Source organism: Eptesicus fuscus, chromosome 9 (genome assembly GCF_027574615.1).
Source record: "Eptesicus fuscus isolate TK198812 chromosome 9, DD_ASM_mEF_20220401, whole genome shotgun sequence".
NCBI lineage: Eukaryota > Metazoa > Chordata > Mammalia > Chiroptera > Vespertilionidae > Eptesicus > Eptesicus fuscus.
In genome coordinates this window covers 79,822,143-79,894,231 of record NC_072481.1, presented here as the reverse complement: position 1 = coordinate 79,894,231, position 72,089 = coordinate 79,822,143, and the positions used below count along the sequence as shown (strand labels likewise).

The following is a 72,089-nucleotide window of genomic DNA, read 5'->3' as shown; positions in this document are numbered from 1 at the left end:
CAAACTCATTAGTCAACAGACCAAATATCAACAGTACAACAATTGAAATTTCTTTTGAGAGCCAAATTTTTTAAACTTAAACTTCTTCTAACACCACTTCTTCAAAATAGACTCACCCAGGCTGTGGTATTTTGTGGAAGAGCCACACTCAAGGGGCCAAAGAGCCGCATGTGGCTCGCAAGCCGCACTTTGCCAACCACAGCCCTAACCACTCCTCTGTCAGCCTGATTGATGCCTAACTATTCTTCTGCCAGCCTGATTTCCCCTATGCCCTCCCCTGCTGACCTGGTCACCCCTAACTGCCCTCCCCTGCCGGCCTGGTCACCCCTAACTGCCCTCCCCTGTTGGCCTGGTCACCCCCAACTGCCCTCCCCTGCTGACCCAGTCACCCCTAACTGCCTTCTCCTGCCAGCCTCATCACCCCCAACTGTTCTCCCCAGCTGGTCTGGTCCCCCCTCCCAACTGCTCTCCCCTGCAGGCCTGGGTCCCCCCAAACTGCCCTCGCCTGCAGGCCTGGGCCCCCCCCAACTGCCCTTCCCTGCAGGCTTGATCACCCCCAACTGCCCTCCCTTGAAGGCCTGGCCCCTCCCAACTGCCCTCCCCTGCTGGCCTGATCACCCACAACTGCCCTCCCTTGCAGGCCTGATCCCTCCCAACTGCCCTCCCCTGCTGGCCATCTTGTGGCAGCCATCTTGTGTGTTGGAGTGACAGTCAATTTGCGTATTACTCTTTTATTAGATAGGATAGAGGCCTGGGTGCATGGGTGGGGGCTGGCTGGTTTGCTCTGAAGGGTGTCCCCGATCAGGGTGGGTGTTCCCTTGGGGCGTGGGGCAGCCTGGGAAAGGGGCCTGTGGTGGTTTATAGTCCGGCCATGCCCCCCGGTGACCCAAGCACAGGCTGGAAGCAGGTATCTGGGATTTATTTATCTTCTATAATTGAAACTTTGTAGCCTTGAGCGGAGGCCAGGGCAGGCCAGGGCGGAGTGAAGCTTGGCTTCCTCCATCGTCAGGGGCAACCCAAGCCTCCTGCTTGCTCCAGCTCCATGGCCGCTGCCATCTTGGTTGGGTTAATTTGCATACTCGATCCTGATTGGCTTTTGGGCGTGGCTTGTGGGCATATCGGAGGTATGGTCAATTTGCATGTTTCTCTTTTATTAGATAGGAAGACCGAGTGGCTTATAAACAGCAGAAATTTGTTTCTCACAATTCTGGAAGCTAGAAAGCCCAAGGTCAAGGTGCTGGCAGATTCAGTGTCTGGTAAGGAAGGCCCACATCCTGGTTCATGGACATTTTTTCACTGCATCTTCACATGGTGGAAAGGACAAGGGAGCTCTCTGGGGTTCTATAGGGCACTAATCCCACTCAAGGGGGCTTCACCCTCATGAGCTCAATACCTCTCAAAGCCCCATCTTCTAATACCATTATTTTGGGGGTTAAGATTTTAAACATTGAGTCCATAACATGTCCCAAGTGCATTCCAAGTGGTTTTTTGTACTTGATTTCCTCTAACACTCAGAGGTCTTTAAGATAATATCTATTTGGCTGATACATAAAGATATGTACCAATGTAGATTAGATCAAGAAAGGTAACTTTTATATCAATTGAAAACATAACATTTTAGCTTTCCTTAGATCATTAGATACATTGTTTATGACCTGTCAAAAAGAAATGTCCAAAAGAAGACTCTCAGACCCACGTATGAAGCCAGGCTATTGATAAAACTTACCAAAAAAAAAAAAGAAAGAAACCATGACTTTTATAAAAACAAATAATAAAACATCTAAAAGCACAGAATATCTCCCTTTTAAAAAAAATACTGTTCTAAATTAGGAGAATGGAGCTGTTGTCTTTAAAACTGAATTGCTCTTTTAGTTTAACATGTTTCTGAAATTTATGGCTTTATCCTAAGGTAGAATTGACTAAAATTTAGCATGTAGAGAAAGAAGGATTTTTAAAGCCAGGCCGGTGTGGCTCAGTGGTTGAGTGTCGACCCATGAATTAAGAGGTAATGGTTCGATTCCCGGTCAGGGCACATGCCCTGGTTGTGGCTCGATCCCTGGTGGGGGTCATGCAGGAGCCAGCCAATGGATGATTCTCTCTCATCATTGATGTTTCCATCTCTCTCTCCCTTTCTCTCTCTCTGAAGTCAGTAGGAAAAAAACACACCACATATTTAAAATTTGGTAACTGAGAAGTTTCTGAAGCAGATATTTTGTTATAGTTAAGTAGTTAAATGGTAGCTAAGGAGGGAGAAGCATGTAAATATGAGTTTTAGAGAATCCCTTAATTCATCACTTACTTCACACTAGCATGTGACACATGAAGATGATTTTTTTTCCATTAATTTGATTTACCATGAGAATGTTTTTTATTGTAGTGCTGGGAAGGTGGAGAATATCTTTCTTTGGTGGACATAAAATGCCAAATCATATCGTCAGTCAAAACCTGTTGTGCTACAAGTACATAGATCACAGAAACATGGTGTGGTCATTTCTATTTTTATTTTCTGTATTGTAAATGAAAAATAACAGACTAGATAGATGGTCATCTCTCTGACCTCCACCCCCACAGATGCTCTGTCAGACATCTGCGGAACCACATGGCAAATTTATTACTTAGGGGACAGCATTTCTCTGATGTTCAGTGTTTCCCTTTGCTTTTGGCCCTGGGACTCAGGAGCATGGGCCAAAGGTCTGATCACACTGTGGTCCTATTTCAACCAGAGGATGCTGGGAGTGTCCCAGCCAGAGGTTTTGTGAATTGCTGTACCAGATGGTGTGTGAGACAGTCTTCTCCAGCAAGGGCTGAGTTTTATCACAGGCAAATTGAAAACATTGATTGAGCCAAAAAATAAAAAAGGAGCTTTCCTCTTCATTCCAGTCACTATTTCCACTTAATTCCAGCATCTGTAAATGTCCATTTCCTTAATTATATTGGGAATTATTGGTTACAGGTAGAGCAACAATGATAGAAAGAATTTTGTTGAATCCTTTGGGTCCTAGGAAGGAAATCCAGGAAGAGCACATTCTTACTGTGGCCAGAAAGTTGATTCATTTTCACTCTAACCCAAGAAGCAAAACATTTCATACTAATTTCGGTCTTACTGCTGCCCTTCAATGAATAAGTTAATGCAGTATTGAGTTACGATAGTTATTTGTTGGAAGGTGCCGGCCTGGCTTTACAGGGGTATGAGAAGGGGTGGGAGTGACCCCAACATGAAACCAGAGGTTATTTATGAAATAGACTGTGCCTGTGCAATTAAAGACTAAGTTTCTCATTTGGGAGGTAGAGCCGGGACTACATTCACCTGCTGAGATGCTCAAGCTATGCTCAGAGAGTGGGCTTCTCCTCACCAGATACACGTGAAACACAAGCACGCTTGGATGCTACCTCCCATTAGACCTGCCGGCAAGGAACGCAGCAGAGATTGTGTGTCTCACTACTCCCCAGGGGGCTGAGCACAAAGCGGGCAGGGGAGGGAAATCCACTCCCAGGCGGCAGGCACAGCTCAGGGGACAGGCAGCACTCCTCAGGTGGTCTCAACTGGTGCCTCCCAGTGGCTCAGACCGGGTGACCACTCTGTCCCATCAGTCTGCCCCAGAGAGAGAGGGCCACCAGGTTCTATTTAAGGAGTCAACTGTCATTGAAAATCCCAGGCACAAGCAACCCACCAGTGTTTTAAGGATATATTGCTACACACCAAAAACACTCCTCAGGTTTTAATATAGCATTTGCAACTATATTCAAACTGCTGCCCTAAATTCAAGCTGCACGGGCCATCTGTATACGTGAGGCTCACCAGCTCCAGCTAACTCAAGATAGCCTGCCAACCGAAGGAAGGAAGTCTGTTACCAAGTGGTATTTGTTTGAGAAAAATACAAACCTCAAAAGTCCCAGGATTCTTCTGCCAAAACACAGAGTTAACATCAACGTTTTCAGTTTTGATGGACCTGTTTCCATGGCAAGCCCAGCAAGGTGTACCTTCCCTGGGTGTTTACTCTTGAGTATGACTAAAAATAGCATCACAGAGGAAGCCTGACCCACTTCAGTTTAAGAGGTATAAGATCACTTTCTGATTAAAGCTGTTAATTCAGAACCTCCTACACTACACTATTGTATCCGTAGGAGGTAATTAAAGCCTGAATTCCTTCTCGTGGAGACTGAAGGAAGCAGGATATCATGGAGACAATCGTAGGAGTGGGAGCCGTGGGTTCTTCCACTGGTGCAAAATTAGTCTATTTCATACATATCCCTGTAATGCCAGGCGGGCACCTTCCAAAAGTGTGATCTTAGGTGAGTGTTTTTTTTTTTTCTTTTTTTTATAGTATATATATATATATATATATATATATATATATATATATATATTATTGATGTCAGAGAGGAAGGGAGAGGGAGAGAGAGATAGAAATATCAATGATGAGAGAGAATCATTGATTGGCTGCCTCCTGCACACCCCCTACTGGGGATCGTGCCCACAACCCGAGCATGTGCCCTTGACTGGAATCGAACCTGGGACCCTTTAGTCCGCAGGCCGGCGCTCTATCCACTGAGCCAAACCAGCCAGGGCATTAGGTGAGTGTTTTGAATTCTGGGCCTATTTTCCCAGTTTGCACAATGAAAAATTATGCCTAGGTCTCTTGAGATCAGATTCAGTGCTAAAATTCTAGGAATGTCTAATTGTGCTACAGCCTAGAAAAACTGTCCAGCATTCATTTTCAAGACTTGTATCTAGAAGTTTACTTTCCAAGTTGCCTACTTGTTGAATCAGTATTTGCACAGAACTTCTGCAATAATATTTTACAGGAATAGTCACGCTTGCAGAAATACAGAACTCTTGTGTTTCATCACTTTATTTTTGTGTGTTCACATTGTGTTTTTCACAAGACTGTTTTTTTCTTCCTTTTAGTTTTCAACTTTAAAATATTTTTAACCATTGCATCAGCCATGAGAACACAATGTGAGCCAGGGTTGAATTTGCTTATTTGAGAAAGGGTTAATGTTACGTCTCGAGTGTCAATTTGAGATTTTACAGCAAGGTAGCAGTAAGTAAACACTTAACCAGTCATCGGAAGCTAAAATACACACATACACATATGTATGTATGTGCATATACATATATATGTGTGTGTATATATATATATGTATATGCATATATATATACACACACACACCATATTAATTGTCATCAAAAGTTAAAAGCAAATTACCATATTCCACTTAAATAATGTTTTAGAAATATCTATCAGGCATAACATGATATTTGTAATAAAAAAACTTTAGTGGGCAAAGGTTCTAAAACCACAAGATATCATATTCAAATCAAGATGTTAAACACTTTCCTTAAATCTCTACCTGTCTCATTTCAGATCCAGAACCCCAGCTTTACTGTCACTAGTCCTGCTACTTGGAAAATGACTTGGCGTAAATTTCCTGCGAGTCTGTCCTAGAAATCGCCCCACAGTCTCAATAGTATTATAAGAGTCTCCCATTTAAGAAGGCTGCTCTAAGCAAGTCTAGATTCTGAAAACTAGGACCTTTGTTCCTCAACCGTAAACAATTCTAGATGGTTTTTAGGGTGTGTGTGTGTGTGTGCGTGTGTGTGTGTGTGTGCGCGCACGCGTGCACGCGCACATGTTTGTGTGTTTCTCTGTGTGTGCTCACATGTTTCCTCCCCTCTTTTTAGCTTAAGCAAGCAAATGCAGTGCATGCCAACTATTTATTTACAATTCCAAATACCTAAATGAGATTCAATAAACATATTTTAACCTGTTTTAGGACAGTGGCTTTAATAACAGTCTTCAGGTTATAGTCAGCATCTGCTACAAGTCACACTTATTTGTAATATGAGTTGACTTTTATTCACATACCTATAAAAGAGAACCATTTTTCACATTTATAGTGATATTATTTATACACTATACAAAGATATATGCAGCTCTTTGTATATGCCAGGTACTCAACAAGCAAAAGCCAAAAAATAATGATATCATACTAAAGGCAGTTACAATATACCCCCTCATAGACACATTTCATCTAGATTTTGCTTCTTAGCAATACCTTAAGAAACACATTCCAGCCCAACCGCAGTGGCTCAGTGGTTGAGTGTTGACCTATGAACCAGGAGGTCATGGTTCGATTCCCAGTCAGAGCACATGCCCCGGTTGTGGTATGTGCAGGCGGCAGCCAATCAATGATTCTCTTTCATCATTGATGTTTCTATCTCTCTCTCTCCCTCTCCCTTCCCCTCTGAAATCAATAAAAATATATTTTTTTAAAAAAGAAACACATTACAAAAGTATATAGAATCCAAGCAATGTGTGAGTTTATAACCATATTTTCTTTCCATGCCAGGCCACTTTAAAAACATGCAAACTGTGTTGATGTGTGAAAATAAGGTCCAAATTTATGCAGCAGGATTCCAATGTGCAAAAAAACCCCAACTTTATTTTCTTTAATTGATCTTACCTTGCTCTTGAGTTCTAAAGTGATTCATTTTGTAATGAAAAAGTGACAGCTTATTCAGACATACTTTGCAGAAAAGAGTGTGGCAGGCCCAGATTTACTGTTCTTAGGAAGGTGTACTTGTAGCATTGGCCCTTGGCTGGCATCTGGGAATCGGGATTTGGGGAGTGTTCCTACCATCCCCAGACGGATAAGAATGAATCATGTGCCTAAACTGTTTATGCAAATAGTGTGGTTTATACCAAACACCTGCTTTCTGTAGGGAGTCTGAAATTCTGGTACCTGCTGGGAAGAGGTACCTATGTGACCAACTGCAATGAAAACCCTGGGCACTGAGTCTGATGAAGTTTCCTGGCAGACAACACTGCACCTGGATTGTCACACTGCACTGCTGGATGCTTTCATGTGTCCTATGTGACACCCTAGGGCCAGGACCCTGGGAGTATGATGATACGCTGAGTTCTATGAATCCTCCTAGAATCCCCAAACCTGGGAGCAGCACACACACACACACACACACACACACACACACACACACACACACAGGGAAAGCGCTGCTCAGCCAGAAGCCAGGCTCATGGCTGGCAAGTGCAGCGGCAGTGGTGGGAGCCTCTCCCACCTCCGAGGCAGCACTAAGGACCCCTTGGGGTATGTCCGCCTGCCAGCTTAGGCCCATTCCCTGTCGGGACTAAGCCAGCAGGCAAACATCCCCGAGGGGTCCCAGACTGCAAGAAGGTGCAGGCTGGGCTGAGGGACTCCCCCCACCTCCCCCAGTGCATGAATGTTGTGCACCAGGCTTCTAGTGGAGAATAATAAGTAAGGCAGGAAAGGGAGTATGGAATGTTGGATTTAGGGCTTGCATTTTAAACAGGGGGGTCATAGAAAGTTTTAAGTTTGTTACTGAAGGAGGTAAGAAAGTGAGTAATTGCGAATAAGCAGAAGGAATAGTTGGTGCAAAGACCCTGAGGCACAAGAGTGTTCAGTTCAGGAACAGCAAGGGGCCAGTGTGGCTGCAGTATAGTGAGCAACAAGCAAGAGGGATAGGAGATGGGTCAGAGCATGCAGGGGGCAGACCAGGTAGGGTCATTACCCACTTCCTGGCTTTTATTCTGAGTGAGACTGGAAGTCGGTAGACGGTTATTCTCAGCCTCTAGAAAAGTGTTTGCCACATGGGACATAAAACTTCTGTGTGTGCACTGGGGCCCCCAAGGCCTCTACCAGGTTAAAATATTTGTTTTTAAAAGGATGGGTGTGGCCGTTTATGGGAAAGACACTGTGGAGCAGTAAAAACAGAAACAGGAAGGACAATAGAAGGGATTGGGGGATGGATTAGATGTGGGGCCAGGGGGGTGAAAAGGAGAGGAGGCCATGGTGATTCCAGGGCTCTCAGCCTGAGCAGTTGTGACAAAGTTGCCCGTTACTGAGGTGGGGAAACTGAGGAAGGAGCAGTTCAGACAGGGGAGTGGGAGTAAGTGGTATCAGGAATTTTGTGCATGTGTTATGCTTGAGATGCCTAATAGTCTAATAAAGATGTAAAGTTATTGTTTTCACTTTGCAGATGAGGAAACTGAGGAACAAAGAGGTTAAGTGACTTGCTCAAGGTCGCACTTGCAAACATTAAAAATTAAAATGACTGTTCCTTGGTGCAATAATAAACATATTTTAATAATAAATATATAAAATAGTTTAATAATAGTAATGTAATATAATGAAAACAAATATTGTATCCTTAATATGCTACTGTTTATCTGCATATGGTTGATGGCCAAGTATTCCACCAAAGTTCAGTTTTCCCCAGAGAATTGTCTCTTGGAAACAGAAGTTCTAATAAGCATTGCCACTTGAGACTGTCGTCCAGCCTAGGATTAAGGAATGATAGCCTAATCCTATCTAATAAGAGGGAATATGCTAATTGACTGCCACACCCTCAAAGATGGTGGCACCTACAGACAATAAGGAGGGAATATGCTAATTGACTGCCATGCCCTAAAAGATGGTGGTGCCCACAGCCACAAGATGGCAGCGCCCTGTCCTCTCAGCCCCCCAACCACCCAGGGCTGGCCCGAGGTGCAGGCAAGCCTCCGATGGCACTGCCCAGCTGACCAGGGCCACCCAAGGCTCAGGTAACCAGGGCCGGCCAAGGCTTGTGCTGCTGGCAGTGGCAGCAGCAGAGGTGTGATGGGGCGTCGCCTTCCCCTGATCCCCAGGTCGCCTCCCGCCCCTGAGGACTCCCAGACTATGAGAGTGGGCAGGCCGGGCTGAGGGACCCCCCTCCAGTGCATGAATTTTTATACACTGGGCCTCTAGTAGTACCATAAATAGAATAGAGGGGCAAGTAAAGAGAACAAATATTATTTCAATACCTCAGAAGGCTACCACAATATGGGAGTACATATGCACAAGATTATTTATTGCAGCCTTGTTTGTAATTGCAAAATTTGGAGACATCCAAATGTTCAAACAGGGGAGTGATGAAATAAACAATGGTGTATCCACACAACAGAAAACTAGGTAGCTGTAAAAATAAATAAATAAATAAATAATAAATAAATAAATAAACAAACAAACAAATACAGATCTTTAGGAACTGATTAAGAGTGATTTCCAGGATATGTTTTTCAGTGAAAAGAGCAAAGTGTAAAAAAATTATATTCTATAGTATGGTAATTTTTATGTAATAAAGAAAATGTAAATATATCTATGAATCTACTTATTTTTGCAAAAATAAATATAGGAAAGACACATCAGCAATAAATATTATTGGTTACTACTGGAATTGGATGGAAGGGATGAGAGAGCAGTATCACTTTTCTGAGTGTGTCTTTTTATACAGTTTAGGTATTTGAGCCACTAAATGTGTTACATGCCCCTCCCTCCAAAATAATAACAATAAAATCAACCCAAATGGGGGAAATCCCTAATAAGGAAAGCACACAGAAACAAATGAACCTAATTGCATTTGAACTTAATAACAAACCACTCTGGAGGGAAGGGAGAAGGGAGAGCCAACCAAAGTAACTTTTGAACACAGTGTTTCAATTCTATACTCTCAGATCAAAGACCAAAAAAACCTCTAAACACATACTGAATTCTACTTATGTTTGTTTTTGCAATGAAATGGCAGAACAATTCTAAAACTACTTCCAGAGAATTCTAGGATTGAGCCTAGATTGACAGTGGGTGCCAGGATTCTCACTACCAGTAATGGGAGCTACAAATACGGAAAGGAGAAATCAGAGCACGAACTTGTGGTGCTGAATCAGCAGAGGCCTTTGTTAGAGCTCATCTTCTCCCTTTGCCCAATTCTGCTTCCTTTCCTTGCATTCTACAGGAGTTCAACCCTAGATGCTTCCTAATAAACTTTCTGCTCACTAATGTCTGTCTGGGGGATTCTCAGGGAACCCAGCCGTGCACATGTGCGCACACATACACACGCACTCACATCCTAGCTATGTCTGCTAAAAGGGCCTAGAAACAATGTCTTGCCAATAGCAATGAGCACACCTAGTGCCCAAATAATATTCTTCACTAAAAGAAACAAGGGCTCCTTGGAGAAGTGACTGATTCAAGGATTGGAACAAAGAAAATAAAAGATGAACCTGAAACATCTTACATCAAAAATATGTGTTTGTTCAAAGAAGAAATGAGCCATGTCAAAAGGATATGAGAAATAGCTTGAAGGGTTCTCACTGGCCAAACCTGGGACAATTTTAACATAAAAAAAAAAATAATGATAGTAACAAATTATGTACAACTGAATAAAATGAGAGCCCACCAGTCTATATTGTTATAAGTAAATCAATGAAAAAAAATGAATGAATGAATGAGAAGGAAAATCTCTTCCCTATAGTAAGATATCAACAAATAAATGTAGAAAGAATGATAGATGCCCTGGCCAGTTTGGCTCAGTGGATAGAGCGTCGGCCTGCGGACTGAAGGGTCCCAGGTTCGATTCCGGTCAAGGGCATATACCTTGGTTGTGGGCACATCCCCAGTAGGGGGTGTGCAAGAGGCAGCTGATCGATGTTTCTCTCTCATCGATGTTTCTAACTCTCTATCCCTCTCCCTTCCTCTCTGTAAAAAATCAATAAATATATATATATATTTTTTAAAAAAGAATGATAGAATGAGAAAATTGGTTTTGGTAAACATCATAGTAATGATAATTCATGCAAAAATCATGAATGGATGCTAAAAACTATTGGGTGAGAGTTTGGTGAGGAGTAGACTATCTACAGAATCTCCTAACATCTCCCCACAAGGTACTTATTGATCACACAAGGGGCAATAGTAGGTTTATGGAGGGAAGCTGGGGAGACACCATCCTCACCAAGTGACCATCACCCACAATGGCACAAACTGGCATCCTACCTCCAGATAAAATGCTTTGAGGACACAACATCATTTTATGGTATTCCTGCCCAAATGCATAATCTCAATCTAATCTGAGAAAACATCAGACACTCCCAATTGAGACACATTCTACAAAATAACTAGCTTGTATTGTAAAAGTTATCAAGGTTATAAAAGACAAAGACAGACTGAGGAACTATTCCAGATTGAGGGAGACTAAGGAGATCTGGCAATGTGTGATCCCAGAGTGGACCCTGGACCGGATGCTTTTCTTCCTCTATTTTATCTTATTTTTGCTCTAAAGCACATTACTGGGATAATTGGCAAAGTTTGAATATGGTCTGTTGATTAGATAATAGTATTTATCAGTGTTTATTTCCTGATTTTAAAAAAATTATACCATGGTTATTTAAGAGATATGCCCTTGTTCTTAGGAAATACACGCTGAAATGTTTGCAGATGGAGAGAATAATGTCTGCAATTTACTGTCAAATAGTGTAGAAAAATATTACACACAAAGAGAGAGTAATAAAGCAAATATGGTAAAATGTTAACAATTGAGGAATTTGGATGAATGGCATATAGAATAATTCCTTTATGAGGACCTTTTTATACTATTCTTACAACTTTTGGCATTTCTGAAATTATTTCAAAATTTACAGGGGCAACTTTCAAATATTCTACTTGATTGCCTAAAAAATTAAGGATATTGGCTATTGGAGAAAGTAAGTGTTTAAGAAAAAGTGTTTAAAGATTTGAGGTTGTATATTTACAAATTTAAGCAAGTTGAATCAGAAAATAAAATTACCAAGCTGTACTAAATTTTCAGTCTTCTATTGCTATTCATAGTTGCAATTTCAGAATGTATGCCTTATAGGTTATGGTGCAATCTCAAAAATATTTTAGGTACAATAATTAGAAAAGTAGAAGATAATTATATATATATCAAATTATTACAACTAAAGTGACTTGCTCTAGCTTTGGGGTTATTGATATGTTTCTTCAACACTATTGTAAAGATGATGAATATCTCTATTTGTATATAGTTTATGTTTAAAGTTTTTACTTTGATATGACTAAGAAAAGGCAGAGATAATTTAAATGTACATTCCCATGCAGTCACTGCCCAAATATGTTAAGATAAGTAATACATTTAATAATTCATTTAAAGGAGAGAAAGAAATACCACTGAGATAAATATATAGTCATTATTTGAATGTTTTATGCAATGGTAATTAAAATTTCAATACTTTCTATGTATCAGGTTCATGTTTGTAAATATCTAACTTTGCTATATCTTGAGGCTGCATTGATAGTTTTATTTTTTTAATTAAAAATAATTACATTAACCTGGATAATAATTACAAACATTACCTTAACCAAGGGGTCAAGGCTGGCAATAGTCATGTTGCCATTTTGTTTTCCTCATATGAAGCAACGAGAATGATATTCACTTCTGTTCATCAAACAAACTTAAATTGAGGGACGTTCTACAAAATACTCAACCAGCATGCTTCATAATTGTCAAGGTCATGAAAAATGAGGGGAGTCTGAGAAACTGTCACAGATTGGGAGGACTAAGGATTCATGACAATCAAATGTAATGAGCTGTCCTGGAGTTGATCCTGGAAGAGAAAAAAAACACACATTAGTTTTAAAAAAACTGGTAAAATTTTTAAGTGTGTATAGTTTCATTAATAGTAATGCACCAATGCCAGTTTCTTAGTTTTGACAGATGTACCACGGTCATGCAAGATGTTAACGTTAGGAGAAAGTGGATGAAAGGTATATGGAATCTCTCTGTACTCTTTGTATATTATTCTAAAATAAAAGGGTTATTTCTAAAATGATTCCATTAATATAAATCTATTCATAAGGTTGCTTTGAAAGTTGAACATTTATTAACTCAAAAGTATTTAATGTACCACTGCTATTTGTCAGATAGTCCAGAAAGGACTAATTTAACATGCTAAAAATGTTTTTAAAGAAAGGGAACTCAGATTATATCAGCCCAGATGACATCCATTTTCTACTTTCAAGACCAGAGGAGAAAAATTTTTGAAAGCTTTGGTTGAAAGTGGAGGAAACCAAATCATGAAAATAACAATCAGTGATGATTCTATTCAAATGAGGAATTTTGAAGAATATCAACTATTGGATTGATGACCTGGAAAATAAACTCTGATTGAGGAGAAAAGGCCATGCTATTAGATTCTTTTTCATGAAGAAAGGGGAAAGTAATTTTTTAACCACTTATGAAAATCACAAAGATAAAATTCTTTGCTTCCTTGAATCTGTATAACTTTAGATTCTATGTCAGATCATGCTATTTAAGTCACAATCAAGAATGTGAAATCTAAAAGAGGAATGACATTCTTTTACTGAAATAAAAGGATAAAATAGGAGGAGAAAATTTCAGGACCTGCATAATTTTAAAGAATTACATAATTTTAAAATTCTGCATTTATTTTCAAAATCAGTACTGCTAACTCAAAGAAACCATTTGGCATAATCCTGTTTGGCTAATAGGTCTTTTTTGGGACCTAAGTTTGTTCTTAAGTTAAAAGTCTATCAAGTCAAATGATAGTGAAACTGTCAGCATAATAGTTTAGTGATATTTTACTAGTAGTAGTTATACAGCAATACAAAATGGCAGACAGAAATAACCTGATTTAAAACTAGTCCACGCTTGATCATCTACACTTACCTAGACTGAGTCATAGCATCTATTCGTGATCGAGGAATGCTTTTCTGCTGTTCAGCTAACACCACCTCCTTGGATTATATTGGTAGCCATGACTGTGCTGAATAAATTGTGGTCACCATGGAGGATAGTGTTGAGAGACCTACTTTCCAAGAGCCCAAGGCAGAGGTTATCTAGGACAATGCACCCAGTTCAATAAAATGATAAATTGAGTTCAACAAAAATAACAAAATGTAGCCCAGGTTAAATATTTTGTCACATCCTACCTAATAAAATAGTAATATGCAAATTGACCGCACCTTCGCTACGCCCAAGCCATGCCCACCCGCCAAAGCCACACCCACCAGCCAATCAGGGTGAGTATGCAAATTACTCAACAAAGATGGCGGTTAATTTGCATATGCTGAGAGAGGGAGGAGTGAAGACTGAAGACAACTTAGAAGGAAGAGGGAGGAAAAGCGGAAAGCAAGGTGGCTGCCAGAGGGAAAGCCCGGGCAGGGCGGAGCGGGGTGGAACAGGGCTGAGCGGGGCGGGCGGCAGTGGCAAGTGGGTGCAGGCGCGGTGGCTGTAAAGGCGGCGGCAGCGGCAGCGCACGCGGCCGCAACAGCTGCTTGCAGGATTTTCCTGCAAATGGGCTACTAGTAGTCAATAAAAAATAAAAGAAAAAATATAAATTTGAAACCAGTAGAATTAAACTCAAAATGAAATATAATTGGAATTTTTATAATGAAATTACAGAATATATACACTTGACAAAAATGATTTTAATCATTTACCAAGTAAGTTTCACTAGATATGAACATATTAGAGGCAAATTCTTTCATAGGTAGAATAGAAAATTTTTTAAATGAGTTTGCACATAATCTAATCTAATTGCCTCCTTTGGCAATCTGAAGAAACTGAGGCCAAAGGATTTATAATAATAGCCAATAATTATTGTAGGCTTGTTGGGCCCCAAGAACCTTACATAATCTCACTTATTTCTCACCAAAATCAGACAAGCAAGCACAGATTAGGAATCTTAGGCTAAGGAAGGCAAGTAATCTATATATATAAAAAGCCAGCAACCAGAACATTTTAACGACCGGAATGACCGATTGCTATGATGCCCACTGTGGCCAGCGAACCAGCCGGATTGGGGCGGAGGGCTAGCCGGCCAACCCCTGCAGCCCCTCCCCCCAGCCAAACTTGACCCTGATCGGTGCCCCCACTCTGATCAGGGGCAGGGCTGGCCAACCCACCACCCACAGCCCCTCCCCATGGCCTGCCCCACCCCTGATCAGCCCCTACCACCCTGATCAGCCTGTGGCCCCTCATTCCAGCCAGCTCCATCCCCAATCAGCCCCCCCATACACCAATAGGGGGTGGGGCTGGCTGGCCAACCTCCCACAACCCCTCCCCCAGTCGCTGACCCCCGATCAGTCCACCCCACCCCATCCAGGGGCGGGGCTGACTGGCCCACCGCTCATAGCACCACCCCATGGCTGGCCCTGCCCACAATCGGTCCCCCACCCCAATGGGGCGGGGCCTACCAGCCAATCACCTTCAACCCTCCCCCCAGCCGGGCCAGCCCAGATTGTGCCCTAATCAGGGCAGGCCATCCAGCCAACCTTCCGCCATCTCCTCCTCCCGACAAGCCCAGCCCAGATCCACCCCGATTGGGGCTGGGCCAGCCGGAACCCCACCCATGCACGAATTCATGCACTGGGCCTCAATAATAATAACTGGGCCTTAATAATAATAGTGCAATATGCTAATTAGACCAGATGTCCTTCCAGATGAAGCCAAGGCTACGAGGGAAGCCTGGGTCCTGGGTGCCTACTGGCGGCCGGAGGGAAGCACGGTCCCAGGTGCCAGTGGGAAGCTGGTGCCAACAGCAGGGGGAAGGAAGGCCTACTCTTGCACAAATTTCATGCATTGGGCCTCTAGTTTCCACATAATCACCAAGTAGATAGTAGCAGAGTAGGGGGAACTCACCCTTAACTACAGGAAAACTGTATATCAGGCATGATTTTATTAAAAGGTTGTACATTTTCAGTTTAACTGGAATCATTTTAATAATCTAAAATTCTATTTATTAAAAATTCAATTTTTTTCTAAACTCCAATTTAGAGTTAAAGGGAAGAGAACAGAGAGTGAGATTAAAGATTGTGGCCTAACTGCTCACTGTTAGGAAAAGTAGCACAAGATCCCTGATGTTTAGAGAGACTTGCTCTGCCCTGGAGTAGCCCCGTTCTGGAAAAGAAGTAGGTGCTGTGTGCTCAGCCCTGTCTGGAGGAAGCTTGGCTGCCATGACACAGTGGGAAGACTTTGAATTTTGCCTTCGTTAGGAAAGAAACTCAAGTTTCACTGGTAAATTCTCCCAAACATTTAGGGAAGAATTAACACCCATTCTGCAGAAACTCTTCCAGAACACACAGGGGAAGGGGACACTTCCCAGCTCACCTTTGAGTCCAGCATTACTCTGATACTATGACCAACAAAGATGTTACAAAAGAACTATAGTCAATGTCCTCATGAGCATAGATGCAAAGATCTTTTACATAATATATTAAAATGAAACCTAGCAATATCAAAAAGGAAATTAGGTCTGTTTGTATTTGCTTTAAAATTGAAAAAAAAATTGTTTTTGGTCATTTCCTTCAAACATCAAAACAAGTCTTATTCATATCTTGTATAGTGTTATGTACTTTTTTCCTTTGCTGGCCAGCGAGGGAGACAGTAGAGCTTCCTTTGAAGATCATTGATACTTTTATGGTAGCCACATGGAGAGTGGGCAGAAAGGATCCCATCCTCTATATGACTCTTGAAAGGAAACACACATGGATTCTATCATTGCATAGCACATTATTTTTATAATTTCATATTATTTTATTTTATTATGTTATATAATTTAATAATCCTCTGAACTTTAAGAAACAGAAAAAGAAGTATATCCCTCATTGTACATTAGGAAAACATATCTGCTTTATATTTTGACAGTGCTTTCGTTTATTTCATTTAAATCTTATAGCAACTCAGTGCGTACAGAGGACAGGTATTATTCCATTTTACAGCTCTGAAAATTGAGCCTCAGTTGTAACTCTTATATGACTTGCAAGGTCAGCATTAAAATCCACATGAGAGCACTTTTCTAGCCTATCAAGCTGAAGGTTGGTAACTTCACCGACCACATTTCCATTCTGCCTGGGTGGATGTTGAATGAGAACTTATAGCAGAATAATCTTATAAGGGAGGAATGGGAAATATTGGAGGCTGGTAACAAATGTTAAACTAAGAAAGCAACATTTTATTTTTCTCTGAAAAGATCTCAGACATTGTCATATTAAAATATATACTTGGTATGTGTATACATAAAGACACATCTTTCTATAAGAACATCTCTTTGGCACGATATAGCTTGTTCCTCAAGTTAAATTTGTTTCTTTCTTTGTACCTGAAACTACATGTTGGTGTTCCTTTCAAGGAAGAACCTTGAAAAGATTCTGCCTTAATGTTTCCTTGGTTATATTAACAAGGTTCAAAGGATTTGCAAGTAATTAGATTTTATAGTATTTTGAAAAATAAGAAATGTGGGTTTAGTAAAATTTAAAGACTACCAGAACTCCCTACTATTTTTCCAGTAACCTACTAGTCTTAAGTATAAATACCTGCTAAATATTATTTTGGGAAATAACCTGAATAGTTAATTAGTAATTTGAATTGACAGAGTGAGTAGAATAATATTAACATTTATCCTTTGAAGTTTCAGTCTATTCATAGTGGAGGTTCATAGCAAACTCTTATTTCTTTGGTTAGTTTAAAATTCCTCATTAATGTTTTAAGGAACCAAAACACTTAATTATTTTGAGGCATTAGTTTTAGATAATAAAAGCAATGGTTACCCCTTAAAATAAAGCTCTGAAATAAAGAAAATTAAGTGTCTCTTATAATATTTCTTTTTATAAATTCCTGCCAACCCAAACAATCACAGGCAATGTTTAGGTGTATTTCTTTCCAGGTATGTTTATGCATAGATTTGGTGTCTACTTTACATTCTAGTAGTATTACTCCCCTGATTCTTGAACTTTAATTGGCAGTGAAGTAGGAAGAAGAGGAGGAGCCATGGTGTGATCCTAAAGGCTTCTGTCTGCTCTCTGTTCTCTTATATTGTTTTTGCTGACTATGGAGGATGCTGAGCCCTAGGGTGCTGCTCATTCTCAGAGGCCTACAGGAGAATCTTTCTTGCCTATTTGATGGCATACGGAGATAACGGCTGGAAGTACCTTGAAGGTAAGCACTTAAGGGTCAGTGTGGGCTCAGGTATTAAAACCATATACGCAGGACTTGCCTGCTATGTACCACTTGATGCTGACATACTTTTGCTACTTAGGTCAATGTGACACACATCTTCCATCAGCACAATGAGGTGGAGGAGAGCTGAAAGCAGGGGCACAAGCAGGAGAGCTGAGAGGCAGCAAAGCGAAATCATCAACTGACCAGAGTCTCATTGTTAGGGAAGGTAGAAAGGCTTTGCAAACCAGTAAGCAGGCCAGAGGAACTAATAGTCCCAGTGGATGAGGGAAGGAATGTTGAGCAGTGAACTCTTCATAGTTTAGTTTCGCTTGATGACACCATCCAGCGAGGGCTTGCATAGCTTTGAAAAGCCTGCAACATGAAGTCTAGGCCAGTGAGGAATGGCCAACCCCTAACAAAGTTGACTTTCAAACTATCTAATTGGAATTTGATGGGGTTGGGGGGGAGGGGGAGAAGAATGTCATAGCAACTAAAGGCACGTGCCTTAGCCTTTTCTCTTTATGACCTCCACATAAGATTCCAGGTGTGAAAGTCTCTTATATGACAATTGAATTAGAAACCAGCAAGAGTATGTGGGGGATGTCATGGTGAAGGTCTGGCTTTTAATAAAACTTTTGCACTTCTTTGGAATGTGTGTGTTACTTGGTGTTCTACTTGCTTTTACCTTAAAATGATTATTCTCAAATTGAGGGATAGTCTACAAGACCTGTACTCTTCAAAATATCAATGTCATAAAAAAAAAAACAAAGAAAGACGAGGAACCATTCCAGATCAAAGGAGGGTAAAGAGTGACAACTGAATGCAATACATAATCCAGAGGCAGAGGCTTTCTTTTGCTATAAAAGACATTAATGGAACAATTGGTGAAATACAAATAAGGTCTGGATATTAGGTAATTGTATTGCATCAATGCTAATTTCCTGATTATGATAATTGTATATGTAAGGCAATGTTACAGAAGAGAAAGAGTTCGTCCACCTGGCGCTAGCAGAACCAAACACCAGATACCGAGAATTGTAGTGGGAAAGTATTGGCTATTTTATTATGAATGGTGCCATCAAGGAGAATGGGGAGCTCATGCTCAAAAGCCTGAATTCCCCAATGCTGTGTAGGTTATAGATTACATAAGACAAAATCACAAGACACCATGGGTTAGGAGTTTGGGGTCATGCGAGGACTTGATTGGTTGGAGGTGAGATAATAAACCATTTATTCAGGTCTTGAGGACAGCTCTGAGGTCTGTTCTGGTGTCCCCCTGTCTAGTTTTATGAGAAAATAGCCAAGGGGTCGTTCTACCTTAGGGCTCAAGAAACATAGCTTAGGTCACGATGTTATTTTTAGCCTGCCAGAGGTCTGAAGCTTATGATCGTTAGTCAGAACCAGGCTCCTGTCTCCTGCTGCCTCGGGGTTGCTTCTTATCCAGGGGAAAGGCTAGGCCTCTGAGGGGTATATATAGAGAGAGATTATTTCTAGAGCTAGGATTTAAAGCCAAATTTATTCAGAGTCTACTAAGGACCTTTTGTTTCGGAAATATCCTTATTTTTGGACTAGTGGCCTGGTACACAGATTCATACACATTGAAAGGAAATTAATTAGAAGAAAGGTTCCTGCAGTAATTATGTTACTGCAAAAAATTACATGTCAAAATAGTATATATAATATAGTATTATAAAATTGAAACATGTGAGCGATTGGTGCCAGCGAGAGCTTTAATGTATTGTGCATGTGGGAGTCAACATTTATTTTTAAATTGCCAGTGCGTGTCATGTGTACCTGCTGGTCAGTTGGTAGGACGGTCGGATGGACAGATGGTTGGTCACTTAGCCTTTTATATAGAGAGATATTTGGATATTTACTTGGAATAATACTTATCTGAAAGTATTTGGGGTTAAAGGTAGCATCATTTTTGCAATTTATTCTCAAACAGTTCAGGAAAAGATTATATACATAAAGAGTGAGATCAAGTGTGATCAAATGTCAATATTTGAGGATCTTGGTGTGGAACTGTATGGAAATTCTTTGCACTATTCTTCCCTGTAAGTCTAAAATTATGTTAAGTAAAATTTAAATAATAAAAGATAGCTTTTAAATCTTAAAAAATGTTTGACCTGGTCTTACCAACATTATGCAAATATTTCGAGGCACCACCATAAATACTTAGAATAGTTCAATTACTGATCATATGCATTTTTTTTTCATGGCATACACTAAAATTGTAATGGCAAAACACAATTTTACATTCATAATAAGGAATGATCTAACTGATCTTACTATATGAATATCCCAGGAGCAGCAAATCCCATCCTCATCCACCAAAAGAATTGTCCTCACAGAGGACTGAGTCACACAGCAGGGCCCCAAATGGGGGACAAAGCCACAGAACACAGGTGTGAGTGATCTAAAGGAATAGCATGCCTTTACCACTGTATATTTGAATACCACTTTTTCTTTCCTAAGTATTTTTGCCTGTTATCTCATTTTATACCTTGCATTCAAGTACTACATTGAACTTGCTTTATTTTCGAGCAAACATTTTCACAGCTAGATGGGATTGTTTAAAAATATATATTTGAAGCTGATTAAAAACAACTACAGTCTGAGAAGGATTCATTGACTGAATCAGAGCTAGAAAGGGGAGAGGAAGGAGGATTGTGTGGTTCCCAAAGCACCTTTCACAATCCTGAAACCTAACCCCGTCTTGGGCAATCTGTCTATAATAAACGAAACTATTCTTTAGTCATGACAAGAACAATGATATTAACCCAAATGTAATCTTATTTTCATGAGTATAAATTTGCCCTAATCTATTACAGTAAAGCTAACTAGAACTTTGTATTATCAGCTTGATGGGGTGGAAGGAGGGAAGGCGGGGGGAGGGGGGATAATGATTTTTAACTTCTAGCGTTTTGAAGGGGAGGTAGGTTCAATTGTAAGGATTTCTAAGAGACAGTTTGTCAATTATTCACATGTTTAATTATCTAACTGGACTTCATCTACAAAAACATGTGGAAAGTAAACACAGTAATTTTTAACAATGGATACAATCCAGGCTCCTATGTCAGTCCTCTGCCTAACTCTCCCCTTACTTGAAGCTCATTTCCTCCACCCCCTGCAACAGCCAAAAAGCACCTTCAGAGGCTTTTGTGTTGGCAATTTCCTTTTCCGCACAGATATTCACTCACAGCTTGCCATCTGTCTGTCCCTTGTATCTTGCTTCTCTAACTTTTGCCTTGAGCCTTCCATGGTCAATTATCCAAAACTGCAAATTATACCCACCCCTAATTCCTGTACTTCCTATCTATACCCCGTCGCTGTTTTATTTTTATTACTATTTTGCTTAGCATTTACAGTTTACTTGTTGATCTTGTATATGGTCAGTTTTCTTTCCTGGAATGTAAGTTTCATGAGGCAGTTGTGTTCTGTGCTCTATCACCAGTTCCTAATACTTGCCTGGCATGTCACTTATTTTTTGAGTAAATGAATGAGTAAACACTAAAGACCTAATAAAGTCTCATAGCAATTGAAAGATGAGACAGAGGGCCGGAAACCAGGCCTACAGGCTTTATTAGAGGAGAAGGACCCTGCCTGGCTGCCTTGCAAAAGAAGAGAGCACACGTGCAGGAGTGAAGACGCCTTTTGAGGAGAGGAATGGGAAGGGATGGGGCTTAGGGTACTCAGCATGTGCTGATTGGTGGTTTCATAGAAGGCACATGATTAGGCACTTAGGTACTTAGGAATCAAGGGCTTAGGGTATTAGGCAGGTACTGATTGGTGGTTCAATGTATAGTCCATATAAGGTGCCTGGTTAGGTGCTCAGGAATGTCCAGGCCACAGGTGCAGTTTACGTCATACTCTGTCCATCAGTTGGGGGAAGGGAGGATCTATCAGCAATGAGAAATAATATTAATAGTAATGGCAACTTTATGAACTGTGCACTGCCAAAGCAATTACTTGTATTTTGTTTTCTGGTTTGTTTATCTTTATTTTTTTACTTCTTTCCGTATGGACAAATAAAAGATTTTACTTTTTTACTTCTTTCAGTATGTTCAAATTTCACAATAGTGAATGCCACTATGGAAAACAGTATGGAAATTTCTCAAAAAATTAAAAATAGAACTACCTTATGATCCAGCTATTCCACTTTTGGGTATTTATCTTTCAAGACTATCAAAATACTAATTTAAAAAGATATTGCACCCTATGTTTATTGATGAATTAATTACAATAGCCAAGATATGGAAACAATCTAGGTGTCCATTGATGGATGAATGGATATAGAAGACATGGTGTGTGTGTGTGTGTGTGTGTGTGTGTGTGTGTGTGTGTGTATAATGAAATATTACTCAGCCATATAAAAGAATAAAAACCTGCCATTTGTGATAATATGGATGGATCTTGAGGATATAATGCTAAGTGAAATAAGTCTGAAGGATAAAGACAATACTATCTGGTTTTGCTTATATGTGAAATCTAAACAAAAAGAAAGAGAAAAAAATTCACAATACTAATGAATCCCAAAGCAGACCTTCACCTGAGTCAACACTTGCATATCCAGTAAGTGTATGTCAGAGGAGTAGCATGTGCTGCAAAGAGTTTGATTTGGGCTAATAAATTACTATGGTGCTCAGGGAAAATATGAACTGAGCTTCATTTAATGAGTTATTAATAGTTCCTTCCCCAGGTCAACAATAATAAATACATATTTGAACTTATCCATTATATAGAAAATATATTAAATGTGAAATGTAAGTTAGAGTATACGAAACTGCTGCCTTCCAGAATACTGTGGACTGAATTGTGTCCCCCCAAATTCATATGTGATGGTATTTGGAGGTGGGACCTTTGGAGGTAATTAGGTTTAGATGAGGTCATGAGGGTAGGGCCCTCATGATGGAATGAGTATCCTTGTAGAAGAGATACCAGAGAGCTTGCTTCTTCTCTCTCTCTCTTACCATGTGAGGACACAGGGAGAAGGTGGCCATCTGCAAGCCAGGAAGAGAGACCTCATCAGAAACTGACCATACTGACACCTTGCTCTTGGGCTTGCTGGCCGCCAGAGCTGTGAGAGAACGAATTTCTGTCATTTAAACCCAGTCTATGGTTATTTTGTTAGCTTGAGCAGGCTAAGACATAGAGTAAAATTAAAAGCCAGATATTCCAAAATGAGAAATAAGTAAATATTCCTTGTAGGGTAGACAGATGAACTTCTCACCTTTCTCCAGAATTACTTCTTGTAATTATTATTGTCCCCATACTGGCCTGGGGTTTGGGGTGGGGTAGGGCTATTTACTTTATTATTATTATTTTTTAATCTTTATTGTTCAGATTATTGCAGTTGTTCCTCTTCTTTTCCCCCCATAGCTCCCCTCCACCTGGTTCCCACCCCACCCATGCCTTTATCTCCCCCAATGTCCTCATCCATAGGTGTATGAATTTTGTCCAGTCTCTTCCCGCACCCCCCACACCCCTTTCCCCCGAGGATTGTCAGTCCACTCCCTTTCTATGCCCCGATTCTATTATATCCACCAGATTATTCTGTTCATCAGATTTTTTATTCACTTGATTTTTAGATTCACTTGTTGATAGATATGTATTTGTTGTTCATAATTTTTATCTTTACCTTTTTTTCTTCTTCCTCTTCTTAAAGGAAACCTTTCAGCATTTCATATAATATTGGTTTGGTGGTGATGAGCTCCTTTAGCTTTCTCTTATCTGTGAAGCTCTTTATCTGACCTTCAATTCTGAATGATAGCTTTGCTGGGTAGAGTAATCTTGGTTGTAGGTACTTGCTATTCATCAATTTGAATATTTCTTGCCACTCCCATCTGGCCTGCATAGTTTCTGTTGAGAAATCAGCTGACAGTCGTATGGGTACTCCCTTGTAGGTAACTAACTGTTTTTCTCTTGCTGCTTTTAATATTCTCTCTTTGTCTTTTGCCCTTGGCATTTTAATTATGATGTGTCTTGGTGTGGTCCTCTTTGGATTCCTTTTGTTTGAGGTTCTCTGTGCTTCCTGGACTTGTAAGTCTATTTCTTTCACCAGGTGGGGGAATTTTTCTGTCATTATTTCTTCAAATAGGTTTTCAGTATCTTGCTCTCTCTCTTCTTCTGGCACCCCCATAATTCTGATGTTGGTACACTTGAAGTTGTCCCAGAGGCTCCTTACACTATCTTCATATTTTTGGATTCTTTTTTCTTTTTGCTTTTCTGGTTGGGTGTTTTTTGCTTCTTTGTATTTCAAATCTTTGACTTGATTCTTGCGATCCTCTAGTCTGCTGTTGGATCTCTGTATATTATTTCTTATTTCAGTCAGTGTATGCTTAATTTTTAGTTGGTCCTTTTTCATATCCTTGAGGGTCTCACTAAATTTATCGGCCTTTTCTAGAAAATTCTTGAAAATCCTTATAATCATAGTTTTGAACGCTATATCCAGTCATTTGCTTTCTTCCATTTCTTTCATTTGTGACCTGTTTCTTTGTCTCCACATTTTGGCTGCTTCCCTGTGTTGATAGAGTGGCTTTGTGTACTAGGTGTCCTATAGGACCCAGTGGCTCAGCCTCCCCAATTACCTGAGGTGGACACTCTTGGTGCACCCCTTTGTGGGCTGTGTGCACAGTCTTGTTGTAGTTAAGCCTTGATGGTTGTTGCTATCACTGGGCGGAATTGACCTCCAGGCCAATTGGCTGTGAGGATCAGCTGTGTCTACGATGGGAGAACTTCTGTGCTGGAGACACCCTTATGAGGCAAGACTTGCTTCAGTGGGGCTTTGGTGATCACTCAGTCTGCCCCCTGAGTGTGTCCCTTATGGATCTGAAGAGTTGTAATGTGGATGGTCCTACTCTGACCTCTGGGTACACTGGCTCTTGGATCTTCAAGGAGGTGCTAATTTAGCCTCTGCCTGAGGCCACCCAGCAGGAGCTACAGAGAGATCTGCAGATTCCTCTTCTTTGTTTGGGTTTTGGAGGTGCACAGATGAGGCCCAGCTGTGAAGCAATGCAAGCTACTGTGGGGCCTTGGGCCTTCTTTTGGATGTTCTAGGTCTCTCTGACTCAGCTGCAGTTTGATAGGTAAGTTTAGATTTCAAAGGACCAGGCCATTCATATGCAAAAGCTTCTGCAAACATCTTGGATGGGGCAGAGTCTCAGGGTGGAACAAACAGCAATGGCTTCCCATTAGCCCTGCCCTAAGAGGCCCCTGGGTCTCAGTGTCCCTTGATAATCGCTGCAAGCACCTCTGAGAGAAAGCCGCCCTCGAGTTCTGCCCACTGCCAGGCAGTCCAGTTTCTCCCTGTATGAGTCTGGGTCCCCAGAGTCTCACCCGGAGCTGGAGTTCAGAGCAGTCGGGAGCTTGTGTCTCCCTCCCGCTTGAAAAAGCCAGCAGCATACTCAGTTGCCAGCCCTCTTCGCGTGTGCGCACCTCCGTACCTCTGCACTTTGCTTCCGCACATCCTCTGTGTCTCAATGTGCTTTTCTCTTCCCTCCTAGTTGTAGGATTTCCACTTAGCCAGCCTTCCTGTGGTTCTGGATGATGTCCGTTTTGTCTTTTAGTTGTAGTTTTGAAGTTGTTGTGTGAGGCGGCAAGTTCAGGTGTTTACCTATGCTGCCATCTTGGTTTCTCCCCGAGCTATTTACTTTAAAACTCAGACCCAAGTGAGGTCCTGAGGCCATTCCCACCAAACTCTGTAGGAAGCTAAGACAGGCCTGGGTAGTTTGGGCAAGTGTTTGCAAGTGATTAAGGAGTAACCCTGGGCAACTACACAAACACTAAGTATGTCAGTGTAAGACCTGATTTGCTCCCTGGCTTTCCAGTGCCCATGCGGGCCTAACTCTTGGCGGACACCAGATTCATACCAACTACTGAGGACCACATGCTCAGACTTCTTTTCTCCTAGAAGTCTGGGCCCAAAGAAGAGCAGGATCTCCTGCTTGTGTCCATCTGGGAAATGCCCACAACCCCCACTTAATCACTGCTGTCTTCCTGGACTCTGGGAGCTGAAATGTCTGGACATTTTGGACATGGACAGAAACATAGGGCGAGGGTCTCAGTCTAGACCCGTCAGGGCAAGTAGGGAGAGACAAGGCTGCCTCTCTCACACTGGGTGCAGATGGCTCCCTGATGAACCTTTTCCAGGAATTCTGAGCCAGGTGAGAGAAGAAGGAGGAGAGAGCAATTGACAGAGCACAGGGTACTTAGAGCCAGAGAGGTTGCCAGGAAGAAAGTCGACTTTCTGTCAAGTCATTTTCACAGAATCATAATCTCGGAGCACACAGCAAGGACAAAATATGGAATAACTGTAGGAGGAGTAAGATTTTCACATCAAGTGATACAAACGCTACAAATGTCAGCAACAATAAATGAGCCAGGCAGAAATTATGTAAGTCAAGTCTAGTGAGAAGTTACCTCGTTCCAAAACACTCATGGTTTTATCTTGTTCTATCTTGTTTATTTAAAGCTTGTGGTTTTCCCTACTTATGTAGCTGATTTCATGTCCTTTTGGTATTGCTACAGCCTTTCTAACAGTTGTTCAATTTCTCCCTGAAAAGTTGGTACTCCACTGATTTGAAAAATGTTCAAATCCCCCTCCATCACCAAGTTCTGTGTCACACACCCATCCTCACAATGTATCATGTTGGCCCCACCTTTCCTTACAGAAGGCATGCTCTGACACGGTGTGAGGGGCAGGGAGAGGTGTCACACAGATCAGCGGGTTAGGACACCTACCAGTTAGGACAGGTTTGTGAGTTTGAGCTTGGCAGATTGAGTCTATCTTCTATGCCATGGCTCCCGATTGCATCCCCAGCATCCACCCAACCTCATTCAAGATGAGAATGATAGCAAACCCTATTGTGGGTGGATCAGCACCTGCATATCACCAGACTTGAGAAGCAACTATAGCAACACAGGCCTAATTATTGATCATCTCTATAAGCAAAAGACAGGTATCAAAATGTTAAACAAAATTGTTTTGTTGTTAAACAAAATGTGCCAAGTTGGAAATGATTTCCCAGCTCTGAGCATCTCTCAACTAAGTAACATGTGCCAAAGAAGTAAGCATATCGCAAAATCTGACATTTCAAGGCATACAGGTAGTGAGAAGAAAAACAGAGGGAAGTGGTATTTCAGAATTAAAAAAAAAAAGACAGCTGAGAAACAGTACTAGTTGGATTTTTTTTTTGTGGTGATCATTCTTTCTGTTTATAATTTTCCTAGTATTCATAACACTTTTTCCTAGTATTCATAATACTCTTGCTGTCTTGATATGTCTCCAGAAGTTCATGTGCTGTATTTGTTTATATCACAATCAAAACTTAGAGCACTGCATGCAAAGTAAAAAAGTAAAATATCAATATGAACTAGAAATACCTGATGAAATTACAGGTACATTTTTCCCTTGTATTTTTCAGTCTTTTCCAAGTAGTCTGACATGAACTGTTCTCACAGATAGAAGAAAATCATTTAAACTGTCTGCTAATGAAGACAATGCTGTTTTGAATGTTCTGAAGTTTGCCTATTCTTTCTCCATCCCTTCTTTCACTCTTTTTCACTCTTCAAACAGCCAGTTTTGAAAATGAGACACTCTACTTTGATGGTAGGCCAGGGTCAAATGAAATTACTTCTGAATTTCACAAGTCCAGTATTAAAAATGAGAGATTTCAGCTCACTGGACGCATTCTAACACATTTGTGCAAAATGAAACATTGCTTATGCGAATAATTAGCTTGCATAGCGTGTGAAAGCAGACAGAGAGTTGTTCAGACAGTCATTAAGTGTTCTTCCCTCCATGCTCTTATAAATGAACACTGAGGGAAAGAGAAGGCCTTTCCTTGGACCCAGCACAGGGTTTCTGCAGTAGTGTGTGCCGTGTTGAGAGAGGAATGAGCAAGGGTAGGTATCCAGCCGGCCAGATCAGACCTAGGGCTCAAGCAGGAGAAAAAATTCTAAGCCAGACAATCATCGAATCACATTCTACAAATATCATCTAGTGCTCAGTCTTTAGCCCTAGCATTCGAGACGTAGAGAACAACTGTGGTGCTTGGGGGTGTTTGATCAGCCAGCACTGAACTGGCTCAGCCGACTCCACCACTTAGTTATGATTTCTGTTTTTAAAAATTTACCTTCATGAGCTGACCTTTGTACTTTGTTGGTTAATTGTAAAAATTCATCTTTATTGCTGAAAGTAATACAGAGGTACCCATTTTTTCCCATAGACCCCTTCTAGCCGGCTCCCTCCCCATGCCCCAGGCCTTCACCACACTGTTGTCTGTGTCCATGGGTTTTGTATACTAGTATATGCATACAAGTTCTCTGGTTAATCTCTTCCCACCTACCACCCACCCCCACCTTCCCTCTGAGATTCATCAGTCTGTTCCATGTTTCTGTCTCTGGATCTATTTTGCTCACCAGTTTATTTTGTTCTTTAGACCCCACATATGAGTGAGATCATGTGATACTTGTCTTTCTCTGACTGCTTTATTTCACTTAGCATAATGCCCTCCAGTTCTGGCTAATTCAGAACTGCCTCAGTCACTCTGGATGCAAAGCAGTTACCACCCCCCAGGCTGAGTTCAGAGTCTCTTATTTTGGAAGTTGGCCCAGCTGGGGCTTGAAACTGGCTCCAGACGTCTAGCAGCATTACCAGATGGTGGGATCCTCTAGGAAGTAATTCTACTGTGGCCTTTCTAGTTCCCAATCAAGTCTTGGAGCAGCACTCTGCTTTCCCACCCAGTCAGCAGCGAACTTAGCTTTTTCATTCCTTAACTAAGTAGGGCCCCTATTTCCCATATATGCTGGTAGAAGGAGTATTCTTTCCCCCTCTGTTATCAGGATTCCTCTCCCCTCCAAAAAGCCATTTTCCTTTTTCTTTTTTTAGTTTTGCTTTCTTTTGTTTTAAGAAATCCTTCTCCTCAGTCTTATCTGATAGTTCTTAATTTCAAAAAAACAACTAAAATCTGGACCAGCCATCCTATACCAGGAGCATAATCTGGGCTTGGATTTAAGACATGCCTGCCAAAACAAAAAATATAATTTATTTTTAAAGTAGTTTCTTCACAGAACAAGTGTTTGGCTTTGGTTTTTGATTGTTTTATTTTTATTTGTTTTTGTTCTTGGACGACCAATAAGTCTTCCTTCCTATTCATTTTCCTGTCTAATCCCCACTGATTCTGTGACCTCCCCAAATTTGTGCCCTAAATTCCTTTTTGCTTAAGTTAGCCAGCTTTTAATTAGCTGGCTTTGGTTTAGCCAGCTTAGTCTCTCAATAAACAAAAATATTAACCATTGCACCTTGCCTTACCTCTTCTCCCTGTTCTAAATTTTCTAGTGATTAAGCATACATTAGATAACAGTCATCCAAATATTATCTCCCAGATAAATTTCCCAGGTCAGTAAGCTGAAATTGAAGAAATGGGGAACAGCAGTTGATACAGAAGGGGCCACTCAGCAGCACAATATTGTGAGGTGTATCTATCAGACATAGAAAGGTGAGAGGGCACATGTCCATCTCCAGGACAGGATCCTCCCTACTTCAGAAATAAACGCAATGCTGGGGGCTGGGGGGGAAAGCAGAGCAGACATCATGGTCTCTATTTTACTGTTAAAGACACTGAGCTTCAGAGAGATGAATTAAGTTTTCAAAGGGTCCATCCACATCTGCTCTCCTTTCCTTTAAAGAAACCAACGAGCCAGGCTAAGCATTGTGTTGGCAGAGAAGAACAAACAGTAACTGAGTGAAGAGTTGTAATAGCTACTACTGAGGTTATACCACCTGCTAGGTGCTGAGTTGAGTCCCTTGTCTTTAAGAAGAGGATAACATTTGGGTGCAGGAGAGAAGGGTCAGGCAGCACAGCTGGTGCTTAATGAATGTTTAATGAATGGAGATAAGACGTGAGCTAGAATGGGCAACCTGAGAGAGGGCCTTAGTGCCCTACAAGGTGTTCTGATTCAGCACAACAGGTAAAGAGAAGACGCTGGCGAGAATCCATGCGGAAGCCCTGGATCAAGCTCCGTGGCTCATTGGTCAGTTGCAAAAACTTTTATACTCAGATTGCTTTTTCAATGACGAAGTCTGAAATGAGGAACATGCCGCCTTCAACCACACACTGTGGCAAATCCCAGGGGAAAATAGTTTTCCTTAGGCCTTGGGGTTGCTCCTTTTCACCTCTCGAAATGCGTTTTTGGGGAGAGACCCAAGGTTTCTGAAGAACCGCGGCAGCTCGGAGGCGTGCAATCACTGTAAATTCAAGCCCAACAGAAAGGCGTCCTCCGCCTCGGAGCCCGGGGCGGCCGCTGGCTCGGTGCAGCGTCGCCCAGCGGGCAGAGGCGGCGGGTGTGCTCGGGAGCCTCCCTCCTCCCGCAGCACTCGGCGCCCGCAAGCTGCCAGCTCCCCGGGCGGCCCGGGAACTCAGCCGGCGCTGGGAGGTGAAGCCGCGGCTGAGCGGGCGCCGCTATTGGCTGGAGGGGCGGCGGAGGCGGGGCGGAGCCGTCGTGATTGGCGGGGCCCCCAGCCGGAGGGGGCGGGGCCGCTATATCAGAGGAGTCCCTGTCGCGGCGCAGGCAGTCGGGCTGCTGGAGTGCGGCGCCGCCGCGGAGACCCGGACGGCCAGCTGGCGGGAGGGCGCGGCGGCCGCAGGGCGCAGGCGGCGGTCTGCAGGGCGGCAGCCTCCCGAGGGCCAGCCTCGCCGAGCCCGGAACTGGGTCCGATTGGTGGCGGGCGAGGCGGCAGCCCGGCGCACACCAAAGAGGAGGCGGCTGTGGAGGCAGCGGCGGCCCCAGCCATGCTGTGCTATGTGACGAGGCCGGACGCGGTGCTGATGGAGGTGGAGGTGGAAGCGAAAGCCAACGGCGAGGACTGCCTCAACCAGGTGAGGATGAAGGGCCAAGAGGGGACCTGACTGGTCCTCCCAGGTGGAGGGGCCTCGTGGCGGCGCCAGGAGCTGGGGCGCACCGCTTGTCAGGGGCCGGGCGGAGCTGCGGAGGCGGCGGCGGGGGGGTGGGGGGAGCGCGGCGCGGGTCCGAGTACCCCAGGCACCCGGCTCCTGCCCCCTCCACCCCGCGGGCGTGGGGCGTACGGCCTCGATCCCGGCGCGCCGGGAGCGCATGGTGGGGGGCACCGAGGACGCATGCGGTGGCGGGCCATCCAGCCCCCCCAGTCCTCCAGCTCGGCACTTTCCCAGAAGAAGGCGGGCCAGCACACCTGCCGCAGGTGTGTGCGTGATGCCGCTTGTCTGGTCCCCCGCGGGGGCCTGGCAATGACACCTGCGTCTCAAGATGAGGTCTCAGGTCCCGGATTGCCTGGCAGACAAGCCAGGCGCTTGTGTCCTGCTGCTTCTCACATGGACCATTCACCTGCATCTCGGGATTTGCTGGGGATTCGAGGACCTTAGCTTAGGCTTTGGTCATCTACTCCGCAGTTGTCTTTAAGCACGCGGCGCCTCCTTAAGAGTGAGGAAGGGTTCCAAACAGTGGATACTGGCATGGCAGAAAGCAGATTCGATCTCAAGTGAAACGCTGTACCCTGAAACCTGCTAGACCTGAGATGTTTGGGGAACCTCTTGTAAAGCTTAGTGACACTTGTGGCGTGTTTCCTCATTTTTTTTTTTTTTCTCTTTTGAGTCCAGATGGTTAAAATTGCCCAGATACTAAGCTGCCAAATCAGCCGTGTCAATTGTGCTGGTGAAGGGAATTCTGATGATTGGAATAAGAAGGAAAATGGTAATCCTCAGCTTTTCTGAAAGACTACTTTTGAGGACTCATTTTTCTTCACTGCCATTGGCCATCATAGCTATTAATTAAAGGAAGGGCAGGCCTGTCTACTTCACCTAGTGGTTAGGCCTAACTGGAGCCGAAGAACTTGGTTCTTCCAGTTTGCCACAGAAATTGTAACACTGTTGAACTCTGTAAAAAGTAGGCAGGAATCTTAGACTCACATGGAGTCCTTAGGTTTGCTTTGACTTACCTGGACCATGTGCTCATCCATGCTGCATTCATTTTTGTTTTAGGTGTGCAGGCGGTTGGGAATTATAGAAGTGGATTATTTTGGACTGCAGTTTACGGGTAGCAAAGGTGAAAGTTTATGGCTAAATCTGAGAAACCGGATCTCCCAGCAGATGGATGGGCTAGCCCCTTACCGGCTTAAACTGAGAGTCAAGTTCTTCGTGGAGCCTCATCTCATCTTACAGGAGCAGACTCGGTAAAGTGATGCTAAAATAAACCAACGTCAAATAAACCTTTGGTTCTCTTAGAAAAGGTCATTGTGCCTTCCCAGAGATGGTCATTCACAGGCACATTTGTTTGATAGAGGGTGAATTGGGTGATAACTTAGAAGTTTTCTGTGGCACAGCCCTTTTATTGAGGTGAAGAGGGAGCTATATAGTTGGCCTGAGGTACATTTTCCAACTCTGCTTGTGGTTTCTCTTGCCTTTATACACAATGCAAGAACAGGGATAATTGCTTACAAATACTTGAGGTTAGTGCTGAGAGAGAGAGAACCCAATTGACTTCCAGACAGTAGCATCTAATACCCCCAGGTAACCTCTGCCTCAGAGGTTACTATAGGTCATTGTGGACATTCTAACTGAAAGCAGGAAACAGTTCCTCTTGGATTACTTCAATTTAGTCAACTTCTTCAACCTAGTGTCAGATTACAATGTATAGTAAAGAGCTCTGTCCCACTTCATGCAGAATTTTTAAAGTTTTGAAGTTTCTTGAAAACTTAGTAAGGAAACTCTTTTAAGGCCAGTGTAACCCAACTTTGACCCACAGATATGTTACACGTGATTGTTGAGTTTAGATTGTTTACTTCTAGAAAACCACCAGTAGTGGTAGACAACTGGAGCATGTGGCTTCCTCTCAGTCTGAAAATGTTTTCTCCTCTGGGCTGACTGGAATGCTTTTCTGAAGGATGAGCCAAACTGGGGACCAGTGTTTCATGTTTATTGCTGATATGCAAGAGACCTAAATCTTATAGTGGCATGTCAAAAAAAAAAAAGAAAAAGGAAAAAGAAAAACAACTAATTCTAAATATGGCAAACTTTGGTCTAAGTTCTAATGTTTTTTCATTACCCTTTGGCTTGGAAATTTGCCGTGCACGTGAAAAATGTGAGTGAGAAAACTTTGAGTAATGATGAGCAATTTACCTTAAGAGTTTTTAACATGTCATATTTTTGTTTGTTTACCCAAGGACTGATAGAAACATATTTTGAAATACTATTCATTTGCATTTGAAATCTCTGTTTTGCCTTGTTGTGGAGCTTTAAAGAGTAAGATAAATGTTTAATTTTGTTTCTGAAGTAACTGGTATATTGGAATTCTTAGTGCTCCTAAAAATGTCTTACAAAATATTCAAGTGATTGCATGTTTAAGGATGTTTTAGCTGGCTATGTGAATCAGAATGGTTTTTTTTTGTGTGCTTACTTAAAAGCTGGGTTGTGAAAACTTCGGCGTTTCACTTCAATGTGCTAACTATCAAGTAAAAAAATATATATATAAAGCACAATATTTTGCTATTTTCATTGTGTACTTTTATCATGATTTTGTAATCATTTCAGGGCCTCCAAATACAAATCTATTTTGATGACACAGATTTATTTTTTAAATCTGCAGGAGCTTGGAGGAACAAATACATCATTTAAACAATGACTGTAGTTGTAGTACATTATACATTTGTATAATGAATGCTTACAGACTTTAAATTTTACTATAAAATGGCCTTTAACTGTGCTTTCTAATATTTGAATTAATAGCTACTATCAAATTATTTTATTCATGCAAGAAATAGAGACAGTTTGTGAATTAGACTTGGAATCAAATTTCCTACTTTATTGACTCAATTGACTTTGATTCTTGAGATTCATGCCTAATATCTAAAGTTAGACTATGTCATTTTAATTGATTTTAGATCCCTTTGGAATCTTACTGAAAAACTAGAGGCCTGGTGCACAAAATTTGTGCACGGGTAGGGTCCCTAGGCCTGGCTGGCAATCAGGGCCGATCGGGGCCTTCTGGCTGCTGGCTGGGGCCTTCCTTCCCCAGCTGCTGGCTGCCAGCTGGGGCCTTCCTTCTTTCCACGCCTCCCCCTGGAAGTCAGCATAGGTCATAGCAAGTGATTGAACTCCCGGTCTCCCGGTCAAACTCCTGAGGGGACAATTTGCATATTAGACTTTTATATACATAGACTAGAGGCCCAGTGCACAGGGGGTGGGGGGTTCCTCAGCCAGGCCTGCACCCTCTCCACCTCGGGGGATGTCTGACTGCCTCTCGCAATCTGGGACCTCTGGCTCCTAACTGCTCTCCTGCCTGCCTGCCTGCCTGATTGCCCCTAACCACCTCTGTCTGCCTGCCTGATCGCCCGTAACTGCTCCCCTACCAGCCTGATCGTCTCTAACTGCTCCCCTACTGGCCTGATCGCCCCTAAACGCCTCTGCCTCACCCTGCACCTGGGACCCAGGATTCCCTCCTCCAGCCAGTCTCAGGCACCCAGGACCTGGACTTCCCTCCCTCTGGCTGGCCACAGGCACCCAGGACCCAGGCCGGCTTTGCCCGGGCCAGCTGCAGCCACAGGGGAACTTGGGCGGGCGGCTTCACCCAGGCCACAGGTGCTGGCGCCAGGACTGCGGGACATGCAGCTTGTCCCTCTCCTGGGCCACAGGTGCAGCCACTGGTGCCCGGGACCGCGGGGCGGGCGGCTTGTCCCTCTCCCGGGCCAGGCCGCAGGTGCAGGTGCAGGCGCAGGCACAGCTGCTGGTACCCGGGGACCTCAGGGCAGGTGGCTTGTCCCTCTCCCGGGCCGCAGGCGCAGCCACTGGTGCTGGGAACTGAGGGGCAGGCGGCTTGTCCCTCTCACGGGCTGGGCCACAGGCACAGCCGCTGGCACCCAGGACTGCGGGCAGGACAGCAGGGCAGGTGGCTTGTCCCTCTCCCGGGCCGCAGGTACAGCCACTGGTGCTGGGAACTGAGGGGCAGGCGGCTTGTCCCTCTCACAGGCTGGGCCACAGTCACAGCCGCTGGCACCCGGGACTGTGGGCAGGACAGCAGGGCAGGTGGCTTGTCCCTCTCCCGGGCCGCAGCCTTGCTGGTCCCCATTCCTCTTTTGCGAGCTCATTTGTGCCTGGCTGGTCCCCATTCCTCTCTCCCTAGTGTTGAGTGTCTGAGCGGTTATGGCGTGACAGCGTGAGGGCGTGATGACCATTTGCATATTAGCTCTTTATTATATGGGATTAGTGTGATCTAGGCTTTTGACTTACTTTTAAACTGTTGGTGGCTCTGACTCAGTTGGTTGGGCATCGTCCTGTACACTGAAGGGTTGCCAGTTCAATTCTAGGTTGAGATACGTACCCAGCTTGAGGGCTCAATGCCTGATCGACGTTTCATTCTTACATCGATGTTTCCCTCTTTCTCTCTCCCTTCCTCTCTCTCTAAAGGTCAATTTTAAAAAATCTTTAGTCAGCCTAGTGTGGTTGACCCTCCACCTATGAACCAGAAGGTTATGGTTGGATTCCCAGACAGGGCACATGCCCAGGTTTCAGGCTCCTTTTTAAATCTTTAAAAAGAACGTTGGTGCATTTTAGTTGTTTTTGTGGGGTTGTCTGAAACACAGAATATTAAGAAAATGCCACCTATAGTTTATATACCATTCTGCCTTAATAACAAAAGTGATTTGTAATTAGCATTTGTACCTCTTAATTAGGACCAGAAGTTGTACTGGGTCCAGTTTAGTTACAGTTAGCATTGTTTTTATGTGCATGATACTAGAGAACAAAAATACTTATTTCTCCTAATGTTATGTTAGCAAGATAAAGCTGGTTGATAAACTTTTCATTGTTTAATTATTCATTATAAAATATTCATGTAAAATGACACAAAAAATGAAATAGATGTGTTTATGTAGTGAGTAAACTCAGTTTAAATATTCATATAAAATGACACAAAAAATGAAATAGATGTGTTTATGTAGTGAGTAAACTCAGTTTTACCAGTCCAGTTATGAGAGGTGATTGTTTACTGTCTCCAAGTCAAGTCATCAGGGTACACTTAGTGTACTGAAAGTGGCTGGCCTGTTTATTAAGTGGTACTGAAATATCCTGGCTGAGTTGTCCTCAGTGGACAATTAAAGTAGTCTGCTCATAATAGAGCTGGCCTGACTGGGGCCAGTTAATATATTTGCATTGGATTAGGGAGGCTGCTGTGAGCCGGACAGCCAGGAAAGCCTGTTTGTAATAGGAGGGTACTGGGGTCCAGGCAGAAGCCCTGCATTCTAGGCCCAGCTCTGCCACCAACTACCAGTGTGTGCAGACTTCTAAGACTGAGACAGCTCTTTATCTCAGTTGAAAGCCTGGGACTAGATTGTCTCTAAAGCCTCTTCTAGCAATGGATCTGTTGGTTTGTGTGTTTTTATTTTGTTTTGTTTTTGCTTCTGCTTCCTCTCTATATAATTTCCCCCAATGCATCTCTCTCAAAACAGAAAAAAAAACTCTATGCGGTTGATACATAGAGTTCATTGGTCTCTGATTTGGCCTAATTTTAGATTTGGTTCTTTACACAGATTATTATGTTTGCTCTTGAATCTGGAAAGTAACCAGAGAGTCTTGTTTAGACTCAGCTGGCACATTCTAGAGATGGAGACAGCAGGTATTTTCAGCAGATGTTTGCCATGATATGGATTCAAACTAAAAGTGAAACTAATGTATTCTGGAAGTAGGTCTGAAATAATAACCTTTGAAATTCTTGCCTTTCAGAGGCCCTAGAGTATTCATAGCAATTCAGACCAGATTTTGTCAACATTTTCAAAACCAGAGATTAGGGCAAGTGATGAGTGACTTGTCCCTGGTTAAATCCACCTGCCTCCAGACCTCAGCTCGTCACCACTCCTCGGGAAAACCACCTCCAGGCCCGTTCAGGAGGCTAAACTCTCCCAAGACGTTGTGTAACTTTCCTTTATAGCATTTAATGAGCGTATAATGCTGCACTTAGTGATGTGACAATTTGTTTATTGTCAGCCACTCTAATAACCTAAATTCCATGAAAGCTGATCCTCGTTGTATCCCCAGAGTCTAGCAGGTGCCTAAATATTTGTTGAGTCGGTGAATTCAGAACTTGGAAATAAATAAAAATCAGGTTAGCTTATACTGCTGATACACATTTTCTTATAGAAATTAAAATGTTTTGCCAGTTTGCTTCTGTAAACTGAGGAGTTTGAGACTAAAAGAAATCTCCCCATTAAAATATGTTTGTAGTGATTATTCTCTGTTAAGAATTTGCTGTGTTTAGCATTCTTTTGCTTCCTTCACCCCCTTCACCTCACCCTAGAGGCCATTTGTTTATTGTGGGGGTTTTTTTGGGTGGTATTTTTTTTTTTTATGCCCAAACATAAAAAGGCTCCAGGAAAGTACAAATAGTAAAAACAGACATGTGTGGTATTGCCAAAGAAAGTATTAATTTGGATTCTAACTTCTCTGTTTTTCTTCTTGCTCAGAATACAGGATGTTTGTGTTACTATATGTTTATTTTAGCCACAGATCTCCCATCTGGGCACCTTCAGTCAGTCTCTGTATGGATTTCTGATACTTATACTAGTATATGTACATGAAATCTCCAGAAAACATTGAGGAATCAGTGTTTATGTAATCAAACTGAACTTTCAATCTTGACCATATAATTTGTAAATCAAGTTGGAAGGTTTAGATGGCACTTAGCGTCAGACTCAGGGTGCCCAGAGGTGCCTAGCTCCAGGGGCACGGGTGTCTTTATCTCTAGTTGTACCCTACTGCAGCCTGATGCCAGGCTTCTCCTGGACCTGCCAGCACTCCCCACTAATCCAGAGGGTGACAGAGATTGTAGGGGGGCCTGGGTTGTTGTTTGTCAAGGACAGGTATCTATGGTGAGTAATCATACTCTTTAGAAATGCAGATTTTAGGCTTCCAAGTAATAGTATTCTTCTGGTGTGGGTTGTAATCACTTTTGAAGTTGGGAATGTCTTCCTCCACCACCTCCGTATCTTTTAACTTCTTGCATCTCAAGGAGGAGCACATTTATTAGTGATTCCCATTTTGCATTTTGGGTTTTGAGAAGGATTTCCTGAAGCCTGAATGGAGACCTGACCTCATAATTATTTGGCTGTGACAGGTTTCTCAATTGCAAGCCTTCCATGAAGTGTAGGTTGGATGGTTCATTTTAGGTATAGCTAGCTATTCATTTGAATTCTGAACCTAGACCCTAAGGGATTTTCGCTAGTATTTTTTTCGCTCAGTCTTTTATTATGAAAAATTTCAAGCATACAGATACGTTGAAGATTTTTACAGTGAACACCCAATACTCTAAATTTTACTATCAACAGTTTACTCTACTTGCCTTACCGCATTTTTATCCATTTATTGACCCCTCTACCTTCTATCACTCTTTCTGGTGCTTTTCAAAATAAATTGGGTGTAAGTATGCCTCCCCCTAAATATTTCAGTATGCATACCATTAACTAGACCTCAATATTTTCCTACAATTCTTTTTTTTTCCTTTTGATATAAAATTTACTTATGATGAAATGTATCAATTCTAATTACACTATTTAATGGGTTTTTGACAAATGGATGTGCCTGTTTAGTCCAAACCCTTATCAAGATTTAGAATATTACCATCACTCCAGAAAGTGTCCTCATGCCCTTCTGCAGTCAGTCCCCACCCTTCTTACCCTCCCCCACCCACCCGGCTGCACAACCAAGGTGGTATGGTTTTCTAGCATAGATTAATTATGCCTGTTCTGCTTCATGTGTGGAATCATGCAGTGTGCACACTTTTGTGTCTGCCTTTTTGTTCATCATAAATTTGTGCGATCTATCACATTGCATATACAACTCCCGACTGGTCTGCAGAAAGTTCTACTTTGATTTTTAGGTGATTTCTTTATGAGTCAAGCCACTGTATATATCAGTGGTTTGTTCCTGTTTATTTCTGGATAGTATTCCATGGTATGAATGTACTATTGTTTGTTTATGCTCCTCTTGATGAAGACTTGTTTTCTAGCTCTTATGAATAAAGCTGCTACAAACATTCAAGTACAAGTCTTTGGGGTAGACATGTGTTTTCATTGGAGTAAATACCTAAGACTGAAATAACTGATCATACAGGAGGCAGATGCTTAGTTGTATAACTGACTGCCAGACCTCTTCCCAAAACCCTGTATGTACCATTCTGCACTTCCATTGAGAATGTATGAGAGTCCAGTGCCTCCACATCCCTCCCAGCCTTCAGTGTTAATTTGTATGTTTCTCTTGGTAGTAAACACCTTTTCGTGTGCTTTTTGGCCTTTTGTACATCTTCTTTTGTGAATTATCTGTTGAAGTCATTTACCCATTTTTGAGTTGTTGCCTTATTTATTATTTTTGTAAATATATTTTTATGGATTTCAGAGAGGAAGGAAGAGATAGAAACATCAGTGATGAGACAGAATAATTGATTGGCTGCCTCCTGCATGCCCAGACTGGGGATCCAGCCCACAACCCAGGGCATGTGCCCTGACCAGGAATCTAACTTTGACCTCCTGGTTCATAGGTCGACGCTCAACTACTGAGCCATGCTGGCTGGGTGCCTTTATTTTTGAGCTTTGCAAATTCTTTACATGTACCAGATGCTTGTCAGATAAGTGTTTTGTAAATACTATATTTTCTTTTATTGATGCCTTTTGATGAGTAGAGGTTTTCATTTTGGTAAAGTCTAATTTATCCATTTTTTTCTTTTGTAATTTTTGCTGATTGTCATGAGAAACCTTTGCCTACCCCATGTCGTGAAGATACTCTCCTCTGTTTCATTTTTAAAGCATTATGGTTATCGCTTTTATGTTTAGGCCTATGGTCCTTCTTGAAATGATTTTTGTTTCCCTGGAATTTAAGATACAAAACAAAAACTCTTACAGCAATTCTGTTTTGATTTGATGGTTTTAAAGTATAACTTGGCAGTCTTTGGTTTAAAATAAGCTGATGGTGGTTAAGCGACTCATTGGACTGAGGCAGGCATACTGGTGATCTCAGTGGGGGTCTAACTAGGTGAGGGACAAACCAACCATTAATAACAGATGGCCAGGGTCAGTCAGGTCTTTGGAGGTAAAAATACAGTTCAATTATTGGCACTAGCGAGTTTTTAAAAATAGCTAGTTAGCCATTTGAAAGATGTTTTAGGTTAGTTACTTAAATTTTGAGTTTAATAGTGCAGAGATATAGTTATCTTATATTTGTGTGACAAAAAGCTCTTTAAAATGATGTAACTGGAAAGATGCCTGGAGGGCAGTAATTGAGAGTAACCATCCGTGATGAGCAGATAGACGACTCCCGACTGGTCTGCAGAAAGTTCTACTTTGATTTTTAGGTGATTTCTTTATCAGTCAAGCCAGTGTTTAGAGGAAGATTCTCTGGTTACAATTCGTAAAAGATAAATGCCTTAATTCCTTAAAGCTACGGAAATAAATTAATTTTTAGAACAGAGGAAATTTGAAGTACTTTGAAACAAAAATGTATCAAGAATATGTGATTCTTTTATTTAATTAAAATTTGGTATATCCTTATATTCACTTCACTTCTTAATCTTCCATAATGCTACAGTAAGTAGGAATTCATATGTGCCCATGATGCAGAGATATGAGTTATCCAGGATGTTTCACTTTGGCCCCCAAAATGTGATCCATATATTGGACATATCCATTTTCTTAGTAACTGGGTAAAACTTGAAGAATCATGAATTTTAAGATGTAACCAGGGAATGTTTAGAAAATATACTTTGAGTTTATGTCTATGGGACATATTTATAGACCTTTGCTAAGACAAAGAAAAGAGTTTTTTCCAAAAGCTTTCATTCTGTTTGTGATTCTAGAATGTAGCCTAAATTAAATTAGATATGTTAACCACTTTCGACCTTTAGGTAAAAATAATTCACTGCAGGCATGGCTTCTTTGACCACATCTGCTTGTTATTGTTATTATTGGTAACTTTTCACACAATACAGAAAAACGGAGGGGGGAAATCCCTGAGCCAGACAGTTACAGGCCCGATGGTTCGAGATAAAGTAATAGAACTGTCCCTAACTATTGAGCCATCACTGGGTTCCTTATTGGAAACATGTCTCCGTGCTCTGCCATCCTCCCCCTGGGAAAGAGCACATTAAACAGTCTGCTGATGGCTCCTCACAGCTGGTGACCTTTGCTGTCACTGCTCCGTTGTGCGCTTCTCCTGGACAGCATAGCGTGGCCACCAAAGGCCAGAATGTGTTCCTTCACACTAAAAGGCTGCAAGTTTCATCTGAAGAGGAACAGTCAGACTTGTTCACCCTGTAACCCCAGCGTAGGGCTTGGCACAGAGGGAATGCACAGCAAATATTTGTTGACTTGAAATGAAAGGTTGCTTTGTAGCCATGAAACTGAAAAATGCAGGCAGGGCCCTGTCAGAAAGTTATGTCAACAGCAAGGAGAGTTCTGCCTACAGGGTAATGACTGCCGTCCAGCCTGGAATGTGGAGTGTGTAGAAAAGGCCACTTGTCCTGCCCCCTTTTTTAATTCCGACCCACACGCCGGGAGAGGACCAGCATGACTCTCGGGCTGCCGACCACCTGTTACTATTTTGTGCCTGCTGCTTCGCCTCTGGTCTTGGCAGCGGTCTCTTCAGAAGTAGGCATGCATAGTTTGGAAAAAGAAATTGGACTGATTTTGAAACTCTTTCAAGCTATACTTGCTCTTTAATAAAGCAGAAATGAGTCTCTAACTTGATACTGGGTAAACACCTTAAAAGACGCTTTCATGTAAGAGGTAATTAAGTTGAAAGAGTTAGCTTGTGGTGATACCCTTACAACCTTCCAGCACGTCTTTCCTTCTTTAATATAAGCATATATTCAGATCTCATTTCTACTAACGTGCCCCCATGAGTACAGAGACAGAGGCGCATGAGCCAAGGTGAAGCTGACTGAACGTCATCTGAAAGCCTTCAGAGGGCTGACATTGTGTTGTGACACTGACGTTTATGGGGCTGCTAGGCCTCAGTCCTCAGAGAGCTGTTTTAAAGCAAGTTATTTCTGTGGTTATTTCCTTGCCCCAGTAGGGAACCCCCTCTCAGTTTAGCAGTATGTCAGAAATACTCTAAAGACTAGCAGATGTTTGGGTTAATAAAAACCATGCTTATCTTCTTTCATTGCTATTACGCATTCTTACTGTGACTTCTTCATAGGGACTTTGAATAAAGGGAAAAAACTGTAGTATTTGGCAGAATCTGATCATTTTAAACATTTCTCTGTCATTATAGAAGGCATGGAACATTAAACTTAAACAGTTCTTAACGGGAGATTAATGGCTCTTGTCAACCTGACAAGACTCTCAGAAGAGCTCCTCCTTATATTTCTAGTCGCACCTTCTTGCATAGCTCATGTTGCCCCCTCTTCCTGGAACATCAAACGCAGGCTAGTATATGAACAAAAGCCGTGTTGAGGGCAGGAATGGGGTATCCAGCTGAGGTGGGAGCTGATCTGAGCTCTGTTCTGAACAGTATTCAGAGCTTTGCCAGTGGTCACAACTCCTTAGTTTGAGAGGCTAAAACAAGTCATCAAAGGGAGGTTATACCTACACATTTGCCAGAGACCAATTTTATAACCTAGGCCCGTGGTCAGCAAACTACGGCTCTGTTGACTAATGAGTTTGCCGACCACTGACCTAGACTCTCGATTCCAATAATTACAGGCTGTTGTTGTTCCTTGTGATTAAGCCCCTATCCCAGTGGTCAGCAAAGTCATTAGTCAACTGAGCGGCAAACCGCGGCTCACGAGCCACAGTTTGCCGACCACTAACCTAGGCCAATCTGTCTGTGGACATTCGTATACTCTCTTGAGAATCTTTGGCAGTGTGGATTAGCAGACAATACCTGAAGTTTCACACGAGTTTCTGAGTATGGCAGACCTTTTAGTAAATGGAGAAGGTACTATTGTATAGAATTAGGGCGGGTCAAATGGGATGAAACTTAGGTGGGAATGAGTGTAAACTAATTACAGACTATATGCAGTTTTACTTGCACTTATGGAGCTCTCTGATATTAGAGGCACTTAAGAAGTTAGAATATGTCAAATGCTGTAATAGAGGAATAAATAGTTTGCGAGTGATATAGACGAAAGGGTAGCTAAATGAGGGGAAAGAAAGAATGGCCTTCAAGACAGAGGGAGCAGCAAGTCCTGCCATAGGGGCATGAACATGTTGGGTTTTCCAGGGAGAGGAAGTATCTCTTTCCCCGGGCAGAGTGGCTGGAGGGAATGACAGGAGATATGGGTAGGAAGGTGGGGCAGGAGGGTGGAGAAGCCTCAGTCCAGGCTGACAGCGTGCTTTTTCGGAAACCGTGGGACCCCTGGAAGAATTCTGAGCAGAGAAATGACAAGTACATGCCAGAGCAAGCAGCTTGGAAAGTGGATCAGCTCAGAGTATAGAAGCGAGATCTGGATTTGTAAAGTCTCTGAAGGTGTAAAGGTGCAAGTAGGGCAGGGGAGGTCAAAGTGGGAAGAATAGAGCTGGATTTAAAGAGTTTTCAGAAATAGCAAGTAGGTGGAAATAAGATTAATAGTCAAAAGTGAGTTTATTGGGAAAAAATAGTAAATCAGACTGTGGCTTCCACTGGGAGAAAAAGCAGACTTGGGAAAGGAGACGGTGAGTTTGGTTTGAATGAGCTAAAATTGGGAGACTGGGGAGCATCCCAGTGGAGAAATCTACGGCACCTGGACATTTTAATCCGATTCCTAGGAGAGAAGTTTGGGCTAAAAGTAGAGATGTGGGGGTCATTTCAATCAAGGTGAGGATCTTAAGATACCGATTCCATATCAAGATAAAGTTTTTTCTTATTACAGTAATTTCTTTTTAAAAACTATAATGCAGAAACTTGGGTGTAATTATTTCACATTTCGTAACTTGAATATTACCTAACTGTCTCAGATTTGTCTTTGTTTGGGTTATACTTTTCCTTCCAGAGAACTTAGTCTTTAGACTTATTGTACCTGGATACTCGTGATTTAAAAAGTTTTTCAATGTAAGCATTTTAAGGGTGGCTTTTTAAATTTCTGTTTTCCATACTTAAAAGGGGTTGTGAAAATGCTAAGCAGGTTGAGTTTGATATAAAGTTCCCAGCATAACCTCCTTCTTGCATGGCTTCGTAGGCATATCTTTTTCTTACACATCAAGGAGGCCCTCCTGGCCGGCCATCTCCAGTGCTCCCCCGAGCAGGCAGTGGAGCTCAGCGCCCTCCTGGCCCAGACCAAGTTTGGAGACTACAACCAGAACACCGCCAAGTACAGCTACGAGGAGCTGTGTGCCAAGGAGCTCTCCAGTGCAGCCTTGAACAGGTGAGCCTGCAGTTAAGGCTGGTGTTTGTGCCCGTAGACCTAGCAACTGTATATGCATTTCCAGGAGAAAATGAATCTATGGTATGTATAGATAATTTGTGAGGTTAAGACTAGACAGTTGTCCAATTTAACCAGTTATTTTCAAAAGATTCTTAGCCTTTTGTTTGAGAAACCTATAAACACAGCACATAATTCACACAAATAAATGCCCTTATATAAAATGCTATATCACAGGAGTTTTAAAAAAAAAATCTCTGACCTTTTAAGATTGCAAATTTCCTAAAATCAAAAGCCTGTCCTATATGCTGGAATCCTCTTCATCCCAGCGAGGATTAAACCAGGAGACCTAACACAGGTGTCTTAGTTATTCCTCAGTAACAAGTTACCCCAAAACTTAGTGGCTTAAAACAACAAACATCCCCCAGTTCTGTGGGTCAGGAATCTGGTCCTGGATGGCTGGGTTCTCAGGCTCAGGATCCCTCATGAGGCTGCGGCTACGCTGTTGGTGGAGGAGGGAGGGATCCGCTCCCAGGCTGACTCAGGTGGCTTGTCAGCAGGCCTTGTTCCTTGCCACATGGGCCTCTTCACGGGGCCTCTTCATTACGTGGTAGCTGGCTTCACGCAGGACAAGCAACCTGAGCTAGAGCAAGAGAGAACACCAAGATGGAAGTCACAGTCTTCTTATGACTTAATTTCAGAAGTGAGTGGCATCCCATCACTGCCATATTCTGTTCATTAGAGGCAAGTCATCGACTTAGCCCCCACTCAGGGGAAGGACATTTCCAAGGGGGAGAGCACCCATAGGTGGGGATCTAGATTAGAGGGGGTCCGCCACAGTAGATCAAATAAATCCTGTCTTTTTTCAGTCGCAAACGATCTAATCAATCCCTTACAATGCTATGTTTTAGTGAAATTTACAAAGTAAATGTAGACCAGTGATGGGCAACCTTTTGAGCTTGGTGTGTCAAACTTCGCCAAAAAACTGAGCATAACTCGGGTAGTGTGTCACCTTGAGGAAAAAACATTATTTCGCAAATGTTTCATCCTCAGGAGCAGCAAATGTTTCATCCTCGGCATGCAGCCGCCTCAGCGGCCGCGTGTCATCAGAAATGGCTACGTGTCAGTGCTGACACGCGTGTCATAGGTTCGCCATCACTGATGTAGACAAATGCATAAGAAGTTCTTACATAGACATTTCTTACATGTATTTTTAGAGATTTTCATAATTCTTCCAATTCGCCCTCATCCAACATCCCCAATAGTCTTTCTACTGAATATTTAATAGCCAAGATCTTGACTAGTGTCTTGGAGGTATTTTACAGTAAATTTGCTAAATAAAAGAAACAGCAGTAACATACAGCTTTAAGTTATTGCGATTCACGAATGACAGTGTCAGTAGAATTCACTAATGAAAATGATAGACTTTTCCCGAAAGGCTGCGTAAGTTAATCTCTCTGTGTACCTCTCTGCCTTTTGGGGGGCCTGCAGCATTGTTGCAAAGCATAAGGAGCTGGAGGGGACCAGCCAGGCCTCGGCGGAATACCAGGTCTTGCAGATCGTGTCGGCGATGGAAAACTACGGCATCGAATGGCACTCTGTGAGGGACAGCGAAGGGCAGAAGCTCCTCATTGGGGTTGGACCTGAAGGAATCTCAATTTGTAAAGATGACTTTACCCCAATTAATAGGTAATCCAAGTCTTGACTTCTTTAGACCTACATATATGTTATACAGTCATAGCTCTAACCATGAAAATAGAAAATGGACTGGGATTTACTGAACCATCATCCTTTAGGAACGGAAGTGTTTCATTGTGGTATAAGCATTCATTTTATTCAGGCTTTGATAACTAATTATTTCTTAAAATACTAACTCAAGTGTATTGATGTGACAGGCTGAATGTTTTTTTCAAATAAGTTGCTCACTGCTATAAAAATCTCACTTTCATCTATACACACACACACACACACACACACCACCCCCCCCCCCCCAAAAAAAAAAATTGCTCCACCACTTCTCTCCACTGACCCACAGTTGCCTTCCTAACTGGGAATCGAGTACTTGAATGAGCACCTGATTTTGTTACTGGGGCAGGAGCACAGAGAGAGAATCCTATGAAGGTGCACGCGATGACATCTCTCTCCTCTGGGCTTGCTCACTTTTCTCTTCCTGTCGCCCAGGATAGCGTACCCCGTGGTGCAGATGGCCACCCAGTCGGGAAAGAACGTGTACTTGACGGTCACCAAGGAGTCCGGGAACAGCATCGTGCTCTTGTTTAAGATGATCAGCACCAGGGCTGCCAGCGGGCTCTACCGAGCAATCACGGAGACGCATGCTTTCTACAGGCACGTACCGCAGTTAACCTTAGCGTCCATCCTCAGCGCTAAGGCTGGCAGGTGGCAGTGAGGCTCCTCAGTTTCTGGTGTTGTTGTGTCAGTAAACCGCGCACCGGATTTAAGAAATCAGCTGCTGTGGAACACTTCACTTCTCCTGTAGCAGAGGAGTCCTTAGCAACCTCGTCCCGCTTTTCCCACAGAACGTGCATGTGTATCACTACAGACTCCCTTCCCCAGCTCACCTCTTCCTGCCTCCTCCCAGTACCTCCTCACAGCACTCCCCCCTCCCCACACCCTCCCCAACCCCTCACCCCCACCCCACCGCCCTGGTGCTGCCTTTTGCCCTTTCCCAGCAGGATGACCTAAGTCAGTGATGGGCAACCTTTTGAGCTTGGTGTGTCAAACTTCGCCAAAAAACTGAGCATAACTCGGGTAGTGTGTCACTTTGAGGAAAAAAACTAACTCCAAGACTCTAGTCACAAATGTTTCATCCTCAGGAGCAGCAACTGTTTAATCCTCGGCATGCGGCCACATGTCATCAGAAATGGCTACGCGTGTCAGTGCTGACAGGCGTGTCATAGGTTCGCCATCACTGACCTAAGTCCTCTCCTTTCTGGCAGAGCTGTGATCCTAAAGGGTTTTTAATAACAATTTTGATACCTTCATTACAGAGGGTGATTTAAAGTAGAGTTTCACACAAATATTTGGAAAATTAGAGCTAAGAAATTTAATTGGCAGGCACCCTGAACTTTTTTTTTTATGCTAAAATAGACATGCAAATTGTGGAACAGGATGGAAAATTTGTAGGAATTTTTAACATAAAACCAACACTTCAAAGAAAAATGTCCTTTTTCTTGCCACAAGCTGCTTTGTCCATCGCTCATGTCCTTGCAGGTGGAGGGGACATTTGCTGTCCCCGACGTTTATGGCTGCTTTATCCTTAGCACTCATGAACCTGGAAGTATATACTTTCAAGCATGCAAGTAGGCATATTGAATGTCTGCTGACACGAAAATTCTGCGTCCCAGCAATGTCTGACTGTCTGAATCTCAGGAATGGCGGGCTTGTCTGTGCTAAAGTGGCTGTTCAATCTCCGCAGGTGTGACACAGTGACCAGTGCCGTCATGATGCAGTATAGTCGAGACTTGAAGGGCCACCTGGCATCTCTGTTTCTGAATGAGAACATTAATCTCGGCAAGAAGTATGTCTTCGACATTAAAAGAACATCGAAGGAGGTGTATGACCACGCCAGGAGGGCTCTGTACAATGCCGGCGTGGTGGACCTGGTCTCCAGAAGCGAGCACAGCCCTCCCAGCTCGCCCCTGAAGGCCTCGGAGAGCAGCCTGAACTGCAGCAGCTGCGAGGGCCTCAGCTGCCAGCAGACCCGGGTGCTGCAGGAGAAGCTGCGCAAGCTGAAGGAGGCCATGCTGTGCATGCTGTGCTGTGAGGAGGAGATCAACTCCGCCTTCTGCCCCTGCGGCCACACTGTGTGCTGTGAGAGCTGCGCAGCCCAGCTCCAGGTGAGGGGTCCGTCGGCCTGCTCTCCCCACAGCCTCACTTATCCCTCTGGTTCATAGTGAGCCCCTGCTACCTGCCAGGTGCTGGCTGGGTAACATACAAACCGGGAATGTCCACCTGCACCTGGACGGGTCTTTGTGTTCGGGGACTTGAAAGGCATTGCCCTTTTGAAACATTTTGGATTAGGGTACTGTTTTCCACAGTGCGATTACTCTAAGCCCTGGACTCTTTTCAAGTGCTGGAAGCAAAGCTCAGATTCACAAGGTGCTGCATCTCGTTGGTGCTGAGCTGAGGGCTGGAATCCGGCCTCTGGAGGGCTGGCCCAGGGCTTCCCCTTCTGTGTCACGCTGCCTCCCATTTGCTGACACTTGAGAGGATGGTCTTTACTTAAAATATTTGAGAAAGAATACTTAAGTGTTTTGGGTTATAGTTAACTCTCAATTATCCATGGGTAGGTTGTTTGCTTTGTGATTATAACTAATTTATTCTTATTACTGCATTTGCCTCTAGGGACCCCTTGGAGTGGCTCTTACTTATTAGCAAGTCGAACTAATTTTAGTATTAATTCAAAAAATAAAAGCAACTCATATATAGTATTTTTTTCTTCCTTTCTTGTACCTTACATTTCCTCTTAGGATAATTTCTTTTTACTTTTTTCGTTTCTCAGAACTGTTTGCTAAATTTCACTATGGTTTTACGTAGAACTAGTCCTAAATAACGGCTAGTCCTTCAGAAAGTGCTCATTTCAGAGCTGTTTTGAGAGCTACATGAGCCAACAGAATGCCTGTGTCCTTGAGTAGATAGTGCTGCTGTGACCAATTATTCCCCCAGGAGTGGTCCTGGATTTGTCTTTTTCTGCCCACCTGCCTGAGGCTCCCTTTCTGGCCTAGGAAGGGCCGTGCTTACTGAGAAGCCTGGGCCTGGGAGCGGAGCCACACTCGCTGGCCAGGTGGCATCAAGCCAGTGACGCTGGCCTGCGTCCGCCAGCCGAGCCAGCACAGTCTCTGGAAGAAATCACTGCCGAGGCGAGGGGCGGGGCAGTCTGCCCGTGTGGGGACCGCAGCCTCGTTGCACAGCAAGAAGTCTTTGGAAATCACTTGACTCATTGTGCCTTGCTTAGAGTTTGACGAAAAACCTCATTCATTTCCTTCAGCTTATCCTTTTTCATAATATTTGTGTTTAATCCCCTGTAAAGTATAAACTTTCAAGCTGGTTGGAAAGCTAAGATCTCTACCAGTTGAAAGCTAGAAACAATTGTGACCGCAGCTTATTTAGGAAACAGAACGTACTGGGTGCCACAGGTGAACACTGTGAACACGCCGGTCGGAGGTACCCTAACAGGTACTGTTGGCTTCTCTTTTGCAGTCGTGTCCTGTCTGCAGGTCGCGGGTAGAACATGTTCAGCACGTCTATCTTCCAACTCACACCAGTCTCCTCAACCTCACCGTCATCTGATCTGCTGTGCACTTACCGCACAGGCCACGCTTCCAGGAGCTGCGCTATTACAAACTAGGAGGATGATAGATTGTGGAGAAAATAAATACTCCAACACCCATCTGCCATGCAACCTTTTTAAAAAAAAGGGAGAATAAAAAGAATACAACACTCCTCACCACCAAAACATGCCATCAGCAGCTCCAGTGGTGGGGACCAGGGAGAGCTCGAACATGGACACATTCCTCGGACTTCCATTCTTTTTATGATCAAGTAAAGGAATAAGTAAAACCTCTGATGTCATTAGGTGGCAACATAGCCAAAAAGTGGGTACCTTTTAGGAAGTGATGTTGTAAGTCTCTTAATGTATCCCAAGGTAAGTTTCCTACCTGCAGCCAATTTTGTAAGAATTGGTTTTAAGAATTGACCTGGTTACTTCGGGGGGGCTTTTTTTGTTTTGTTTTGTTTTGTTTTGTTTTTTTGTATGGTCACAGAGCTCTGAACAGTTTTAATAGGAAATTTTTTCTTAAAGACATAGTCATCGTTTTAAAGTCATTTCTGTTTTTTGTAACTTGTTCAAGAGTGATTAGAAGGCAGACATTTAAAAATCAATCATCTGACTGTTAAAAAGTTGACAACCAAGTTGTCAGATTTAAACCAGTCTGGCTAGGAGAAAACAGATAACTCAGTGTGGGTGGCTTCCTGTCCCTCTCCCACCCCTCCTTATCCACCAGCTTCCAAATATAAAATGCTACCAATTTGGCTAAAAGATTTCAGTGGAGGAATCGGCACTCCTTGGGCCTCTTGAGTTGGGGGAATATTTCATTTGAAGATCGGAAAAGGAGCATGTTCCTGGGGAAGGAGAGTGTTGCTCACTGAGAGGAAGCTTCGTGGAGTACAAACAAGGGTGTTCGTCCGTTTTCCCAAGCACTCTACCCCAGCTTCACCCAGGGGTCACTTTTGCTTGAGCCATCAAGCCTTTCACAGCCTTATAAGAAGTATCTAGATATTGTATGCTTTTTTTTTTTTTGTAAATGCTTAAGCATTAACGTGTGGTTGTCCCCTCTATAGGTCTTAGAGGGGTTTCAGGTGTTTTGTTTCTATATTCTTAGTCATGTTTTCCACTCCCACTTGGGCATTTTGGACGTTGGTCAGCTTGTAGGTTCTCTAGGACGTCGGGAAACCTAGATGACCGTATTGGGTGCAATACTAGCTGAGTTAAAGCTAGAAAGCTACACTGTCACTTTACTGAGATTTCTGAGTATACTTTTCATATTGCCTTAATGTAGCAGTAATGTGTTTATGCATTTGTTTCTTTGCACAGACATTTTGTCAGATATTAAAACTCTACTTTTTTATGGCACATATTAGCATATAAGCCTTTATTCCAAAAGGTATTTATTTTTTCACTTGTAAAAAAAATTAATGTTTCCACATAAAGAACTCTGTTATATCCTAAGAGGACTTCTGTCTTTTATATTCAGGATAATAAAGACTTTAAAGCAAATTCGGTGTTTGTATCATCACAGTTATTGTTATGTAAGCCAGTTTAATTTACTTAAAAGAGCATTGATAATATCATAGTTTGTATCTAATTTGGCCCTATATGGACAATTTCTTTCAGGTTTTGGCCCTAATCAAAGAGAACATTCAGTTATTCACTCTTCTATGTTTTCTGATTATAGGCTGCTGCTGCTGGTTAGTTGCCTAGTCAGGACAGGTAAGTACTTGTCCAGATTCTAGCAGTAATGGTCACAGGCTACTGCAGAACCTATTCTACACAGGCTACTAGGTCTATATCGTACAGGACGACTAGCCTGCTGCTAGGACCTAACAGCTCTCCACATGCCAGCGTGTGTTAATTTGTGTTGCTCAGGAAATGCTTTGTGGAGTAGAGAACACTGCATATAACAGATGTAACTGATAATTACCTGTAGCAGTTGAAGAAGGTAATTTCAATTGCTACAAACGGTTGGTTCAGTACACGTACAGTTTTTTCAAGGACAGAGTTTTCAAAAAATTGAAAGACAGGGATTTGTTCTCTACTTTTCCTATACCTAAGTCAGTCTTTCATCAATTTCTAGGAATTGACTCATTTGTTCATTCAACGCATTTATTGAGCCCTTACTAAGTAAGTTATTATTGAGCACTAGAAATTGAACAGTGGTCAAGACATGAATGACACACAATGCTGGTATCATGTACTTAACCTGTAACATACACTATCCCATATAATAAAGAAGTAATATGCAAATTGACCATCACGCTCTCACAATGGCTGCCTACAACCAGGCCGGCAGGGGGGTTAGTGAGGGATGACCAAACGACTGAACAAGCAGGCTGCGTGGGGCGACTAGGCCAGCTGGGGGGGCTGTGAAGGGTGACCAGACAGGCAAGGGGGGAAGTTGGGGGCGATCAGGCCAGCGGGGGGGGGGGGGGGGGGGGCGGGGAGGGGCAGTTAGGGGTGACCAGGCAGGCAGGCAGGTGAGTGATTAGGAGCCAGTGGTTCAGGATTGTGAGAGGGATGTCTGACTGCCAGGATCGGGCCTAAACCGGCAGTCAGACATCCCCCGAGGGGTTCCAGATTGGAGAGAGTGCAGGCTGGGCTGAGGGCACCCCCCTATACCCCCCGTGCATGAATTTCTGTGCACTGGGCCTCTAGTTTTCTATATATAGAGAAGTTAAGTAATAGTCAAAAGTCATAGAATATTAGCACTGGGGAGACCTAGAGTGTGTAAGTTTCAAAATGCTAGCCAGGTTGATGGCTAGCCAACAAATGGGTAAGATATTATTAACCCTACTAGACCCTGGACTCCTTAAGCTTAGTGGCTAACATGAAAACCATCATATTACAAGATGATATAAAAAAACTATAAGGAAAGTGCTATGGAGGTACAGATTAATTCTGCTTACAGACCAAGGATAAGGGTGCTTTACAAAGGAGCTTTGAGCTGAGCCCTGACACTAGTTGGATTTTACCAGATGGAAAAAAAAGGGATAAGAAAAATCAAGAGACTAAAAGCTACACCAGGAGACAACTTCAAACAAGCAGGTCAGCTACGTCAAAGACTGCAGCAGAGTCAAAGACCGGGAATACCGAGGAAGGGCCATAGACGTGGCAGTATTAGAACGTCTTAGGTTCTAAGAAAGAGTGAGTGCATTATGAGAAGTGGGGATTGTGGTGAGCTGAATACAAATGTGAGACGAGGTTGTGGAAGTGAAAAATGGGTGCCAATATGGGTTTGGTGATGAGGTGGAGTAAATAAAGGTTGTATCATAGCCTGCGTGATTCAGTGATGGAGCATCAACCGATGAACCAGGAGCTCATGGTTCGATTCCTGGTCAAGACATATGCCTGGGTTGCTGGCTCAATCCCCAGTGTGTGGCGTGCAGGAGGCAGTCGGTCAATGATTCTCATCATCGATGTTTCTATCTCTCTCTCCCTCTCCCTTCCTCTGTCATTTATGTATCATAGGAGGAGGCATGGTCAGGAGAAATGTTTTGGTTTTGTATTTTCAGTGGGAGGCCATAGGTGGGCATGGAGGAGAGAGCCATGGAGAGGGTGAGTCACAAAAGACAGCTGAGAGGAATCCATGGAGAGCCTGAAGCCTCAAGAGGCTGTTCTCCCAAAAGGCACAATTTACAAGACTTGAAAAAAAAAAAAAACACATTCTTTTATCTCTCTTTTTTTTTTAAGGGTTCTAAAAATTAGTGCTGACGCTAGGACTGTTTAACCCCACTCTACCCCTCCCACTATGTCTGTTCTCTATCCTGTCACAGTAGGAGCTCAAGTGCAAGGCTGATAAATTCTGGGGTTGTCCCTTACCCCTGCCAGAGTGACTACTATTGTGTAAAATATGAACTTCTCCAAGATAAACTTGAGAAAGAAATACCCTGCAGAACAGAAGTTTGGGCAAATTTCCAAGCACAAGCATGGTGGAAGCTGCACATACAGGTCGCTGCAAGCATGCCTGAGGAAGGAGGGGTGCAGGGATGCTTGGTGTTGAGAGAGCTCGGAGTCAACCTGGCAGGTCAACATTTTTAATAGTTTCATCAAGCAATGAAAAAAGCCTCAGTGGAGTTGGACCACAGTCAGAATTTAAGACTGTCTTTCTCTGCTTATCATATATGGTGCCTTCTCACAGAAACCCAAAAACATGGCAAATCACTTTTTTTCATATTTGCTGCATCTCCATGAAATGAGTTTGTTTAAAAACTGCAAGATATTAAAAAGCCCTATGTCTTTTAAAAACAAAACAATGTCAGGACCACACAAATTACACAGATTTATCACACCTGCCAGTTGCTTAAAGAAAAAATTCACTTCAAGTAAAAGCTCAACATCTGTTGTTCATAAAGCTTGTGCTGATGCGAAGAGAAGAAAGACCTCAAATGCACCAGTGAGCCTCTATCAAGGGGTGACTCTTCTAGTTGAGAGGAAAATTTCTACACAAGTTTGTGAAACAAAAATATAAATAGTCTTAAGACCAAAACAATACAGCATGTGTATGTGTATACATGTATATGTAAATGTGTAGATGTGTGTACATATATATATATGTATTGCATATAAATTACAGATAATCTATACTAATCCTACCTAATAATAGACAAATATGCAAATTGACCATACCTCCAACACAGCCACAAGCCACGCCCACAAGCCACACCCACCATCCACTCAGAGTGAGTATGCAAATTAACCCATCCAAGATGGCTACAGACAGAGAGCAAGGTTTCCCAGGCAACAGAGGGAAATAAGCTTTACTCCAGCCATTGCAGGCCTAAGCCTCCACTCAAGCTACAAAGTTTCAATTATAGAAGGTAAACAAATTCAAACAGAAATGGCGTCAGAATGGAGCTTGAGAGAGCAGCCAGGGTTGCCACCGGCAACAGGGGAAGCAAAGCTTTCCGCACACTCTGGCCGGGCCCACCTGCTTAAGGCAACAAAGTTTCAATTATAACCCCAACAGAAATGGCTGCCGCCGCAGAGAGAGCCCCAGGCTTGGCTCCACTCCAGGCTACAAAGTTTCAATTGTAGAAGGAAAATAAATCCCAGACACCAGGGCCTCCGCTTGGGTTGCCAGGAGGCGTGGCCGGCCTGCAAACCACGACAGGCCTCTCGCTCAGGCCGCCCCACGCCCCAAGGGAACCCCACCCTGATCAGGGACACCCTTCAGAGCAAACTAGCTGGCCCCCACCCCTGTACCAGGCCTCTATCCTACCTAATAAAATGGTAATATGTAAATTACCATCACTCCACTATGCCCACGATTGGGCCAGAGGGAGGCGCAGGGGGCGGGACTCGGGGTGGCCGGGGTAGCCGATTGGGCCGGCGGGATGCTGAGCTTGCGTCGCCAGCAGCGGCACGAGCTCAGCGTCTGTGCCATGGCTGTGCTGCGGAACAGAAGGGGCCTCTGGGGCAGCGAGCTCACGTCCCGCCGCGGGCCATCAAAAGCGGGGGAGCTGGGTGCCTGTCTGCTCTGGCACCAGGCCTTTCGGAAGCCTCCACCGAGCCGGAGGCTTCTGAAAGGCCTGGTGCACCAGCGGACAGGCATCCAGCTCCCTCTCGATCGAAAGCATGGGAGCTGGGTGCCTGTCCGCTCTGGCACCAGGCCTTTCGGAAGCCTCCACCAAGCCGGAGGCTTCTGAAAGGCCAGGTGCACCAGTGGACAGGCACCCAGCTCCACTGCAATCGAAAGCAAAAACGTGTAGGGGACCCTACACATGCATGACTCAATCATGCACTGGGCCTCTAATAAAGGGATAATGTGCTAATTAGACTGCATCGACTGGACCTCTTCCGGACATCCCACTTCCTTCTGGACAAAGCCACGGTGGCGGGGGCCAAGGCAGAGGTGGTTAGGGCGATCAGGCCAGCAGGGGAGGGCAGTTAGGGGGCGATCAGGCTGGCAGGGGAGGGCAGTTGGGGGTGATCAGGCTGGCAGGGGAGGGCAGTTGGGGGCGATCAGGCTGGCAGGCAGAGGCAGTTAGGGGTGATCAGGCAGGCAGGCAGAGGTGGTTAGTGGCAATCAGGCAGGCAGGCAAGCAGTTAGGGGCCAGCGGTCCTGGATTGTGAGAGGGATGTCGGAGGAGTCCCAGATTGGAGAGGGTGCAGGCCGGGCTGAGGGACACCGCCCCCCCCCCATGCATGAATTTTGTGCACTGGGCCTCTAGTACATATATAAAATGTATGTATTGTAATTTTCCATCAGAGACCCTATTCATAAATATTTAGAGAATGTGAAGTAAGGAGATCACTGGATTAGGTGAACTGGGGAAGGCTTTTGGGAATAGATAAGTTGTTCTTTGTCTTAAAGGTAGAACAGGGTTTGGATTGGCAAGAAGAAAACAAAGCATGATAATGCAGAAGAGCCTACAGGTGAGGAGCAAAGTGTATGAGAGAAGAGCGAGAAAGGAAGTAGAGCCAGTTCATAGAGACTTGACTGCTGGCATAACAGTTTAAAGTTTGATGAGTGTGTAAAAGCCACAGTAAGGTCTTTTTTTCATCTGTTAATTCAGTTTTTTATTCATTAATTGGGCATTGACTTATTAACCAGCAAATATTTATTAAGCACCTACTATATATCAGGCTGTGTTAGGGCTACAGCAGTGCTTCCCAGTCAGGGGCAGTTTTCTCCCCCCGGAGACATTGGGCAATGTATGCAAAATGTCACACTGACACGTAGGCCAGACGTAATGTTAAACATCCTACAGTGCACAAGACAGACCCAACCACAACAACATTTTTCAGCCCAAAATGTCAATATTGCTGCTATTGAGAAACCCTGGGCTAGTGGATACAGATATTCAAGATTAAGCCCCTGCCCGCTCTGGATTACCAAGGGGAGGTGACACACTAAGCTAATATTGCATTAGACCAAACTTCACAGTGAAGTACGTATTGGCTACTATGGAAAGGCAGAAAAAGATGCCACTAACTTCTCTTGGAAAAAGTTCTGGAATAAAGTCACATAGGAGGTAAGTTTTAAAAGATGAGTCATGCTCATTTCAGCAGCACCTATGCTAAAATTGGAATGACACAGAGAAGATTAGCGTGGCCCTTATGCGAGAATAAGACACAAATTCATGAAGCGTTCCATATGTTCACACCTAACTTTAGGTAGAATAAATGTGCAAGGAACCATAGGAATATATACATGTTGGGTGGCTTTAATGCTTCATTTTGTAAAAGGAAAATAAAGTAACATTATGAAAAGAAAAAGATGAGTCAATGCTTACCCAAATAGGAAAGGTGGTGGAAGGAGACTGTTCCAAATGTGGCCTATTTGGCACCAGTGGGTGGTTTGGCACAACTGGAATATTGAGCATGCGGTGAGATGGGCCGGGGTGGAGTGGTGAGGATGGAGATGAGACTTAGGTCGGGACCATATCCAGGAAAGTGCTAGGGGCCCTGCCAATCTCTACCCCAACCGCCCTGAAGGTCAATGTCCACACAGGTTATGAAAGGGAATCTAGAAGTAGCTAGAAGTTCATGGCATTATGTTCGTGGCATTCTTGCCTGTAGATTTCACTTCTTCCTCTGGGCTCTGGTAAACCTGTGTCCTCTTGAGTTTTCAGTAAAGTTAATAGCAAAATAAAACCCTTGCTAATAATTTATCCTAGAGATAGGAGCTGTCAGATAATCATTCAGAATTTAAAATCTCATCTCAATATTCCTTCAGATGAAGAAAAATAGTAGGATAAAAATATAGCATGGCTTATTAGTAACATCTTAACCCATTTTTCTCCTTAATGGTTGGAACATGCTGCCTTTCCCTTCTCTTTATATCAGCATTTCTGTTATTAAAACTGTCTAAATCCTAGGAGGATTTGCCCCATGAATTTAACATGACTGAGAAAGCATGCTCCAGGTAAAACTTAGCTGCAAATTATCTGATTGAGACTAGGCTTCTTAATAAAGAGAACAAAATTGAATCACCACCTTTTTGTAGCTTAAAATGTCGTTACCTTTCTCCTTCACCCCCAATTTCATGATTATTTATAATGGAAATCAGGCAGCTTTATAAAATGATTGCAAGCAACACAAGTCCTTGTGTTCAAAACCAGAGGCTGCTGCTGATATGGGGCAGGAGAGTGTAACATGGAAGAGAGTTAGGGGGTAGAAAAAAGACAGACAGACAGACAAAGCTACCATATCTAAGCTTCTCCAAAGGCCACCCTACACATGCAGTTCATTGGTCATAGGTGGGGGCTGTGGATGACACCCCTAGAGTTAGGCAGTGCCTACTGAAATGGCATTCGGGTTATCTAGTCAAGCCCAAGTCCCCACAAATGTATAACCATTACTTTTTTGGTTTGAGTTCTATAAGCTCTACAAAAAGCAAGTGTAACACAAATGAATTAATCATTGTGAAAAAGGAGAAAGTCTGTGGGAGCCCCCATTTCAGTAATGGATTCTAGAAAGCTTTTCCCCTCTTCATATCACCCCTGTGCTTGAAAGCTCTGTTTCCTTTAGAAAAGAAGCCATGCTTCCCTTTCCCTCTCTGCTATTTAACCTACATTTATACTCAGGACTGTTAAAAAAGTAACAACAGGCCCAAGAAGGAGCACTTGTGCTAAGCCCTACATCAGCAAACTAAGATTTAATTGCAGTTTTAGTCCCCTGGAAATGTGACCTTTACTCGGTCAATCTGGAATTACCTGGTCTGCACTAGTCAGGTAATCCGAGTAGACCCCCCACCCGCTCCCAAAGGAAGATGATCTTGCCTGAAGTAATCCACTCTTCTAGAAACTCTCCTTTCCTCCCCCTGGCCTCTACATGCCTTCCATTTTGTACAGCTCCTCAGAGCTCCTTTCCATTTGCTAAATGTGATGCTGCCCAATTTATAAATCACTGAATAAATCCAATTAGATCTTCAAATTAACTCAGTTGAATTTTGTTTTATAACAGTACGTAAGACTCTGTTAGGGTCCCTTAGCGGCGCTGTTAATAAAAGTCCAGCACTAGATATTAGGCTGTTCTAATGGCTTTACAGGAATTAACTCATTTTATCTTCACCACATGCTTATGACAAAGGTGCTCTTATTGACCTCATTTACAGATGAGAACCTGAAGCACAGAGAGGTGAAGTGACTGTTCAAGGTCACAGAGCCAGAGAGAGGGAGAGCCAGGAATCAAATTGTGCCATCTTGATTTATAATAAACATATATTTGGTCTTTGTTCCTGTTTCTGGCACAGAGCTCCTAAAACCCTTGGAATTTTATAAATTATGAGAGTAATAAAGGTGTCTTTTGTTATATTAATGAGTGACTTGGGACAGAGCCTAAGGATGGGGGTTGGTGCCTTGAGAACCAACCATGTGATAAGAGGGTTGGAACTTTCAGTTTCATCCCCCAGACTCCAGGAAAGGGAGAAGGGCTGGAGGTTGAATTAACCACTAATAGTTAACCACTCATGTCTATGTAATGAAGCTCCCATAAAGCCCTAAAAGGAGAGGGTTCAAAGAGCATCCAGGTTTGTGAACACAGGGAGGTGCTGGGAAAGTGTGGGAGCTCCATCCATGCCCTTTCCCCATATCTTGCTCATACAGCTCTTCCACCTGATGTTCCTGAGTTATATCCTTTTATAATAAACCAGTGATCTAGAGCAAGCATGTCAAACTCAAAGGCTAACACGGGCCAAATAAACAAGGTTTAAGTTTATGTGGGCCGCAAAAAAAACACAAAAGCTTCAATTTTCATAGAAACGTAGGTTTATTTCGACAGAGACATGCTGACTATAAAGAGCTGAAATAAATGAGTAATCATTAAAATAATAGAACATTTTAATAAAAAAATATTTTTTCTTGAACATTAACAGACACTGAATAACTGCACAAATTAATAAGCGTAATGTAAATAAACCTATTTTTCTTGTTCTCAGAAAGCGAAATATTTCCTGTTGCTCACACCAAACAAGTCAGTCCAAGACTAATGATATGGCAATTGGCTGCTAAAATATTCGCTGCTGGTATTAGTGGAGAGAAATGGTGCACCTGTGCATAAGGTGCATAAGGGAAATGAATGCAACACGATTATAGTAATCAGTCATTAGCAAACATTGTAGTTCATTATTAATAATTATGTATAACAGGATATTATAAAAATTAAGTTATGAAATTTTTATTAAAACATTTCTTACATACTGTTATATTGGATGGGCCGCAAAAATATTCTTTGTGGGCTGAATGCGGCCGTGAGTTTGACATACTTGATCTAGTGTGTAAAATGTTTCTCAGAGTTCTGTGAGCCACTCTAGCAAATTAATTGAACCTGAGGAAGAGGTTATGGGAACCTTTGGTTTATAGCCAGTCAGTCAGAAGCATAAGTCACAGCCTGGACTTGGACTGATATTTGAGGCTGGGGGTGAGGGGAGGGGTAGCCTTGTAGGACTGAACCCTTAATCTGCAGAATCAGATGCTCTCTCTGGGTAGATGGTGTCAGAATTGCCCAGTGTTGTATGGGAAGACCCCCCACCCCAACATCCACATTGGAATTGGTACCAGGGCAAATTTACAAACACAGGCCATTGCAGCTCTTGAGTCTCACCGAATGCTGCTTCAAAATCACACATGGCCTCAGATGGTTTCATGCAGAACATCTGAAGGAACAGAGCAGCAAATAAACTGTTTTGCTTGCTGTGTTAAGGAGTGTGACTAACAGCTCAAATTCTCTCCACCAGTGCCCTTGAGTTTGAGGGTGCAGTTATTGGTTGCAATAATCCTCACTGTTTATGGTTCTTACAGTTCCATTTTGAAGCAGCCTAATTCCACCCTATGAAGCAATTTTACATATTTTTTAACTACCACTTGTTTTTCAAGGGGAAAAACAAACAAAACAAAACTTCAAACAAAGCGTGAGAAGGTATGCAGGTAGAGCCAAATGGCATTAGGATTCTGGGATTTCCAGCATTGTGGGTTTGACTGACTGAAACAATCCTCAAAAACAACTCAAAGACTTAAGCCTTGGCAAGCCTTCGTCCTTTCAAAGTATCCATGTTAATACCCATTTCTTTGCCAGTCCTCAAATGTCTACGACTAATCCCTGGGGAGAGAACAAAGTGCATCGCATCCTTTTTCTGTGTCCAGGACAGCAGACCCCCCAGGGGCAGCCCTGTTCCAGGTCCACACCCACCAGGAAATAGGCTACAATACTACAGCCAACTCCACACGCATTTCTGAGAAATGGACGCTTCACTCAAGCCTTTGATGAAAGATGGAGAAAGAATCACATTATATACACTATTTGGCGAAAGTGTCTAAACCTCCCCCTCCCCCCATGTAAGCATCTCCATTAAACACCAACAAAGAGAGGAGATGGAAATGAGCCTAATAAATGTAGAGAAGGAAAATGTGGAAGAAGAGAAAGAACAAGGAAATGGAAAATGTTTTTCTTTTTTTCTTTAAACTCAAGTGAACCAAATATTGTTGGCTAAGTTAGCAAAGGAGAGTCAACTGAGGAATGATAGTGAAATAAACCAGTGAAATTGAAGTATTTGCTGCTTCTCTTCTCTTTGAGGCTCTGTAATACTTATGGATGTATGAGGTTAAATCACAATATCAGGAGAGTGAAGATGGTGGAATTCATTCCTTTCCAAAAGTTATCTGATTATCCACATGCAATTTGTCAAGAGAAGACACACCTCTTTATACGAGCATACCTCATTTTATTGTGCTTTATTGCACTTTACAGATGTTGTTTATGTATTTATTTACTAGAGGCCCAGCGCACGAAATCATGCAAGACCCAGACCTGGCATGTCGTTGGACCCAGTGTCAAGTCCCTCCTGGTGACTGGTCTTTGGTCATTACAGCATTACGATCACTGGGTTTTTATTATATAGATTTATTTATTTATATTTATTTATTTATTTATTTATTTATTTTACAAATTGAAGGCAAGACACTTCACTAACAAAAAGATTTTGCTTTGCCCTAGCTGGTTTGGCTCAGTGGATAGAGCATCGGCTTGCAGACTGAAGGGTCCCGGGTTCGATTCTGGCCCAGGGCACATGCCCGGGTTGTGGGCTCAATCCCCAGTGTGGGGCATGCAGGAGGGAGCCGATCAATGATTCTCTCTCACCATTGATGTTTCTCTCTCTCCCTCTCCCTTCCTCTCTGAAATCAATAAAATATATATATTTTTAAAAGATTTTGCTTTATTGTGATACTCACTCTATTGAAGTGGTCTGGAACTGAACCCTCAATATCTCTAAGGTGTGTCTGCATAAGCCTTCACTGAAGTTTGATACAAGATAACACTCAAGCTTTCCAGCTCCCAAGTTGCTCAACTACAGCTGTAAAAGGATGCATCTGTGAACCTATCAGAGCCTCAATTTACTGCCCTTGAACTTGAATGTCAGTGGCTTGAGAAAGAACACATTTTTGTTATTATGAAATCATCTCAGTAATAGAAGAGTGCCACTTGCTTTTTAAGAGAAACCAAAGACTCTTTCTCAATCCCATGAGGTGCCAGCCACCAGGACCAGCACCACCCCAGGTATCGCCCTGCACCTGGACAAAGCGTCCAGCTGACACATTGCCATCCACAAACACATCAGCTCAGACCACTTCCCACGTAAAACACTCAATAACTCCCCGTTGTGTGCAGGGCTCAACCCATACTCTTTAGTCAAAATTCTTTATCACTTGGTCTCCAAATACCTTCCCAGACCAGGTTCCTGTTCCACGTGTCGTCCCACCCACTGTTGAGGATGTAGTAAGCTATTCAGCTCCTCTGAATGTGCTTTTATCTCCTCTTGTCTCTCCTGGACCTGTGCTGAGATGTTCATAATGGGGAGGTTTCCTCCTTCCCTCCCTGCACTGTGGCTATATTCATCTGGCCTAAACTTTCTTCAGGGTCCAGATTAAATCTCACCACTTGTACAAATTCTTTCACAAATCCCTCCTCTATCAAAACGAATTTCTTCCATTATAATCCCAGAGCACTTTGCAGCAACACATGGCATCAGAGGGTGTTTGTTTGTTTCTAATGCATATTCCTAGATTACAATAACGCCTGCGTCATACTTATCATTACCTAGCATACTATACATTTTACTTATTTCTTTGTTGTCTGTCTCCCCAACCAGAAAGTGCATGGACTTTGTCTGTTTACCTTATTGCTCTATGCCCCGTGCCTAGAACAGTGCCTAGAAAGAGTAGGTACTCAATAAATATATGTTGAATGGCTCACAGGAGTCTAGCAGTCCCAGCCATACTGTCCTGCTCATCTTTCTATCACCCAAGAGTAGCTGGCAAAGTGCTTTGCACCTACTTCTTGAATCCAGCGGGATTGAAGAGCCAGCTACGTGCATCTGGCTGTGAATATCTCCTCTGCTTTAAAAAGATGTGAATTTCGCTGCAGTTACACAGCAGTGGTGCTGTGAGGCAGGCAGACACATGAGGGTGAGACTCTCACAAGAAAACTCTAGGCTAAACTCTTACAGGCAACTCTAATTGCTACATCTAGTTAGGAAGAGGAAATCAGTTACATTAAGAATCCTTGGTGTCAGAGAACCAAATAAAAAGCTGTTGGATAAAATTTTTCATTCCGCACTCCAATCAGCTTCCTCAGAGAAGATAGCAGCACTTAGCAAGTGTTTTATTGGACCCAACGCTATGCTCCCATGACTACAGAAACCAAAAAGAAAGAAAAATCTGGTCCTTGGCCACCAAGTTCCTCTTTGGCATTTGTTTGAGAGGAAGCCGCCACGTTGTCTCTGTGAGATCTTAAGGATTATCCCTGCAAAAGATCCGCCTCTGAGGCTTGAATCTATGCCAACTGCTTCCAATTTGGAGAGCTGATCCTGCTAATTGAGCAAGCGACAGAAGCACTGTTCAGTTCACCTCTGTGGGTAAAGCAGCTACTTGTATTGTCTTCAATCACTTTATCTAAAAAGAGATATTTTCCCCTTAATATTTGCAATTTTTGATGTGTTTACATCATCTTCTGTAGCATCTTAAGTATCACAGGGCCCACTTCTCTTTTTCTGAGAAACCCAACAAAAATATATTAAAAGAAAGAAATATGATAATATGAATATCCACTAGGATTACCAAAATAAATTCCAACAGATCTGTTATATGTAAACAAAAACAATTTATATATGCGCACACACATGTGCGTGTGTGTTCAGAAGCAGTGTGGTAGCCTTAGTGTCAGCCCGATCAAGATTCTAGGCAAGCTCTGTCACCTACTGACCATAGGAATTAGGGCAAGTGATAGAAACTCTCTAAACTTTTATTTCCTCGTCTGTAGAGATAAAAATAATACCTGTCCACAGTTATTTTGTGGACATTAAATGAGATAATTCTTATATAGCACTTAGTACCACACCCACAATATAGAAACCATTCCATAACTGACAAATGAATAAATTAATATGCTGTCAGACACCTTCAAACTGCTGGCCCAGCCCTGCTACATTCCTGACACAATAGGAATTTTCTCATCCCCCAAACAACTGGGTCCTGAAACTACTGTTTACAGCAGCACTGGCTGCCACTTAACGGCCACTGTTCAAGGTTCATGACCCAAGGATTTGTATGCCGACTATTACAATTTTACTGCATATGACAATGGTTTTCTTATAGATGGGAATCAGGATTAGGAGGAAGAGGAGCCTTTTTCTACTTTGCACAAAGGCACTATACGGGCAAGCGCTGGCCCTGGGCAATTAAAGACAAGCACTGGCGCCAGCTCCCTGGAAGAAAGCAACCGGGCTAGATGACTGCGGTTTCAGCCACAGTTGGGCTCATTCATGGGACTCTAAACACTGTAAGTATTGTTGAACGGGCCTGAAAAGCTGCTCTCGGCTAGACAGCCTTTGGGTTTGTAAATGTTAGCCACTGTGTTTGCTGTTCTTATTATACTCTTTATTTAATTTTATTATATTATTTTAGTGTTCAACCTCATTCCAGAGGCCATGCCTGTCTCCTACAATAGCCCGTCAGCATCATGTACCTGCCATAATAAAAATCAAAAGGCAAACCCAAGTGAGCACTACGCCATCTGGAAGCACTCCGGTCCTCCCTGGAATGGGGCCCTCTGCAGACTCAGGCTGAAAACAGGACCTGACTCTGGACCTGCACAGCCTCAGCCAGCTAGCTGAGAGATGACAAGAAGCATGGGCAAAATGAAGCAAGGGCAGTGAGTCCTAGGGAGCAAAGGAAACACTCAGGTCAATTGCAGGGCAGCAACCAGAGGTGGCCTTTTGCGTCGGTACCTGGGAATCATTAACAGTCACCAGGACAAGACTGGTCATAGCTCCAGAGTGGGAGTTTCTTCCTTCTTCAAGCCTCCATAATGTGCTGTTTGTACCTCCTATATCGGACCTAGACATTGCCTGGGTGTCCTCCTGGAAGTCTATAAAGGCAAAAGATACAAAGTATAAGAGCCATGATTCTCTCTCTCTTGCTTGTTTATACCACAACTAGCGGCCCGGTGCATGAAATTTGTGCACGGGGGCAGGGGGGGTCACCTCAGCCCAGCCTGCATCCCCAATCTGGGACCCCTCGGGGGATGTCCGACTGCCAGTTTAGGCCCGATCCTGCAGGGACATCCCTCTCACAATCTGGGACTGCTGGCTCCTTACTGCTCACCTGCCTGCCTGCCTGATTGCCCCTAATTGTGCCCCCTGCCAGCCTGATCACCCCTAACCACCTCTGCCTGCTGGCCTGATCACCCCTAATTGCCCCCACTGTCAGCCTGGTCACCCCCAACTGCCCCCCTCCCCTGCTGACCTGGTTGCCCCTAACTGTCCCACCCGCCAGCCTGGTCACCTCTTATTGCCCCCCCCCCCACAGGCCTGGTTGCCCCTTACTGCCCCCCCACAGGCCTGGTTGCCAACTGCCCCCCCTGCTGGTCTGGTTGCCCCTCACTGCCCCCCCTGCCAGCCTGGTCACCCCTTACTGCCCCCCCTCCAGCCTGGTCACCCCTTACTGCCCCCCCTCCAGCCTGGTCACCCCCAACTTCCCCCCCTGCCAGCCTGGTTGCCCCTCACTGCCTCCCCTGCTGGCCAGGTCACCCCCAAATGCCCCTCCTGTTGGCCTGGTTGCCCTCAACTGCCCCCCCCCCTGCTGGGCTGGTTGCCCCTCACTGCCCCCCCTTCCGGCCTGGTCACCCCACGCAGCCTGCTGTTTGGTTGTTTGGTCATCCCTCTCTAACCCCCCTGCCGACCTGGTCACCCCACACAGCCTGCTGTTCGGTTGTTACTGTGAGGGTGTCCTGACCAATTTGCATATTACCCTTTTATTAGTATAGATAGAAAATCCATGCTGGTTGATCATAAATTCATCCACCCACTTTCATAATACACATTTCTATATCTCAATTGTATTACACAACTCTATGCATTTATCAAAACCCATAGACCTGTACATCACAAAAGTGAATATTATTGTGTAATGATTAAGAATGAGAGGTTATAGCAGACACCACTCTTGCCTACCCAACACCCTTTCCCCCAAATGCCACTTCCTTACTAACAAAACCCTGATTCTATTCAGGCATCGGTCTGGCTTAGGGGAGGCTGGCCCTTCCAGCCTCTTAGAGATACATCTTGATTAAGCTAAGCAAATTGGTAACCTGATTCCTCTTGTCATTGATTGGTTTAAGAATGACATTTCATGGGATCTTTACCAACCAATATGTGAGGGTCTGAAAGTTTCAGCTCAGGTTCTGTTTTCTCTTTAAAAGGGGGCCTCAGGACAGTCTTGTGCCTCTTTTTTTCTGGCTTTTGGCATTGTGTGAGGATGTGATTCCTAGAGCTGGTAGAGTGATCTTGTGAGTAAGGGGAGCTAGCACACATGCAGAGGACAGCAGATCAGTCAGGCAAAAGGAATCCAGGTCATACTGCTAGTGTTGAGCAGCTGAGTTCATGATCTTGGAGACCAGTTTATCCCTACCTCCTCCTGACTTTCTGCTATGGGAGGTGATACATATTTTTCTTATTGTTGAAGCTGGTTTATTTGGTCTTCCTATTACCTACAGCCAAAAGCATCATGATTAATACACTGGTCCCATGCTCTTAGAAATGGGTCAGGCATCCTATAGGCCAACAACAAACACACAATAGGTGTCTGTTATACCAAGGCCAACATACTGTGTGCTTGTTTTGTTGCAGAAATTGTCTCTTGATTATAGGTGGACTACCTAAGGAGCCACTTATACCTAATTCAACCAATAACAAATGCTAGAAACTTAAGCCAACTGTGCCTTTAAAGTTATCAAAGTTTGTCTTGTTTTCTATTTTATTATTCTAATTCTATGATAAATTTCCTTTTTCTCCTTTTTTTTCTAAAAGGTTTTGTCCTGCTGGATGCTGGATACTTCCTTTTTAGCTCCTCATATATGCAGACTCTTGCTGTGTCTGCTCTCAGCAGGGCCTCCTGCTAACTTTTGTTGTCTTCATCTGTCTAAAGCTTCATCTTTCTTTGGCTTTTATCGTCATCTAAAAACTCTTCTTCCTTTCCCTCTTTTCTTGATCTGACATAAAATCAAGGTTGTCCACTGAGATGTATGTTTATGAATCAATGTTTAAAAAAATCTCTATTCCTTTTAAAAAACCACTTTTTCATCACCTTAATTTTTTTGTTTGTTTGTTTGTTTTTCTTCATATTTTTCTCTTGATTGAAATGCTTGTCATCCAGGTCATTGGAAGCCTCTTTATTGCTATTGAACTCTTTTTCAGATTCAACATCTTTGTCCTTTCTTAACTCAGATTTGATTATCTCCTTATTAATCCAACAGAAAGGAATCCTCCCATATCCTTCCAGCCCACAATTGTAAGATAAAAAATTATCTGCCATGAGCATCCTGCAGGCAATGTGTCAAACAGGCAATACATCACGCAGCCAAATTTATCAGAACTTGACCTTCTTTATATATCACTCCCTAAAATGCCTTGTGTAATAATTCCAGTAGACATTCAATAACTTAAATTGTTTTGAATTAAATCAAATTGAATTTTTATAGTTACTACTAGATGACAGGCGACATGCACGAATTTGGCTGTTTTAAAACACATAAAAAAGGACATTAATACTAGAAACATCTTGAGATTCTAATACCTATATTCGAGCGACTCAAGACTGTCAAGAGCTGAATATTTATTATGTGGATTATCTAGTTCTAGTCCATTGATTCACCTTCTGCCTGATGACACTTCTGACATTTTTCATTCTAATATCTAAAATATTATCATAAAATATCTAGCACATAAATTAATTAATTAGTTAAATGCCAGGAGTTTGACCCTAATGAGTTAAGGTCTGGGGATGTTAAAGTGATTGCAATGTCCAGGATCTTCTTAACCTTTGTGGAGCAGGAGGGAAGATGGAATTTGTATGAAGATTCTCAAAATGTCCACTCAGTTTATTATTATTTTTAATTGTAGTATGATAACATACAGCCTTTCACATCTAACTTTTGTTTCTTCTATCATTAATCCTCAGTTCTCCCCTCTGGTGGCAGCCAGATTTCATTTCATTCATTTTCTCATTCATTCACTTATTCATTCAACAGTCACGTATTGATCATCACCTGGGGGCAAGCACTGTTCTGGGTGCTCAGGATATATCAGTGAAGAAAACGGAGAGGATTCCTGCTCTCCTGGAGCTTACATTCTAGTGCAAGGGACATTAGAATATAATAAATCCATAAACTCAGGGAGAGCTCAATTTTTAAAGATAAATGAGGGTGAGTAAGAAACTGTTGAGGGATGGCCTCTCCGAAGAGGTGCCATTTGAACTAAGGCTTTATGTTATTTTTTATTATTTTTATTTTTATTTTCTGCCCACAGTTCAGCAGGCTAGTGGTGGTCTCTCTATCTTCTGTCCGAGCAGCTGCCTGGACTAATTGTTCCAGGGACGGACCTGCAGTGCTCACTGCTGACCAGGCATGGCTGACTTACACACTTTCATTGTGCAGTGATAGAAACTGAATACTTGGTTTAGGAGATGTGTACTAATGAGTAACCTCATGAGTGACAACCCTAGGGACACCCATTATCCCCCTATTACTTTTGGTTAACGTCCTTAAAGGACTCACTTGGTTTGGAGCTTCTCCTATTGATTGTATTAGGAAGGACTAGGAGAAGTTACAGTTAGCAGGATTGATTACTATAACTATACCTATTATTTCTTGAGTTTGTGTCTTGTCTGATGGGAAAGGGGGCTAATGCCAAGAGCATTTCAGCAGACCTTGGAGGAGTGGGCAGCGGAAGCTTGACAAGCCTAACTCAAGGTAGCTAGTTCTTCACTTCATCTTGACAATACTGAGCAGATCTCATGTTTACCACTTGTTCCCAGGGGATAATAATACTCTGGGTCTGAGGAATAGTGGGAAATTTGGGCCACCCAATTGTACTGTCTTGTCTGTTGTGTCTGACTTGTCAAGAGACAGACTTTAGAAGGATATAAGGTTTGAAAATATAGTTTTTGAAATAATCAGAGATGATAATTTTGTCCTTAAAAAATGTTGGTAAACTCTGAATGGATAGCAAGGGAGAAAACTAAGAAAAGTTCAGGAAGTGGTAGAAGTAATTGTGAGAAAAGATTTTGTCATGGGAAAACTTATGTCTACCCCCTGGGGTGCATCTTACAAAACTGGGCCACGAGAATGCTCTTCCTTTGCAATGTGGCCAGGCCACATTGTCCAGAAAATGGCTCCTTAAATTATAGTACCATAATGCAACTTAAGTTATTTTGTAAAAGAGAGAAAAATGAGGTGAAATCTCCTATGTAGAAGCATTTATGCTTTTATATCAGCATAGGTCTGTTCAAATGAGCAAATGTACTAGTAAAGGTATGACACAAACAGATAAGCTGGTTAGGCCAGTTCTGTTGGAGTCTCCTGAGAATGAGGATGACTCATTCTGACTCCAGCATAATGCCCTGAGGCTGCCTCTGCTCCACCACCTTGTGGAAGATGCAGCTGCAGCTCCTCACCACAGCCTCCCGCGGGGAGAGGGGCCTCTACCAGACAGGACCAGGAATGGCCATTGCTCCCGCAACCTGAAGGGGTACTAGATTTGGTCAAGAGTTTCCTCCAATCCAGACAGGGCAATTCCCAATTAGACAAGTACCAATAGGAAGATTTCATGTCCATGGCTAACTGACAGGGATGGTCTGGATGTATACTCCTTTTCTGATGTTGGACCATTTAACTGGAAGAATAGTATGCCTCATTGACCGGTGCCACTTTTAGGACTGGACTTATTAACTAAAATGAATGCCAAAATAACCTTTGCCCCTTGCCAGTTGGACACTGAGGTGCCTCTAGATAAAGCTTGTGCCATGCAGTCAGCTTTATTGACCTTAACCGAGAAAGAAATTCTGGCCGAGATCCCTAAAAGATTCTAAAAGTAACTCTGGAAGTATGGGCAAAGGGCTGATCTAAAAAGGCAAAAACTGCAGCCCCAATCCACATACAATTGAGGGCATGAGCAACCCCCTCCCCCCCCCCCCCCCCCCCCCCACCCACACACACACACATAAACAGTATTCTCTAAGAACAGGCTAAGAGTGGAATCTAACCATAAGTGGCAGTATTCTTCTTCTTCTTCTTCTTCTTCTTCTTCTTCTTTTCCTTCTTTCTCCTTCTTATTCTTCTTCTTCTCCTTCTTTCTTTTCCCCTTCCCCTTCCCCTTCCCCTTCCCCTCCTCCTCCTCCTCCTCCTCCTCCTCCTCCTCCTCCTCCTCCTCCTCCTCTTCTTCTTCTTCCTCCTTCTTCTTCTTCTTCTTCTTCTTCTTCTTCTTCTTCTTCTTCTTCTTCTTCTTCCTTAATCTCCTCACTCAAGGACATGCTTAGAGAGAAGAAGGGAGAGAGAAAGAGAGAAACATCAATGGGTTGCCTTCCATACGTGCCCTGACCTTGCAACCTGGGTATGTATCCTGACCTGGAATTGAACTGGCAACCTTTTGGTGCCCAGGATGACAACTCAACCAACTGAGCCATTCCGGCCAGGCAGGTGGCAGCTCTTAGAGTACCAGCTTATTTGGCCTTGTCATTCACTGTACAATACTCCCATCTTATTAGTGCAGAAACCAGGCACTAGTGAATATGGGTTTGCTCAGGACTTGGAGGCCATTAACCAGAGAGTGAAAGACATCCACGCAGTGGTCTTTAATCCCTACACTTTGCTGACCACCTTGTCTGGGGAATTCTGTTGGCTTACAGTGCTGGACTTAAAGATGCCTTCTTTTGCATTCCTCTCAGCCCTGAGTCTCAGGAATTGTTTGCACTTGAATGGGAGGACCCAGACTCTCAAGTTAAACAACAGAACTACTGGACTGTTTTCCCCCAGCAGCTCAAAAACTCCCCACCCTGTTTGGAGAGGCTTTAACTAGAGATTTAAGGGAACTTTGGCCAGATAATGGGGCACTGATCCAATGTGTTGGTGACATTCTCAATTGCCAATCTCAGCAAAGAGGCTTCTGACAAAAATACCATTCTAACCTTGAACTTCCTGGCTGAATGGGGATATGAAGTTTCCCCAAAAAAAGCAAGTCCAAATATCCAAGTCCTCTGAGGACAAAGAAACTTTCTCCCAGACAGGAGGGAAGCCTTAGCCAGGATGGTAATGCCCTCCACCCTCGGGCAGCTAAGGAGATTTCTAGGAATGGCTGGCTTTTATAGGATCTGGATTTCAAACTTTGGCTTGATTGCAGAACTGTTCTATGAGGCACTGAAAGGAAAAGATCAAGAACCTTTGATTTGGACTGGACTGGGGAATGCCAAAAGGCCTTCCATGCTATTAAAGAAAAATTCTTGATAGTCCCAGCCCTAGGCCTCCCAGACTTAAGAAAGCCTTTTGACTTGTTTGTACATGAAAGACAGGTATCTAGAAAATATTAAAGGCCAGTGGCCAATTTATCAAAACAGCTGGACACAGTGCTCAGGGATAACCAGTTTGTCCGAAGACCATGGCTGCTACCTTTGGCCCTCTACAGGAAGCTGAGGAGTTCACCCTGGGACTACCCAACACAGTACATACTCCACACAGTTTGTTGCCCTGACTAGCACAAAAAAATAGGATACTGGCTGACCTCCAGTCGACCAGGAAAGTACCAAGCCATTCTTTCAGACAATCTTAATGTCATTCTCAAGACTATTTTCACTCTAAATCCAGCCACCCTGCTTTCCTTTAAGCCAGAGAGACTGAAACATTATTGTATTCAAATAATTGCACGAGTCTCTTCTAGCCATCAGACCTGATTGACTTGCTGCTAAAGAATCCTGATCTCGAGATGTTTACCCATGGAAGCAGCTTTACGGACATGGGAAACTGGAAAACAGGATATGCGTGGTGACTCTTCAGGAAACCTAGGGACAGGTACTTCAGTCCAGAAGGCTGAATTATTGGCCCCAACTTGAGCCCTACACCTGGAAAAAGGTAAAAGAGTCAACACCTACACTGATTTCAAATATACATTTACGGTAGTACATGCCCGTGGATCAATTCGGAAAGAAAGAGGACTTTTTACATCAGGAGGAAAAGAAATTAAACATTCTCAGGAGATATTAGGTCCTCTAAAGGCAGTTACATTACGGAACCTAAGTAGGTTGCCATCATCATGTACTACCCAAATCATCAGCAGACCAATGGCTTAATTCCCCAAGGAAATAATAAAGCAGATCAAGC

General features: G+C 43.0%; 1 protein-coding gene and 1 non-coding gene across 2 annotated transcripts; both read left to right on the top strand.

Annotated features, from left to right (window-relative positions):
• Positions 1–30,383: 30,383 nt before the first annotated feature.
• MYLIP (myosin regulatory light chain interacting protein) lies at positions 30,384–49,904 on the top strand. The gene is made up of 7 exons (XM_008146094.3): positions 30,384–30,678; positions 31,816–32,006; positions 43,970–44,155; positions 45,644–45,841; positions 46,334–46,498; positions 47,589–48,009; positions 49,373–49,904. The coding sequence occupies exons 1-7, from the start codon at positions 30,592–30,594 to the stop codon at positions 49,460–49,462; spliced, it is 1,338 nt and encodes a 445-aa protein (XP_008144316.1). The 5' UTR covers positions 30,384–30,591; the 3' UTR covers positions 49,463–49,904.
• Positions 49,905–56,443: 6,539 nt separating this feature from the next.
• On the top strand, positions 56,444–56,550 carry LOC114233214 (U6 spliceosomal RNA). Its single transcript, XR_003619357.2, has one exon. It is a non-coding gene; the product is annotated as a U6 spliceosomal RNA (small nuclear RNA).
• The last annotated feature ends 15,539 nt before the right edge of the window (positions 56,551–72,089 follow it).

Coding starts and splice junctions, on each gene's coding strand:
- MYLIP (XM_008146094.3), top strand. CDS start 30,592: ATGCTGTGCTATGTGACGAGGCCGGACGCGGTGCTGATGGAGGTGGAG. Junction 30,679..31,815: donor GCGAGGACTGCCTCAACCAG/GTGAGGATGAAG, acceptor TTTTTGTTTTAG/GTGTGCAGGCGGTTGGGAAT. Junction 48,010..49,372: donor GCTGCGCAGCCCAGCTCCAG/GTGAGGGGTCCG, acceptor TCTCTTTTGCAG/TCGTGTCCTGTCTGCAGGTC.